Below are 72089 nucleotides of genomic sequence, written 5' to 3' on the forward strand. Positions count from 1 at the left end.
CACCACACACACACAGAGCAAACAGCAGCTCTGAAGGGGATGGCACATCTCAAATGCACTCAGCAAATAAAGCCTCAGCTGTGTGTTGCACTGCAGACAGGATAATCCTGCTATTTTACCCATCTGAGGAAAGTTAGGTTCCGATTTGGAAGGCAGCTTTCCATGGGTTTCCACCTTGTTGATTCAAAGGCACATGGCACCACAGTGGTGCAGGGATCACACTTCCCTAGAGGCCAGGATGGTTTAACTGAGGGAGGTCTCCAGGGTTGGATTTCTGAAAGCACTGTGGGTTTGCTCTGCTGCAGAGCTCTGCAGGATTCAGTGCTGCCCAAGCTTTCACCACAGCATGTCCCACACAAGGTGTGCTCCTGGTGGCCTTTTTTGGGCTGATCTATCCAACCTCATGGTGGTGTTCAGGGAACAGAGACCTTCTGCTCTCTCTGGATGCCTTGATGGAATAAAACTGTGTGTGGCTGGAGGAAAAAGGAATAAGGAGAAAATTGATTGGAGGTGATTTTGGAGACCTGTTTGCCAGGATTTAATGTGTCTTGGATAACTGACAGCTGGCCTTCCACAGGCACAATTTGGTCTCAATTCTTTTTATTTCCTCAAGTGATATTTACCTCTGCTTTTTAAACAAAACACAGTCAGACCCAGACTATCACAGCACAGACTGATTGACTGCTCTCAGACAGCTCTCCAAGCCTCCTAAACACATTAAACCACCCTCTTGCTGCTGAAGGAAGAAGAATGTTTTCACTAATGCCAGGAAGCATTAGTGAAAACATGATCATTGAAAAAGGCTGCTCAGTATTTCTGGGCTGAAATTATCAACAGCACTGTTTTTGTAATTCTGTTTTTAATTTCTAGTAGTGGGTACAAGAGTCACTCTTTCATCTGCACAGATAGCTTTAGTTGCTAAATAACATGGTAGCAGGTTTTCTTTCCAATATGATTTTATCAATAATAAACTTTGTAATGAAAAGGTTCACATTTATGCTTCAGACTAAAAGGTTGTGGAGTGTTTAGTGTGCAAAGCTGAATCTCATGTTCAAATTGTAAGGAAGAAAAAGACAGAGTTTAGTTAGGATGTTTAAGCTGTGGGAGTGATGAAGTGGAGAGGGGTTTTTGGCTGGAAAGAAATACGTGTGGAATATCTAAAATTTCCCAAAACTAGTAAGTAGGAGATCATTTTCCTTCCCTTTTCTTCCAGAGAATTCAAATTGCTGCAGCTGGATAGGAAAGGGGACTTTGAGAGGCCTTAGAGAGCACCAAACCCCAAAATCTCTGGACCTGCTGGACCTGCTATAAATGTGATGAACTCATAAATGAGAGATCCAGACATGAAGCACTTTGCTATCAGCCTGGGGAATTCAGTCAGACACAGTCCAGCGAGCTCATCCATAGTTGCTCTGCACTCCCCAGTACTATTCTCATTTCTCATCCAAAACACAGGAGATTGAGGCTGTAACAAAATCTCAGCAGCACAAAAGCAGTTGCCAGGGCTGGTACATGGTCAGTGGTTCTCTGGTATATAGATACTTACTCCCATATAGGCTTTTTTCTACTGCCAAAAGTCCTCAGCAGCTGCACATGCTGGATTTATCAGACTTTATGAGATATGGCACCACAGAAATTGGTCTGAGACCGCCAGACTATTTACTACCACTCTACCAGAATAATTCATATGCTTATTCCCCATCCTGAATACACCCAAAACTAAACCTCCCAGTAAAGTTGCACTGATTTAAAGCTAACCATAAATCTGTTGACCCTTTGTAAACCATGCCTGTGCTTTTTCGTTTTTCCTCCTTTTTTTTTATGTCTGTTTGATGATGAGAAAAAGAAAGCAATTTTCCAACCGCATGCCTTCAAGCAAATCTCCAGATCCTTTGCACTATGCTGTCCACTCTTTTTCCTGTTCCTCATTTATTTTTATCTCCCAGAATTTTCTAGTCTCTCCCGTCCTTCCTGAAATTGTGTCCCTCCTAGCCTCTTGCATTGGGAAAGCCAAGGATGGAGGGAAGCATGTTGGGTTTATTGTCCCTTTCTAAGCAGGGAGAGCAAACAAAATGCAGCCAGGTCCTGATGTGTGCTGTAAATCAAGGTCTTTCACCACTGCCCTTGATCCAGAGCTCTGCAGGAGGAGGCAACCTGCACTGCTAGCAGATAACTGATGGTTTTACTATTGGGCTGCTATTTTTCCCCTTTGGCAAATAGGGTTGATTTGGGGGGGGAGAAGGAAGAGGGAATTTTTCCTTAGGCTGCTGATGGTTAGATTTTGGAAAGCTTCCCTACTTGGGACAGCCTGAGTAATTTTAAAGCTTGTTTTCAGCTACCATTGTTTTCCCATTAAGATTTTATGTAGTTCATTTCCATGAATATGAGCCTTTGTCATCCAGTGCTTCTCTGTTCTTCATCCCTTCCAGACTCTTAGCCACTATATTCCCTTTGGACAAGGAAAGGAATTGGTCTTTGGTAAACAGAGTTCACAGAAATCTCTACATTCATTTTACTGGTTTATTGCAATGGGAAAGAGATGTTCATACTGTGCATGCATGAATATATTCTGATTAGCCTTGAACAGTGGTAGGAGGAGATAAGATAAGCTCTCAACATCTTTCAGGAGTAAACAGCAAAGTGTTAAATTGGTTTAGCAGCTTTTGGATGAGTTTAAATGAGGCATCTCTTTTTTTATTTTTAATGACATATTTAGAAAAAAATTAGCCCTTTGGTTCTTTAATGACACATTCACTTATGTCACTTAATGTTGCATGCTTCTTCTTTTACAGCCTTTGCTGTGCCAAGTGCTGGCACTGTTGTGATCCAAAGGAAAGAACTACTTCCTTAGCTATTCTGATGATTAGCTGATTTTAAAAGTGCAGATTTTCTTCATGAAACTCTCAGCTGGAGACAGCATCAACAGCAGTCTTTTGTGCAGCTCCTCCAGGGTTAGTGATAATAATGAATTTGGATGGGCCAGACCAGAGCAGTTTTTCTCAAACTGTAGCATTTCTGTAGGGAAAATGGGTCTGATTAAAATACTTCATCCCACCCTCCATGTGTTTTCTCCACGGCTTTGAACATTCTCTGTAGACAGCAGATAAAAGGATTTTGTCCCTTTTGTCAATATGGTGCAGCTCTTAGCTGCTTGAATGTCCCCTGAACTCTGAGCCAGTCCTGCACTGCTGGCTAACACAGGAGGTGTCTGACCATGGCAGAAGAGCAGGTTGGAGGCAGGATTTGGTTTTCACTGTGCCTCTTGCCATAAGAGGGTCCTGTGAGACCAGTTGGAAGGGGCTGGTGGGTGGCATGGCATGGCTGTGATCCCAGGAACACTCTATGGTTGTGCAATAAACAGAAAAAACCCCAAACTCCATAGACTAATTAGGTTAGAAATGTTGTCCCCTGTGTGAGGGAGTAGCTGTTGGGTGCTGAGAACTGCCAAAGTTACAAAATCCACATCTCCCACAGGGAGTTACATAGTCTGAACAAATTTTTTCTCCATCATACTTTTAACAAGAAAGTATCAGTTTGTATTTTTAAGGAATACTGAGGGTAGGAGAAAATAATCCCTTTTAAAATTTTTTATTTATTTTGGGGTTAGAGATTTATTAAAAAAGCCCTTGGATAAATTGGATGAATAACTGTATCATCTCTATTTTTCCCTGTCTTTTTTAAAACGTCAATAAGAAGATGGGAGCTTTCCCCTTGCCTTTTAGGAGATTATTTCACAGAGACTTTGTGCTGTTTCTTAGCTCAGACTTTCCCTTCTGTCATTTTTATCGTGCTCCCCTTAGCATCACATTTTTGTACACACAAAATAATTCTTTTCTGTCTGCCTGAACACAGTAACCATAACGTTAGTCATTACTCAGTGAAGGTATATATACTTAGTTCATAATCTTTTCTCATAAATCAGTCTTTTCAACCCCAAAATCATTTCAGCTGCTCTTTGAATTGTCTGCAATTTGTTTTTTTTTTCCTGGTAATGAGGTGGCCCAGAACTGAATGCTGTATTCAAGGCAGGCTGCCACCAAAGTAATCGGAACCTGGATGATTTCCATTATCTGCTGTTTGACACAAACCTTCATGTGAATATGATGCAAGAAAAAGTCTGTTCTTGCAAATGTAACAGTGCTGAAAACATACATAATCTTTATGGTCTGCAGTTAATGCTGGGGCTCCCTGGCATCTGCATTTCCTGGATTGTCCTATTTTTTAATCCTGAAGGTTTGCTCATTTAGAAAAAAAAAAGGGGGTAGATTTGACTTTTTGATCCCTATTCCAGATGTCAGTGTCCAGGTATCTGAGGACTGAAATATAGAAGCTCTCATCAAAACTGCATACTTCTGGTACAGGCACAGCTGTAATTATTTTAACAGCTTCTGAAATCCTTCCTCAGCTCCAGCTCATGTCAGGTCACTCTGCTCAAGCCAAGCTCTCGGCTTGAAGCATTTCCTGATCCATTTTTATGGCACAGCCGTCACATAAATACAGCACCAAGTTCTCCTGATGGGCATCTGGGGGCTTGCTAGCCAGTCTAACAGCCCTGTTATTTTGATGTTAAATAGAGCAGGAAGACTAGAGCAACAACAAAAACCGAGCCCCAAACAAAATAAGAAACCCCCACCATGCACAAGGTTGCTGAAAATTATTTCCTTCATCCACGTGCTGGCGCGACAGTGGCTGCTCCCTGTTCATCCCTGCTCCTGGCACCAGTGATGGCAAAGAGCAAAAATCAATAGCAGGAAAGGAAGATCAATACAGACAAAAAAATGGCAAGTTTTGTTTTAAAAGACTTTGGCAGAGGGGCTTTAAAAAAATTATGCCATCTGCGGTATTTCTCTCCATCGACAGCATGTGCCGTGGATAATGCCAGTCCCACATCAATAACAGCTGCTAACCTAGCTCCCTGAGCCCTGCACTCAATCCTGCCCAGCAGCTCTGGGGTAGCAGAGGGAGCTCACAAACTGCCTGCCATCTGCAGCCACCCTCCCTCACCCCAAATCTGGCACAGCTCACCCACAGCACCAGCAAGGGGTGACGGGCAGGGCCAGTAGGAGCAGGGTTACCCCAAAATGATGTCAAACCCCAGCATTTGCTGTATTTTGAGCTTGTCACTCCTGGATGTAACCAGCAGTTTCCCACGAGCATCTCTGCACATCCAGCTGGGACAAAGCCCATGTGGCACCACGAGGATGTCACCTGGGGGGAGCTGGCATGGCATGGGGCAGAGCTGGGCTGTCACTGCTCTCTTGGAATGAGGATGGAGTGTTTTGGTTTGCTCATGAAATACCTGGGGAGGTGTTTCCAGCACTCCCAAGGATGGCAAAGAAGGGATGCAGGAACACCCTAACACCGTTCAGGGCACACAGCCCTGCAATACCTCTCAGCTGTTACCCCAAGGAAAAAGTTTGCATGAAATGGCTCTGAAGAAGTTCTGCCTGTTCTGCCGATGTGAAATCTCTTGAAATGTGCTGAGATTCAATGTACCACCCAGCTGTCAGCCTCACCCACCAGAAAATGCCCATTTTCCTGCTAGAACATTTTGTTTGCAGCACTTGGGTCTGTGCTGGCCCCAGGCAGCACCTGGAGTGCCTGTCACACTGCCCAGCAGTCCCCAAACCCAGGCTCTCCAAATACACTTATATAATGTTGCAATTATGGGTGATTCCTTTGAATTTGATGGCAAAAGTCCTTGGGCAGTAGGAGAAAGGAGGTGGGACAGGAGGAGATGCATTTTCTCCTGGGGCTGGCTGGGTTTGCAGCCTTCAGCATGAAGCCCTGGAAACATCCACAAGGACTTGCAAAAGTAATGGGGATTGGAATAAGTCGAATTAAAGAAAAAAGTTGCCAAAGCACACATATTTGATACAAAATCCTAATAGATGGAGGAATTGGCTTCCTGCTAATCTCACTTAATATCCTTTTCTGTGGAAACACTGGGCTGAGGTGCTGGGGGAGGATGAAACCATAAAGTCCTCAATTTGAACGGAACATTTCACCCAAATTAAAAGGAATGGCTTTTCCCCAGAGTCTGAATGTGTTTGACAAACAGCATAATTTTATAAAAAATATGATCGTTTTTTCAGACCCGAAAATAGGGAGTTCACTTTGACATCTATTTTTAGCCAGATTGGGAGCATTTATTGCCTTTTCTCCACGTACAGATAAAACAAATGCTCCCCTCAGAGTTGTTTGCTTTCAATAGCGCAGAGCCAAGCAGTTGTTTTAATTAGAAGGTTTTCTATAGACAAGGACATTTTCCTGATACTTCTCCTGCACCAAGACTGAACAAAATAGGAAACCTGCCGCAAAAAAATTGCTGAGGGTTATCCAGGACAGCAAACACAGCCCAAAATAAAGGGAAACCTGGCCAATACCTGGCCCAGAGTCCAAACATCTGGATCTTCATCATAAATGGAAACCTCTGTCCATACAGCATGAAATTCAGTGTTCACAATGTCACTGAGTCCCTTTGCCTATCTCTGGCAGCAGCATCACAGAAGTCGTGTGATGCACAAATCACCATTTTGGCACTTGCAGGAATCTGGGAAAATGGAGCAAAAAGGAGAAGGAAAATGGCATGGTGAACATGGTTAGATAAAGTTTCATTTGTCAAAGAACAGTTGAGGAAAAAGGCTGATGCATTCCAGGCTGTTGTATAGTGTATTACAGAAGCAATCTATTTTTGTTCTGCTATTATACCATGGAGAATTCATCTCTCTGCAACAGTGGAAGCGATAAAGGAAAAAATTGGCCTTTTTCCTGTAAATCGACTCAGTACTCTAGTGCAGGCTGCTCTCCCTGCAGGTGAATGCAAGCCTGTGTATTCCTAAGGGAATAGCTGAAGCCAAGGTGCTCTTGAAGAACAAGTGCAAAACTCAATGACCAGGGACAAGAAAACGAGTCTTGAAAATAATCAACCTGAGATGACACCTGAGCTGCAAAGTAAATCAAACACTTGGAGGTTTGAAAAGTTCAAAAGGCTTTAGGACAGATAAAATCACCTGGCAAAAGCTTCTTATTCAGTCTTGATTTTATTCTTCTTTAAGAACAAAGAAATACTTCCAGGAAGATGATACAAATTCAGTGTCATTATTTGGAACAAAAGAAGGCCAAAATTCACCATCAGAGAGTATAATTTAACCTCTAGATGCTGGGGGACATGATACCTTTGATGACAACCAAGCTTTGGGAAGCTTTAACAGCAAAAGCTCCAAAATCATAGGGAGAAAAAGGAGAGTAAGAAATCTGAAGAAAGAAGACAGAAAATAGAGAGGGTGAAGGTTATGAGAATCCCTGATCTCTCTGGTGGGGCAGCAAGAAGGGGATGGGAGATGAGCATATGGCAGCCAAGTGTGGTGGAGAGTGAGCTGTGGTCACTCTGGTGGCTCTGGGGACCTGCCACATGTGTCCCTTGGAGCTGCTGAGCCACAGCCCAGAGAGCTTCACTGAGCAAAGGGGGAGAGCAGGGAAAGCAGCCAAGTAGGGAGCAGAATGCAGGAGGGAGCAAGGCTCTGAAGCAATAAGCAGGGAGAAGAACCCACCAGTCCCTGTGTGGCCTTGGCTCTTCCCCAGGCACCAGAAAAGCCACAGGGCTTACAGAGATGCACAGTGTGGGGAACATCCCCTGTGGGAAAGGACAGTGCTGTTTGCATGATTTATAGCAAGGTAAAGTGATTTATAATAATGAATAATGAATTCCTGCACATGTTAACTGGGGCACAAATATGAGAGCCCTTAGAGCAGAGTGCCCAGGAATGGCACAGCCTCGAGTCCTGGAGAGCTGGCTAGGAGCTCCATGATGATGGTGGTGATGGTGATGGTGATGGTGATGGTGATGGTGATGGTGATGATGATGGTGATGATGGTGATGGTGATGATGATGATGGTGATGGGCACAGCTCAGCTGCAAGTCCCACATCCTGAGTCTGAAAACAGGGAGAAACCTCCCCAGAGAGTGACAGCCCTTGGTCCCACGTGGGCTGATTATTCCTTGAGTGTTGTGAGAATGAAAGGGCCAAAGCAACCAAAAAAATGAGGGGTTTTGGAAGAGACACAAATTCTCACATTCTGGCCCTCCTGCTAACAGCCTGGGAGATGTTTTCACTGAGAGCTGCTGGAGGCTGAAGTTCTTTCTTAAATCTCAGGGGATATTTTCAAATATTTTTCTGAGTAGACTCGGTTGCTCCATCCCAATTTGCATTGCATTTACACTTCTGCTCCATGATTTCCAGTTTTTGCTTACACACATGGTGTGCAATGAAATCAGGCGTTTTCAGCCATGCTAATTTTAATCTAATTCCAGACAGGTTGGTAAGGTAAGGTCAGCATTCTGTCAATGACAAATTTAATGAAAATAAAGGTCCAGACACCAAAATGTTATGGAACTGGATAAGGCTTTTTGATTGCTGTCATTACAATTGATAGTTCTATTCAGTCACTTGAAATTTTATTGATTTTTTTTTTCCCAGGCACTCCACCTTAAACTTATTTTTCATTTCAAAAAATCAATACTATAGATCCTTTGACACAAGGCATGCAGCATTCTGCCACAATATGTATTTCATGATGGAAGGAGCTGGGAATTTTTTTCTGCTTACTTCCTTCATCGTGAAAATAAACTGGAAAATCTCAGTTACTTATAAAAATACAAATCTTGGGGAAACTTCCTGCCCTTGATTCTCTGCACTGGATCACCTGTGCTGCTGTCTGCTGTGGAGATGTTTTTCCTGAAGCCCTGCTGCTGGCGGAAGGCAGAGTTATGAATGTGTGATGAGGTTTGCCTAACAGCTTTGGTAAGTGGAAATTTTTTTCTTCTTCTGTCTGCTTTTTGTCTTGTTTTTTTTTTTTTTTTTTTTCCCTCAGTTCTGCTTTCCTGGGCACAGGTGGAATTTTTTTTTTTTTTTTTTTTTTTTCCCCCCAATTTCATCAGTAGAATGAATAAAACAGGTTCTGCATGGGCAAAGGCTCTGGGCTGGAGCTCCAGGCAATGTAGCTCCAACTAATGTAGGTGTGAATCTGCACCCACTGCCTCTCCAAACCCACATTTTTTAGCCCAAATCCAGCACCCCTGGGTGGCCTTTTGACACCCAGCCAGCCTTGCTGTGCCAGCAGCACAGACAGATGGCATCACCTGAGCTCAGGTGGCTCAGGGCAGCAAAATGTGGAGGTTTGGGCAAAGTGTGAGCAGCAGTAGAATGTTCTGCCCTTCCTCACCAGCCCTGAGGGGCTCTGGTGATCACCTTCCCTCTTTGCATGTGATGAATGAGGGACAGACATCCAGTTCCCATCTTTCCCATCATGTCTCCATGCATTTTTCCCAGTAAATGTATAATTTTCAAAGTCTTGTCCATGGCTGAATAATGCCCACTAGTTTCCTCTGTTAGGGAAGCTCTAGGGAGCAGACAGAGCAAGGTCACACCCAAGCAGATGTCCCCTCTGGTCAGCTGAGGTCCTTAGAAATGTCCTGTAATGTGGATCCAGCCGTCCTTCTGACTGATAAATAATTTAAATCTGGATGTTTTGAATCCCTGGCTCTTTATGAATATAGAAATTTATTACAAGTACAGAAAGTCTCACCTTTATCAATAATTAAAGTTGGTTATACAACACGACTTCAGTGAATGATCCGAAATTTAGGTGAAAAAATGGAGTATTTGTCCCTCTTTTTCAGATAAAAAAGAGAAGAGAGTGTTGAGGGATTGATAACAATGTCAGGGCACATAGGAGGGGTGAGTGAACTACATCTTTCTTCTAAGTATCTCTCTGACCTGATGGATTTGTGACTACAGCTCTGTAATTTTGAGGTAAATGAATTCAGTTCAGAGAGAAGCAGGAAAGGAGGAGGGAAGTCTTGCCGTCCACATTCATATAGGTGCAACAGGTATAAAAAACCAATATCCAGCACCCATATCTTATTACATCCACCACTAAACCAGAGTGTTATTAGCAGTCGTGGCACAACAGAGAACAGGAGGGGAGATAAAGAAAGAAAAGAAATCAGGATTGATGTTCTCTTCCTGTATTTGTTATCTTACAAACCCAGCAGCAGAATACAAATCAACCCACCCCATGCACAGGAGGGTGGGATCCTTTGAGGCTCTTGTTTTATGGATGAAATAAATTCAGTTGTTGGGGGATGAAAGGCTCTATAAGTGTGAAGAAAACCTCACCTTTTGCATGTCCTTTTCCTCTGGTCAAGAGCTTTAGGAGAGTGGTGTGAAAGGAAATGCCAACAGTGGCCCAGCTAAGGATGGTCACAGTTTTCCCCTATCAAAAGAAATGCTCCCATAGACTTCTTCTACTCCTTTCGTGGCAACTCCTTCCTGGAGATGACAGTGAAATGGCACTCGAGGTATTGTTGCTTATTTGAAAAGAAAAAGGAAAAAAGAAAAATAAATAAAAAAAGAAGGGGGGGAATATTTTAAAAGGGATTAGGGAAAAGTATGTGAGTAAAAGTTGAAAAAAATGTTCTTCGTGTTTTAGCAGAGACCGACAGCCTGGCTTTTTCCAGTTTGCAGTTTTTTACCTGAAAACACAAGTTTATATGTTTTACAGACCAAATCAGCAACTGTTACACTCTGAAGGAGCCTGTATCTCCCTGAGAACGGGAAAACACAGCAAGCAGGAGGCTGGTGAAGCCATCCCACCTCCCCACCACCATCTCCTGCTCTGCACTGGCAGCACTGCAGAGTTATTTCCCACATTATACCTCACCTTGGAATGCAAGAGAGATTTCACAGCTATCTTTAGACTGGACAAACTAGTGAGAGCTGAAGCTGAACTGAAAACCTACCTAATATATTCCTTTATTCTTATTTCTTGTAGCTTAACATGGTCATGTCAATCTACAACTTTCACAAGCCCCAAAGGCTTGTGCCCTTTGCTGGAATATACTGATTTACAAGGTGGAATCAAGAAATTGGTTGTTATAACAAAATCCCTCATAAGCACACATCTCTTAAATTTCCATCATAGCAATTATCCCAGAGGTAGTGAGATTCTTGGGGTTCCAAATACATTGTGCCCAGAAGGTGATTTCTCTGCGAAATCAAAGCACATTTAAAACCAAAGGGCACTTTTCAGATTGGTGATGAAATTCTTAATTGTGCTGCATCAAGCACAGCACTGCTGTGGAGAAGCAAATTCTCTTACAAATTATGCACATACATCAAAACCACCCTCTGTTTCAGAGACAAATGCCCAATCAATCCGATCTATTTTGCTGTCTGCAGCAGACACTGCACCAGGCTATTTTCTAACTATAAATTTTAATATGTCTTTCTTCACTATAGTCAGTCAACTTGTGATTATCCAGACTCAGGGAGGGAGCTGGACTAACCCAAATAGAGTGAAAGCACAGTTGAACAAAACTGATGTAAATCAGACTGTGGAAATAAATGCTTTATTTTCAATATTAATCTTAGCAAAAACTGGAGCAGCTCTGTAGAAAAGGTCAATGAGGGGAATAAAATTGTTTTATTTTTGGTGTAACAGGGTTCATTTGCAACTGGCTAATCTGCCCACACATAATTAAAAGTTGATGGTGTCTGTACTGCAAGCTAGGGGAGAGATTCAAAGAAAAAGCAAATTTGATTTTGTTTCAGTCTTTGCAAGGATTCTGCTGCTTGGCCCAAGTGATGGATTGAGGTGCAGCTGGGACACAATTTACAGCTCTGTCCCCTGGGCAGACTTCTCAGAGAAAAGAAAGCAGCGATGGAACAGCGCAACCCTGATCGCTTGGCAAAATGTAACTTGCTTCCAAAACACGAGGGGCAGGGCCACAGACAGGGGTTTAAATAACACCAGCTGAGAGAGGAAGATCTATGGCTCCGTGGGAGCTGCAGGCAGTGCCCAGCCTGGTGGGGAGGATGGACCAAAGGCAATGGATTCATGGGCAGAAATGGATCACAGGGACATCATGCAGCTCTTCTGCTGCTAAGGCAAACAGGAGAGGTGCACATAGAGGAGATGCAGATAATGCTTCGAAGAAATTCTGTACATTCAATAATCATCCTTTTCTGTACACTCAATAATCTCCCTTACAGAGATTTGATTTCCTATTACATTATGCTGAATCGTATTAGAGGTCGCACACAGAATAAAGATTGGGCTCCCTCATTCTTTTATGGCTCTGAACCCAGGTGGAATGCTAGAAAGCAACAAAGCTCCTTTTCTTTCCCCCCCCCCCCCCTTCCCTCTTCACTTAGGGGAAAAGGTGCTTAATAGTAATTTTAAGATTAAGAAAGAAAATGGGTATTTAAAAAAAGAAACATATTCCTCTTGGGTCACTCTGAAAAGCTGCTTCATTATTGCCTAGAACCAATGGAGATAAAGCCAGCATGTCATCAAATCCTTAATACAGCATTAGATCTAATTGAATCTTTTGCATCTATTTTTAATGAGCAGCTTGTTTGTTTAATGTGATGGCTACATAATTATGAGTATGAGTTTGTTCTCTACTTGGGACATATTGGTTCTAATGCAATGACATTTAATTACTACCTCTCAAGGAATTATAAGAAACAAGCTGCCAAGCCTGAAAACGCAGTGAATTACTCCTTGTTCATTGGACTGCAGAGCCCACACCCCTTTATCTGTGAGGTGTCCCTGAGGGGACAGAGCCTTTCATCCTGGTTTTCTCCATCCACATTTAGCACTGGAGCTCTGTACAGAATATGTACAGATATATATATATATGTGTGTACATCACACATGCAGATGGGTGAGACTTACCACAAAATGAATCAAAATCCTCCTATTAAATGTGCAATAGCTCAGAGCAGCAGCAGTGAGCGACAGGAATGAGGATGAGATCCAGCTGTTGAGACAGAGACAAGCACACGTTGGGAATGCACATCTGTTTTCTGAGAAACAGCATCATCTGCTTTCCTTGCAGCCCTGTGACCCTATTTCTGTCTAGCCCAGAGCCCAGAAAGGGCTTTAGAAAGCCACCAAGACTCCTGCTGGGAGCTGTCTGTCCTGATTTCTGTCCCCCAGGCCCGAGACTCAACCTGCTGTCCCTGCCATGTGTCACTGCTCAGCATCCCTTCCCCTCTGCTCCAGCAGTTGGTTGTTGCTGAGGGAGGTGACAGGAGTGGAGGTGAGGGAATTATTGCTGGTATTAATGTCCACAGCAAATCTGGCCTTCCTGCCATGCCTGGTCTTAACCAAAGCTGTGCCCTGTGAAGGAATCAATCACTTGTAAATTCCCCCAGTGCTCAAATGAAGAGTGACTCCCAAAGCCCACATGCCTGGTGGGTTTTGCCTCTTAGTGCTTCACTCACAGATGTCTGCCCCCCAATAATTAATAAAAACCCTTAAAAATGCAAATGATAAATCATTACTCTCCATCCAGCCCCACCTCAGAGGGAACAGCCCACATCCCTTGACCTGTTCTTTTTAACTCCTATCACTACTTCTATTTTCACTAGAAATGGCTTTTCCTGTATTTTTACCAAACGTTGCTGTGCCTTTGCCCTTCCAGCCAGCCCTGAGCTGGGCTGAGCACAGGTCATTTCTCAGCCAGCCAATTTGCCTTTCTGTCTCTATGCCATTACTCTTCCCTTCGGTGTAAGCCTCCCTCACACCCAACCCCATCAATAACACGAGCCCAGCTCAGAGCTTTGCTCCAAAAAATAGCTGTGGATCCTCACTGCTAATGCTGAGCCAGCCCTTGCTTGAACAGAATGACTGTTTAGGGGATGGTGGCCGTGAGGAAACCCCTTCAAAATGCCTAGTTTTCCTTAACAATGTGTCCTGCCTGCTCCGTTCGTGGGCTGCTGCAATGGCACAAGCTAATTGGAGAGCAATCAGGGAATATCATCCCTCTGCTGACATGAGTAACTGCAGAATTGCCATTATTTCCAGCAGAGTTACAGCACAGTCCCCACAAATAACTGAACAATTGACTTAGACAAACCCTGTTATTGTTCTTCAAATGTTTTCTAGATAACAGGAGCCATTGTTGTCAGGGATTTCATAGGTATGCACAAACAAAATTAAAGATTTTGGTTTAGCCAACATCAGAAACTTCATTGACATTACCAAATCAGATCTTGCTACTTTATTCATGTGAGATAAAGCCCAGGCAATTCCTGCAATATTTTTTTTTTGCCCACACTAAGAAGGATTTAGTCAGTGAAACACCACTGGACAGACACAGCTTCAGCTTTCTTACAGACTATGCAAAAATGGTAACCCAAGGGACATCCAGAGCACCAAGTTCTGCTGGACAGGAGATCTAGGAGATCACTCCATGCTGGGAAAAATCTGTATGGACTAGGGATGCCAGTCTCTAGAGGAAAACAGAGCTGACAAAAGCCACTTTAAGCATTTCCATGATTTGTTCCAGCTTAGAACACCACTGCAAAAGATATTTCTAACTTTTTTTTCTTTTTCTTTTTTTTTTCTTTGGAAGATGCACATTTTGTCCTCCCAACTGGAAGAAAGGCAGAGAACAGGAGGAGGAGAAGGGACAGCACAGACTAAAACACCAGCTTGGGCTGGCAGTGAAATATCACACTCAAATGCCTGAACAACCCACAGTGAAGAAAAGATTAGACAAATGAACAATAAAACTGATTGTTCCATCTTGTCCTCAATGGATAGGAAAGTAATGAAAATCTCATGAAAGATATATAGTAAAGTTAGTTTAAAATGGATTTAATGAAAGTAAAAGAAGATGAGGGCTCATTCTAGACTACTGATTTATATTTTCTGTATTTTAGTCCTCATAACCAAGTTCTATTTCATTAGCCAGTAGAAGTTTAATACAGGGTTACATGTTCAGCCAAAATCCAAGCAGCTTTTAAGACTTTGAAGGAGCACAATGCTGCATTTTGAAAGATTAGCAAGGGTGTCCTTGGCTGGGTCCTTGCATATTAAAAAGTGAAGTTCAAACCTGGGTTTTTCTTGTGGGATGAGGGATGGGGAATAATTCAAACCATCACTCCTTTTTTTTCTTCCATTGAACTCAGTATAGTGTAAAATTATACCAAACATGCAACAAAAGGAATAAAGGTTTACAAAGAATTAGCTGGAAAATGAGTGGCTCTTGTGAAGATGAAACATGCTCCAAAATTAGCTGATGATTGTTTTTTGGTTTGGTTTTTTTTTTAAATTCTATATTCTTTGTCTTTCAACTGCTTGCAGATTTTAGATGGAAAGAGTTAATTTTTCCCACTTTGTCTCCTCAATATTTTTCCATGGTATAAATAATACATAACAACAACAATATTTGGAAGAAATGGAATCTGCCTTGGTGTCAGAGGCAGACACAATGAGCATGAGGGTTCTGCACTGTGGTGAGATCCTCATGTTAAACAGTGAGGACCACAAACAAGCAAACCCATCCTTAGCTAGATGTGCTGGAGGAACATCCAGCTTAGGGATGAGTGACCTTCTCAGGTGGGCAAAAAAACCAAAAGTCCTTGATGAAGCAGGAGGATACAAACCAGAGCCCCAGGCTGCCCACACCGCTCTGCCAGTGACTCAGCAGTGAGACTGAGCCTCTCCCAGACCTGCCCAGAGAGCACAGTTCCTGTGACTCATCCCCAACACGACAGCCAGGCTGCCAAAATGCCAGCTGGGTCTTGTGACAAAGGTGCCACACACCAGTGCTTGGGCTGAGGCCAACCCACCCACTCCCTGCAGGAAAGGGCAGCAACTTGAGGAGGCTGCTCCTGAGCCAGGCTGGAGCTGGGAGTGAGAGCTTTGTCATCTCTGCAGGTGCACAGGTGAGATGGGGCTGCTGCAATGACCAGCCAGGGGCTAATTAGCTAATAGTAAAAAGCTAATAATTAATGGAAAATGGGTAATTAGCCAATAAGTCATTTAGAGCCCTGAAGCCCCTGTCAGCTCCCTGGTTGCAGTGAGACAGTATGGATCCAGATCTCTGTAGTTTGACAGCAGCGTCCTTGATCCCTTTAGCTGTATAAATAAGTACATAAATAAACTACACACACGTGCTTTCCTTCAGGAACGAATGGGAATTTTCCACACACAGACAAGGAGCAATCATCTCCTCAAGGTTTCTCCCCATTCATGTCCCCAGCACTCCAGCCTAACACAGGATCCTGCCGCAGCCTCCGCCGGCATCTCTGAATCTCTGCTGCCATAAAGCAGCTGCTGGTGCTAAGTGTCTTTCTGCACCAGCAGTCCTCCCATGAGCAACACTGATTTTTCTTCCCTTAGCAACTGAAGATGCAGGGCCTGACTCCAGTCGATTGATTTTGATGGGGATCGCATCCGCTCGCTCGGGGAGGAATTGGCTGCGCTGTGAGCGCCTCAGTCCCGGAATGAGCAATTGTACCAACAGCAAGGACGCAAAGGCAACACATCCCAGGTAGCAGTGACACTCAATCACCTGCAGGAAATGACTGTGTTACAGCAAATCCATCCGCGCCCTGGAGCGAAACCATCCTGCTTCCGACCTCTCCCAAGGCAAACAAGCAACTCATTGCTTGTGGAACTCAGCTTTGCTTTCGTTTTCCACGGGAATATGTTGCAGGGTTACTTTGCAACTCCTGACCAAAATGAAGGAATGCTACCTTGGCAAAGCGAGTGCTTTGACATGTAAATTCCTCTGGTGCCTGCTCACTCCTCTGAACTCTCATTCAGATGCAGCAGTATTTATAAACCACAAAGCTGCTTTTGCTGGGTGTATTTGTCCATCGTGGCTTGACCTCTCAGGCAAGACCTCACTCTTGTTCCCAGAAAACAGCCTCCTCATCCCACCCCATCCAGTGAAGGTGTTCCTGTCCTGTGACAGTTTTGTCATTGCTTGGGCACAGCCACATCCCAGCTGATCATCGGATGGGCAGAACTTGACCATGAGCCCTGTACTGCCTTGTGTTGGGTTTCTGAATACTACTAACCCTAAAAAAATTGTGTCTGCAACCAGGTGTTTCTCAAATATCACAAGCAGGGCAGCCAGTTGTGTTTTCTCTTCTCCATCCCACACCAGCACTGTGGGTTTTCTTCCCTGGTGCAGGAGGAGCAAATATATTACCAACCCCAGCAAATGCCAGACATACAAACACAGGCACTCCTCAGGCCCTGGTGAGGAGGGCACATCTCTCCCCAGAGAATAATCTCCCTGTGATCAACACATAACACTGAAAGACAAATGAGAATGAAAAGGCCTCTCAAATTTAATAGCCTCCATGAATTACACTGCCTTTCATCTACATGGACTGTCACTCTTTCCATTAAAGAGTCACTGTCATCAGTAATCCATTTTGAGATTTATAGATGTGGAGATTTATAGACTTGCTGTTCTTATCTGCCTTCTCTCCCCCATGTATCTCCAAGGGCCCCCAAAAGGTGGGATTTTATCCAAAGCCTCTGTCCTGCATCTGAAAATATAAACTTATGATGGGATGGAAGGTTTTTGAATTGGATGCCAACAAAAGTAATAATGCTGATAAGGACAGCAAGGATGATAACTATGAGGGGGAGAGAGGGGAGCAATGACAAGGAAGGATAAAGATGAGCAAGAGACATAAGAGTGGGATAATCCAGAATTTTATGTATTTGTCCCAACTCCCACTCTGTAATTCTATAATTTCAAGAGAGAGAGAGAAAAAGAGAGAGGAAGGAAGGAAGGAAGGAAGGAAGGAAGGAAGGAAGGAAGGAAGGAAGGAAGGAAGGAAGGAAGGAAGGAAGGAAGGAAGGAAGGAAGGAAGGAAGGAAGGAAGGAAGGCTCGTCATTTTTTTACTTAAGAGGAAAAACAAAAAGCTTGCATCCTTGCAGTAAATGTATTCAGGTCCCACTTTTGCATCCAGGAAGGCCACTTTACAATGCTCACAATGAAGAATATGCTCAGGTGGGAGTATGCTGACATTACAAAGTCTCTTCAAACAGCTAGAGGAATTTTAGTACAAATGAGCCTCAAGCTACCTGCTTTGCATATTTTTATCTGATTCTAGTGCAGTTGCACAGTTTGTTCTGATAGTAAGTGAATATCCATATGTGGATTAATACCTCCAACACAAAAGCATTTGAGTATGCTCATGCTGCTTGAAATCAGTCTGTTTGCATGTGCAACTCAATCCTGGATAAAATTGCAAATACTTACGTGACTTAGAAATCAAAGTACTATTCAAAGGCTTCTAACTCATTCTGTGTCTGGTTTTGGGGCATATGTGTGACATACAGATCTAGTTGTCCTCATTCCATTCTCCTGCATATTATTCTGACAGCAGGTAGTGTTTGAGGCAACACTGAAAAAAGAAGCATTGGACTAAATTCCTTAGGTAACCTTAAAAATCTCTGCTCTTTCTAAGTATTTTTTCAGGTATTTGTACCTGCTTGTTTGTAAGGAGAATTAGGACAAATCTTCCTCTGAGCTTTGTTGCTGTGTTGAAGAAAGCTGCAATGCTTGGTGAGCTACCAAAGAAAATGCTCTGTACAAATGGCTACAGTGTAAATCAACGGAAGTCTCCAGGGAACACTATCCATGTATATCAAAAATAAGGCTGTCTTCCCAAATGCAAATTTACTTAAAGAGCAGTGAACTGTGGGGACTGAATGTGTAAAATATTCTAATTAGCTTCCTCTTAACCACAGCCATTACCACAGGCTATCATCACGTTGGAAGCTGTGTCTGTGCTGATCCTTTACACCATGCACATGTGACAGCTGCCAAAGCAATTATCAGCACAAATTTCACTTTCTGTTTGTATTTTCCAGCTCCAGACAGAGAGAAACTAGTGGTGGATTAATTTGGCTGTGCTCTTGGGGATAGGCTGTGCTAGGATTCATCTTACACTGATCCTTCTCAAGCTCTTCAGCAGAGTTATAACACACGAAGTCAAGAGTTGGCTTCCTGTGCTCCAAAGTGTTAAACAGGAAGGAAGCCATGAAGCCAAAGCTGTTAAGAGTTTCCTCCTTGAACAAGTAGTTTCCTAAAGAAGTGCTCTGGGCTCATTGCCTTTAAAAGTGTTTTTCAATGTTGCCTTGAACACTACCTGCTGTCAGAGTAATATGTAGAATAAGGGAGTGAGGATAAGTAGATCTGTGTCTCACACACACATCCCAAAACCAGACTCAGAATAAATTAGAAGCTTTTGAATAGTAGTTTGTTGTTTGGATTTGGGGTTTTTTTTTTGGTGGTTTTTTTTTTTTTTTGGCTGCATATCAATAATATGCTTGTATTTGTCTCCCAACAGCATTATTCTCTTGCAAAACAGGTCCTGTGCTGGGGTTTCTATTAACACCACCTTTTGCATGGCACAACAGCTGTTTGAGAAATAAAATTCAACGGGGCAGAAGTGTAAATGATGGGAGTTTAGTGTGCTTACTCTGTTCTTGACCCGTCTTTCAGGTGACACCAAACAGAGGTCACTTCATGGAGTAACAGCATTGTGGATACCTTGAAAAGAAGCAGGGTGCTCAGCTGCAGGCAAATTCTTGCTCTTTGGGAAGTGCTTTCCTGTATTTTAAGCACCAAAGGATGTTTGTGGTGTTCCATGGGCTAAGAAAATGGGAAAATAGTGTAGAACTTGCTCACCTTTCCAGCTCTCCTCCTGCATCAGGAGGCTGTCCATGGTGGCTGCCTCCTCTTCTTCCTCCTCTGCCTGAAGATGGTGGTTTGAAAGTGCATAACCTGGCACTTGGGCATCTTCCTAAACCATGGCATGCTACTTTGATGCTGCTTTGGCAAAAGGCCTCTCTCCTTCTCCATCTCCCTTGATGCAAATGCCCTAAACCTCTGGACAGGGCCAGCTGTGCTGGAACCCAGAGGGTGAGCAAGGCACAAAGGAGGCAGCAGCCTCCATGCCCACGTGAGAGCTTGCAGAAGAACACGTGGGATCAGCTGTCAAAAACACCCACAAACAAAGCAGGAGATTGAAAATGCCATTTTGCAGCCTCCTGGCAGCAATCACCATGTTGACATGGAGCATCAGACGGGGGCAGAGCCCAAACCTCATTTTTTACACACACATCCCACCTACTTGAGGTGGTGACTTGGAGATCAGAAAAAGGACTTGACAGTTTAATATTTAAACAACTTGCTTCATGTTTAGACCATCATGTTAATGATCCGTGTGTCACAACAATAATCAAGTGGGGTAGAAGCTTGCTTGCAATTAGCCCCTTCTCCTGTCACACTCTACAGCATGTCAGGCCCATGGCTTCTAATTTTAGACAAATGCTTGCTTTAAAATGCAATTTATATTCTGTTAAAAAAAAAAATCCACAAATACCTGTGCTCCCTTGGGTCTGTATAAAAAGTTTCCTGAATGACAGGAGTTGAGTCTGTGACAGTCCTGAGTGAAGAGCTGGTCCCTTCCCTCCACCTTGGCCATTCACCCTTTCTGCTCCTCTTCCCCACTCCTCCATGATGCCCAGAAAGCTGCAGCCCCCTCCCTGCTGTCCTCAGAAAAAAATCCATTTAATTTCTGGGTGCCACAATAAGCAAGACAGCTGCTGTGCCCCTTGTGGCTTCTGTCCATGCACCATAGTGTATCCTATAAATGTTGAACGAGGACTCTTATTCCAAAAATTTGTATACCCATCAGGGAAAACAGAGGCAAAGCCAGAAAATGATACATCCAGGCTGGATTTGAAGTATTCAAGAGGTGAGAAAATAGCCTGGCTGGTCCTGCTGCTGCTCCACAGCTCTCACTCAAAACCAGATTTAAGCCTATTGCACTATAATCCCCTCCTCTTACCTCTTTATTCTTGCTCTTGAATAATCTGCATTGTGCTCAGACTAATCCCAGCCAGAGGCCTGTTGTGCTGGAGATTGTGCTTACAAAGCCAAGACCAGTGTCACACAGAGCTTTAAACCTCACTTTAATTTTGGTGCAAATTGTGCAAAACAAAGTGTTGGCAGCACTGTTCAACAAGCTGGGGAATTTCATCAGGAATTTGTGTTGTGTTGAAAGATGGAGATACTTCTTTCCTTAAATAAAAGTAAAACAAGAACCTCATCACCAAGAGCAGCTTTTACCAACAGTAACCTGGATGGTTTTTAAGCCAGCAAAGAGTCTTTGACTGATTGCCCTGTGTGCATCAAACCTCAGCTGTGCTGTGGTGGAGCCCTGAGCAACAACATCCACAGCAGCACAGCGCCTGTGCCTCCTCAACATCTTTATTGATGATGTACAGCCCAGCCCCTGCTGCTCGCCAGTGCTTACCACCAGATTTATGGCCAACTGCCAGGGCCTTTCCCAGGGCTCTTGATTTATTATAACAATGCTGTTCATACATGAGCATCCCATGTTAGGGACACAGCAGAGTCACAGCACACCAGGTCTAGCAAAGTCCTACCAGTGCAGGCAGGAGAAGTCTCAGGGAGGCAAGTGTCTCCCAGCTCACAAGCTGCAAAGTTGATTTTTCAGCCTTTGTAAAGTGGAAGTTGGTTTTTTTTTAGCTTCTGCAAGGCATTTATCAGGGCTGTAAAGGGGCAGTTTGCATCTGAGCACTGACTCCTGCAAGGTGTCCCCAGAAGGGTGGCTACAGAACTGCTGAAGTCTGAGCTAAGCTCTTTCATCTCTCACCAGTCACCACAATCCAGTTCTTAGAGGGTTATCACTTTTTCCCTTTTCCACCATGACTTGATTGTATCTAAACCTCCAAAAATTCCCACCTCAGCTCCAGTTTCCTGTCAAATTCACCTGTTTTTTTCTTGCTACGTTTTCACTTTTGCATGTATTAAAGGGCTGGTAGGTTCTAAAAATGCTGTTCCCAGGGGACCATGGGCATTTCCCACACCAGGAACTACAGAAATGGTGATGTGATGGTTCAAGGCTTCTTTGGGCACAGCAATCAGAAAATTATCAATAGTTTTCTAACTCGTGGAGGAGGAGGGGGCTCAGCAGAATGGCTGCCTTGGATTTGGTCTGTTTTTAGGAGCCTGGTTGTCAGAGTCCCTTGGGAGGCAGATCCTGAAGGGCAGAGGATATTCTTCGAGAAAGAAACCCTAAAGGTGCCAAACAGGCTATCTCCACGTGCCAAAAGATGAGCCAACAGGGAAGGCTGACCTGGCTGAACTACAAGGATGTTGTGAGGTTATGCAGGGAGAAAATCAGAAGGGCCAAAGCCCAACTGGAACTGCTACTTAACCTGGCTGCTGCTGTGGAAGGCACTATAAAATTTTTCTATAAATACATTAGCAATAAAAGGAGGGCTGAGGAGAGTGTTCATCCTTTATTGGATGTGGGGAGAAACTGAGTGACAGAGGATGAGGAAAAGGCTGAGGTACTTAATGCCTTCTTGCCTCAGTCTCTGAGACTAGTTGTTCTGCAGGTACACAGCTCCCTGAGCTGGAAATCAGGGATAAAGAGCAGAATGAAGTCCCCATAATTCAAGGAGAAATGATAAGTGATCTGCTACACCACTTAGACACCCATATTCTGTGGGGGGACATGTTGAATCTAAACTACTTAATAGGAAATGATCCTTTCCAGTAATTTTTTTAGCCATCCTAATAGAACTTTTTTTGTTAGTAATATTTTATTAAATTTGACAAGGTGATAACAAAAGGCTATTGAAAGGTATTCAGCTTTATTATAGCCTACAGTACTTTTCCATAAAGGTTAATATGGACTCACCACTCCTAATAATTAAATGCCAGTACTTCTGCTGAGAATATTCAAACCTTATAGTCCTGCCCTTTCAGGATGAATCCTTTGTTTTACATTATGTCCTACTCCACTCTTCTTCTGTGGTTTTCCCCTTCAAAAAGCTACATTTGCAGAAATTTAGGGATATCTCCTCTTTCCTCCCAAAGTACTACTGGATGCACTATAGTAAAATACAAGATAAAATCTACTGATCAAGACAATTTGAAAGCTGACAACATATTTTGTTCCCTAACTATATATCCAAATCATCTCCAAAGTATTGTAGTCTTCTCTTGGAGCTGATAAGCCATTTAAAATGCATTATACTGGTGACAGACAAGCTGGCATTTGCTACAAGCATTTTTATGATTCAGTAGTTTTCAGAGGGACTAGAAAACTAAGCAGCAGATTTACAGTATAACAAAATAAAAGCAGAGATCTCATCTGCCTGATGAACGGCTAAAGCAGCTTTCATCTCCAGATTTTCAGATAGTTTGCCTGAAGGTGGAGAACTTATTGCTTAGGATGTGATAACTGCACCCTGAGGCTACAATCACATGGCATCTGCTGAAGACTGTGCACACGCAGGGGGTGGAGAGATTTGTAACTCTGGGGCAGTTTCCATCTAAGCAAGACATGCAAGTGCAATAAATCTGAAAGAAAAAGGAGACCCAGGGTAAGGAGAAGTGCTGTTTATGTGTATTTGGACCCCAGCAGTTGTGCCTGGCTGGCTGCTCTGTGCAGCCCTTGGCTCTTTGGTGAAGGTGCCACAGCAGACGTGGGGCTTTTCTGAAAGGAACAAATTCAAGGGCAACTGCAGCTGAAAGGCCATTACATACACAGAATTTGGCATCAACAGGCAGGCAGATAGAGTATTCCTGGCTGCCTTATGCCTTAGCAAACAGATATTAGATAATGCCTCCTTCTTGGCCAAGCAGTGAGTCAGTGGTTGAGATGAAGGGGAAGCTTTCTTGACTCCCATTCTCCACATCTGACCAGAGATCATGCCAGCTGTCTTCACCCACACATTTGAAAAGGTCACAACATCTGCCTGTCTCTCAGCACCAAGGGACACACTTAGCCCACCTTCCGCTAAGGGTTAATCAGGCTGTTTTGAGTTAAAATGTCCTAGATGGTGAGAGAGTGACAGAAAATTCAGACTGTCCCAGCATCCCCTTATTCTGCCTCTCCATCACCTCTAATCTTCCATCTCCCTCTGTTAGGGCTTAGAATCATAAAATTTTTCAGGCTGGAAAAGACCTGTAAGATCATCAAGTCCAACCACTTTCCTCTCTACCCAATGGAAAAGCCCACAGAAATCAGTTCCCTTCCCACAAAGGAAATGGCCATGAGACACTGTCAGATCTGGACTCACAGTAAGCCTTCTGAGGCCAGTGGGAATACTGGACCAAACCAGCAATTTCATTTTCTGTGCACGGACTTTTTGGTGCTTTCCGTATGATTTTTAAACCATGAGTAATGTCAGCTTTCAAAGATTTGTCCTATATTTGAACCTTGCTCACAGTCACCCACTTGCTTAGCTGTAAACATGATTTTAGCAAAGCCATTTCAACATCTTAGTTAATTTGTTTCTGAGGCCTTTCTCTTCCAGAGTGTGTAATTAAACTAAAAGAGCCTGGAAAAGCCCCTTACAGTAAATAATTTACAAGTTCCTCCCTGGGGACATTTTTTAATTATAACTCCACTGGTCAGATCTTACTGAATAGTCTGAGATAGCATTCCCCGCTGAGATTCTGAAATATAATTAACTTATCCCTTTGGTAATGGTATTTTTCCTTAGTCTATCTATTTCCTATGCAGGGCAGGCAGATTTGTTTATAAACAAAGTGGAGATTGATAGACGCTTTGTCACGAGAATAGCAATAATGGCAGTCGCTGCGCCAGACGGGGGCACGTCCATTTGAGGAAAGATGATACTGTTTTGAAGCAATTTTTATAAATCCTACCCTGACAATCCAGCATGGAGAGATACAAGAGAGCAACCAGACAGCCCCGATTCCTCTCTGTCTTGGCAGCCTGCCTCGCTCCCCGAGTGCCACTTCATGCATAGCAAACGTAAATAATCCTGACGCGCCCCCCACCCCCCCTAACCTTTGTGCTTCAGGAACACTGCTATATACTATCAAACTGACAGTGATTTCATGTTCTGTGGCAAAAAGGAAAACCCTGAGCGACAGCAGCAAGGCTGGGGATGTCAAATGAAAACTGTCACATTTATTTAGCTCCGTGACTCTCGAGACAATATACATAAATATCGTTTTACTATCCCCACCAGCTAAATGTTAAGAACTATCTGCATCAGCCAGGGTCCTGCAGCTCCCCCAGCCTGGCTGATGAGCCTGGAATGATCAGCTCCTGACTCAGGAGAGGCTGGCAAGGAACAAAGCACCAGCTCCTCTTGTTCCCAATGATACAGTACATTAAATAGTCTCCTCATCCTTTCCCACTGCAGCTGTAGCCAAAAGGGCAGTTTGGAGTGAAAGTGGGAGAGAATGGCTGCACAAGGTACTGAAAAGTGATCTGAGACATAAGTTTGGGGACACTCATTGCCTCAAGTCCTGAAAACCTTCAAAGCTCGCTTGCTTTTTCTACACCAATTAGTTCCAGCAACTCCAGTGAGCCCACAAGGACAAAGCTCAGTGCCTATCTGTGGCTGTGCTGGGTGGCAGCCTGTATTTTGCATCCAAAATCTTGCTTTTCATTCCCCCCCACCCCATTTTGAACTCTCACACAACAAAACCAAGTCCTTGTCTCTCAACCCTTTGTTTCTGTGCAGCTGCTTGTTCTGGCTCTGAAGCCTCTTGCCCATATGCTGACCTTTCTGCACACAGTTGTTCACCAGGTATCATCCACAGTGAAATACCTACAAGCCAAGCAGCCCTTATTCTAGTGAATAAATCCAAGTTCAGGCAGCAAGATCAAAAGCCAATCCAAAGGGCTGCAAACTGTTGGACCTAATAAATGCATTTAAAACACGTATCAGATGCAGGTTCCAGGTTTCTGCTGTGACAAGCGCTGGCTTCAGCGTGGCTTTGTTGATGTTGGTGGCAGGCTGTGCCATATGGCACAGTGCTGAGCCTAAGGTGCTAGGTGAACTCCAGCAGCTTTGCAGACAAACCTAGAAACAGCCCTGCCACAGGCAAAACCTGCCCCATGGTTTCGTTTTGTTGCTCTCCATATGCCAATGGAAGTTCAGAAGTGAAGAAGGGAATAAAATACTGACTCTGAGATGAAAAGGTTTGGATGTACTGCAGGCATGGTTTTGTTCACAAAACCAGTTATTGTTGAGGAAGCCTTAAGGTCATCCCACTCTGCAGCTCGTCCTCGAGAATTTATGGATTTTTTAAGGATGACACGGAGTAGTTTGGTGAAAATAAACACAGATTTATTGACTGAGGGAAGAGTTAAACATGCATAGAAAAGGTGAAATTGTACTGAAGAAGAAACACAAAATTCTGACGGTTTGATTGATCCTAATTGGAAATATTGTGTCCTAGTAATACAAGGACAGTGTACAGAGGAAATTCACTATCTTCTGGATTTCTATGATTGTCTGGAGAAGCAGAGAACAACCAACCTTCCACCCAAAAATTTATTCCATCCATAAAACCTGCTCTCTGCAATTCTCAGCATCTCTTTATCATTTAACATAACACCCATGCTTCACACAGTATTTTGGGACATTATGAATGGCCTATGTACACATTTAGAGAACTTAAAATAATTTAAAATATTATTTTACCAAAAAAAAGAGCTGTCTCCAGATGGAGAACTCATTGACCACATTTTAGACTACGTTACAATCTTGTACTCAGATAAAGAAAAGAACATACCAAAGTTATGGACATCAACCTTTTTTTATTTACAAGTATTTCCTTTTTTTTTGAGACAACTGCAAAGAGCCAAGTAAACAGTCAAAATTATTGCATACACAAAAATTAATTAAGGCTTTTTTCCCATCACCATTTTTCCCCAGCTTACTCAAGACATGCCCATCAATTTCTTGTTTTGCTCATGGATGCACACATTATTTGAGTAGTAAGAACTTTTATCTGATTCTGGAATGGATCAAGAACTGTCATTACTAGAGAGTTCACTTTTAAACTGGAATAATAAAACTGTTAAGTATCAAGAAGCTTGTACTGCAAAAACATTATGAGAAGAAATGGTCCTTACTGTAATAAACAGTCACTCATTCTTGTTTCTATTGATTCTAGAATAAGAATTCACACCAGACATTTGCAAATTAGAAGCAAATCAACACAATCCTCACTACTATTTCCACAGTTACACTGGGGTTTTTTTGAGGTTTTTTCCCCAAACACAAACAGTGTCTTTTATTGGTCCCAAGTGATATATGACAATTTGAAAAAAAGATGATTGATGGATCTGACACCTTTGGTTGGCTGCTCTGAAGTTTGGTGGTTATCAAAACACTTTCAGCAGTCTTCATAAAGGATTTCATCTATTGGAACATCATTTTCTGTCACAGGCACTGATTCACAAATCTGTTCTCTAAAAGCCAAAGCAATTGTGTAAGGCTTTCCACGGGGATGTTTCATACATCTTTCAAGATACGTATCATAATATCCTTTCCCTCTTCCCAGTCTGTTGCCTTTTTTGTCAAACCCAAGGCCTGGCATGAAGATAAGGTCAAGACCTCCTGTAGAAAAATGAAATAAGCATTAGTGGATGCCCTGTGGATTTCCTGATGGCTTGACTACAACCACATAACTTCAGACATTTGCAAGAAAGCAAGAAAGCATATTTTGTAAAATGCTTTCCTTTCTTTGATCACATGAAAAATACTTTGAATACTAAACCCGTAAATTTACATTTTCATCTTATCAATTGCATACAAGATCAGCTGAAAAATAATTAGATCTTGAAAAGCTAGATGGAAAAAAACACCTTACATTTTAACAAATTTATTTTATCATTTTAACCCCACACTTCCAAATACTAATGATTATGACTCTAAATCCAGGCAGAGACTGAACTCAGGGAAATTAAATGCAGGAGGAATCAGAAAATAAAATGAACTTCAACATCAGACACAAAAACAGAAAAGGAAAAAAGAATGAAAAGAAGATGTGTAAGAGAGAGGGGAGACATCTTCTTGACACCAATGTAAGATGTCACAAACCTTCTCTCGACCTTCCAAAACCAAAAAGCCTCGAATACAATATATTCTGAAAGTGGGTCTTTGCCCTCTTATATCAAGATGAAGATTTGAAGGCTTGTCCCTTTGTGATGCCAGGTTCCTTTTCTCCCAAAGGATTTTCTTCCTCAGCCTCCAGCAATTTTCATTGTTGTTCCAGCAGCACACACAGACATTCTGCTTGCCTGCCCTCAGTAGCCCTCCTTCCAGGATTCTTGTGAGATTGCACTTGATTGGAACTCAAAATCACCTAAAAAACTGAAAGAAGCTGCATAAGCTGCTAATCAGCTGGACTGGCTGGTGAAACCCTGACAGATGCCCCCACCAACCTGCTCCAGATAAAAAGGCAAGTTTCCTGCTTTGCTTATCCTCTGTGAAGGGATGTGGATCAGCACCATGCCAGGGAGCCAGCTCCAGTTTACACCTGGCTGCACACTTGTTTCAGGAGCTGATTCACATCACTGAAACCGTCTGCCACCAGGAGTGACCACCAGGCACAGAGCCTGATGCACACCCCCATCACTTATGCAAGGCTGCTACATTCAGTGTGAGAAGTCTTGCAAGGACATCCTCGAAACAAATGAGCTGGACTGGCCTGGTGCTGACTGCTGAACCCAGGAACATCCCCACTTATGCCTTTCACAATGCAAAGAAGGTCTTTTATTTCTTGCTGCTGTAGCAGACAGACACTCAAGGAGAGAAGGGCAGCACAGACTAAAAGACAGCTGGCATGAGTCTGGAAAGAAAGCAAATACAGAGTCTCAGTCCACTGATTCTGCCTTCTTACAGGAACAGTGCTTAGCCTTGAGCAGATTTTCTGTGACCAGCCTCTGCTCTTTCACCAGAGCTCTGACCTGCTCAGGTATTTTTCTGCTTTTTCCATGTCCACACCTACTCTTTCCTGCCATTTTTGGCTGAGCTGCTTTTACTACATCTATCTGAGGGATGATGCCCACCATTGAAGGAGATGTGTGGGAGCAATGTACTGGAAAAGCCAGAGCAAAGTAGAGTTTTTTAGTTTAGAGGGAATCCCATCTGAGGTCACGTATCAACTCCAAACTCTGCCTGGAAGAGCATGTTAACAGTTCACATAAGACCAACTCATTTGCACACACTTCCCAGGCACTTGGAGACCTCCCTACACTATTCATTGTTCAGAGAAGAGTCACTGACATGAACACTCATCCATCATGATCCGATGTCTTAATTAGAACATTGATATAAAATATGCAAGGCAACACAGAGTGAAAGGCTTAGAGAACATCAATCTTGCAAATCCAGCATCATACAGTCAAGAAGTATGGCTTTTGTAAGGAGGTCAGGGGAGTAAGGGGAGGGAATTAGCCAAAGGACAGACCACAGAAGAGTAGTGGTGGAACAAAACAGTATTGGGGTGTTTTACCACACTGCAGTCAACTTCTGACTCACAGGACAGTACAGCGAGTGAAATAGCAAATGGCAAACACAGAGAAAAAGAGGCCTGAAGGCAGAAGTGAGGTCTCCCTGAAAAGAGATGCCATTTTCATGGTACCACCATGTGCATCATGTTGGACATATCACATCACAACTCCTCAGTCTGCTCTTAGTCAGTTGTCAGGCCTATGGGCTAGGACTAGAAAACAGCCAGGTCAGCAAGGTCAGCAATAGATTCTGCAGGTCAAATCCTCCCCAAGTTACTTCTACTCACTCTCCCCATAACCTGCCTCACATCAGCCTTGTGTAGGTATTCAAGTGGCCCAGAAACCAGTAAGTACCACTCAGTAACGATGCACAGAACTAAACACACTCTGCCTCACAGTCTGTTTTCAGCCATTTTCACTCCAGGTGCCTCTCAAGACAAAAAGCAGGAAACATTTGCAGTCTGCTGCTGGCAGGAAGAATGCACACAGGGGGCAAATCTGCAGAGCAAAAAGGTGCCATTTCTCCTTACATTTGTGTTAGAGACAGAAAGAAGACAAGTCAGGGGAAACACTAGGGGAAGAGGGAAATGGCAAAAACAGTGAAGGGAACAAATATATTTTCTACAGAGTTTTACTGATAGTACCAGGCGCACTTGAGTGAATTTAGATGTATTAAAGCACTGTTTTCTTCTGGGTTCTCTGGAGAAACAGAAACTTTTTTAACAAGTTGGCTCCTCTATAATCATGGGGGTTTTATGCTGAAGAATTCAAACAAACTTATGAAAATCTCAATATGAAAAATCATGCTGTAAATACTGTAATAGTTACCCTTATATTTTTATTCTGTGGAGCACTGCAATACTGACTGCCTTGCTCTGACTCACAACATGCTGTCTGATATCCATGCAACTCACATTGCACAAGATTTAAGTACAATGTTGTGCAAGACTTTTGGTAGAAAAATGACACAACTAACCCTGCAAGGAGCCCAAGGGCAGCTCAAGGAGCATTAGCCCCCAATCCTGTATCAGGATCTAGAATGGATGGCAGAGACTAAATGTTTCCTGACACGTAACTTGGGGAGCAACAAAACCTCTTGTGGTGTCTGTGGCAGTGTGGGGGAAGAGCTGTGACAGGAAGAGAGGTGACACACAGATGAGACCAAGATTGCAGACACATACGATTGCTATCAGCAATGAGGGTACATCAACAGGATGGCAGCTGAGGATAAGAACATCTTGCCCCTCATGGCATGGGGTCCCCATGCTCCCCAGCTCTTTCAGCCCTGCAGGACTACTGTCTGCCACTCAGGATTGTGGCTGGCTCTGTCCTCATGTCCTGCTGCCCTTGCTCTTACAGACCCCTGGGTGAAATGGAATCCTCATCCCTGAGAAGACAGAGCAGGTACTTCAGCACCAAACACCACATCAGGTGTTTCAGTGCCTCACAGAAGATGATAGGGAAGTCTCATATTCGACATCTGCCCCTCTCCTTGTAATGCCCACTGCCTCCCATGTGTCTGTAGACATTAGCTGGTGGCTCCTGGATCCCCAAGGGTCCTGTGACCACATGTCAGGAGCCCAGGAAAGCAGTAAAGAGGGTTTTGTTATAGGTCAGCCATGCTTCTCCTGGAAAACTTGCATGTGGTCTGCAAATTGCTAAACGCTGAAAACACCTTCACAAACAACATTTTGTTCCGGTTTCTATGTAGAGAATATCCATGGCTCTTGCACACTTTAAGCTACTGGGTATACCAGCAAGGCTAGTAATTATGATGACAGTCACCTCATACTCAAAGTATCTATGGCATAAGCTCTTGTGGCTACAGTTCCTTCAACTGTGTAGCACCATGCGTGAAATAATACACCCTGACTTATCTATCAGTGTGGGCATACAGACATGCTGACACGGCCACACAGGCTTCATTTATACTGCTAAATGCAGCACAGCCAGAAAACAAATTGATTTACAGGATCACAGGTGGTCAATACCTTAATTGTCAGCACAGTGGCTGGCACTGGCGGTCCAGGTGACACCCATGACTGCTCCAGGGGACAAGACTGCCATGTGCAGTAAAGACAGAAGGGTACACGTCTGGCTCCTCCAGACAAAAGAAGAGAGGCCAAGTTCTGTGTTGTGTGGACAGGACTCACTTTCCTGCTTAGCCCTGTGCTGTTTGGCAGTGCAGATGCAGTCACAGCTTCTGAACCTGTCCTGAGGGTGTACAGCTATGCTCCATTTGCACTGACTCCTTTAAATCAATGTAGATATACCTTATGTCACACAGAAGGGAAATAACTGGCCCAAGAACTCAGGAAACATGTGGCAAAACTACATGCAAGAGGCAGGTGTGCAAGCTGCCCATGCCCTGACTTAGCCAGCAGACCAAAACATTAGCATCCCCTCTCAGTGTTTTAAATAAGAATACACGGTTTCGTTTCCTCTAGGCAGCTGCAGTGAACCTCCGCTTGGCAGTGCATTTCTCATTACCTTTCATGATGGTATCAGGTTTGATTTGTTCCCCAGGGAAGGATTTTCTCCTTGCACCTCATTACCTCTCTTCTCCTTAATCTGATGTTCCCATTTGAAATGCCAGCCGGCATTTTCAGAAGTGTTCTTGACAATGGCTAATTATAGAAGGGTCCATCAAACTGCACAGATACAGGTCATGTAAAGACTGCTGGGGACTTGTTCTGCCCTCAGAAGGAGCAGCCAGCATGGCCTCTCTCCTCCCAGGTTCGAAGAGGCTCCACCAGCCCGTTGTCACCCGCTGTGTGGGGTCACTCATCTTCCCCTGCACAGCTTGACACTCCTAATGGAAGCTGAAACTGAAATACTCTGACATCCCAACTTCTCAGCCCTTGCTACCACTTGCTTTGTGGGCACAGCAAAGCGCCTGGGACCCATCAAAGTGGGAGCTAGGACTCTTTTGATCCTCTCCTCAAAAGCAGTGGCAGAGGATGGGGCAGAGGCCGAGCTGCAGCAACTCCTGTGCGCCTGTGAAGAATGGCAACGTGCTCACACAAGCCATGCTCACAGCACAGACGCCGTCTGAGCCTACAAGAGGTCAACAGTGATCAGCTCCGTGTCACTGCTGCTCCTCACAGCAGCAGCTGTGCAGTTCGAGCTTCCCCTGGAGCACAGAAGTTTGTGCATTGTTTACTCCATCCCCATAAGCAGGGCTGGATCCTCACAGTGTGGTACCTCAGGCAAGAATGAGCTTTCCAGTGGTTGGTTTTGTTCCACACACACCTCGCTTTGCTCAGATGTAAATGATTATGTAAGGTGCAGGAGCAGAAGAACCAGGACAAGAACAGCTTTCTGTTTAAAGGAAAGGAGTGTTCATGTTGCTATGCACACCATAAACAATATCAAATCTGTGCAAAACCACTGCTGAGCTGACAGGTAATTGAAAGCCGTTGATTACAAGAAATGAAAACTTACTTTGGTCCTTTTCTGAGCTAGCAAAGACCACAACGGATTAAAAAGGTAAACCCTGTTGCAGGAAAACCTTACTTTTCAGAATGAAAAAGGTGCAGTAACCACCTGCTGCCTCTGTATCTGCTACCCTGGCACAGAGGAAAAAAATAACTCAATCACTTGATCCTAATATCCAAGTATCAGTCTTGGTGACACACAGGGTATGAGCCAATGAATTGGAATAACTCAGAAATTTCTAATTAATGACAGAGTCATTCCTGCAACTTTAATTACTATCAGCATTTGCATAGTTAAGCCTTTTGGGTAGGTGTTTGCTTTCAACACATACTCTGTAGGGCACAGATCAGCACCTTGCTCTGTATTTACATAGCACCTAACACTGTGGTCTGAGTTAATCACCAGATCTCGGGGAAAACAACTCCACAAAAGTATTTCACTTACACTGCAGCAAAACAAATCCCTTCCCTTTTATGGCTTCTCCTAGAACACTGTAGGTGCCCCAGCACCACTCCTGAGGTTACTAACACTTACGGTTTCCTTCCAGATGAAAAGGTTTCTGCCCTTTGGAAAAAACCTGCCCTGGGTTTCGAGCACAGCATCTCTGCTCTTACACGTCTCTTGGTGTAAGATCAAAAAGGGAAATGCCAGATCTGTGCACTACAGACATGGTCCAGACCCTACCGAGGTGCATGGCTCCCAAAGGGCTGGGATTGCTTCCAGAGGAAACAAGCTTTTATCCTCACAAAGCCCTGGAGAAGACAGATACTGTTATATGTCCAAGGAGACAAAAACATTACCTTTTGTGCAACTCAGCCATTTGAAAAAAAGGCATTCATCCAAACCCAATGAGGTGCACATCCAGCAATACAGAGGACTGCAGACATAAACAGCAACACTGCTTACCTTGACCCCAGCCAATCTGCTAAAATGCAAATATAATCCCTTTAAAAGAAACTCTTAACTGACAATTCTTATTTGCTTACATGATACAGTATCAGAAGCTCAGCATGGATTCTCATCTCCCTGGAAACCCCAGTTACAAGGTGAAGGATCTGATCCTCAGTTGCTCTAAACTGGCATTGCCCTATTGACTCCCCTCTGCCTCATCCTCGGAAACTACATGAAAAATATTGCATATTACTGATGTGAGTTTGAAAAGAATGATGTACATATTTAGTGTTGGTTGTTCCTAAAAAGCTCTCCTCTAGGGCTCACACCATAGCCTCTTTAAGATCACAAAGTTACCTTACAGGACTAAAAATTGTGTTTCATATTTGAGTGAAAAATCAGCTCCGTTTGAACTGCAGTCAGTACCTTTTCCTCCAGGTGTTTCCCCTGCAGAAAGACCTTTAATTGTACAGTACCACAACATTTCAGCAGGACAGACTGTTTTCTAGCAATTCACAGACATCTGGTGTCACAGAATCACAGAACATTCTGAGCTGGAAGAGACTCACAAGGATTATTGAGTCCAACTCTTCAGTGAGCAGCCCACACAGGGATTGAACCCACAACCTTGGCATCATTACCACCATGCTCTGACCAACTGAGCTCATCTCAGGATGCTGCTTTAGAAGGAGCCAGAGAGATATTCACTTTTACCCAGCACAGGAATCAAAAATCAAAGTATCACATCCAAATCTCACAGGTTCCATCCATCGCATCCTGCTATGGGACACACCATGAGGTCCTCAAGGCCTCAAGTCCTCCAGGGAGAAATGCTCTTAACACCAGGGGTAATTGCTTTATTTTCATTCTTGCATATTGGCATTGCAGTCACTGGGAAGGTTTTGTCTCCTTTTGTCTTCTAAAGAACATTTTGCACACCCATAACCCACCTTTTACAGCCATACAGATGCCAAGCAGACTATCTCCTCTGCAATCCTGGTGCCCCAGCCGCTGGCATGACAGAGACAGCTTCTGTTATTACTTCAATAAAATATTTTGCAGAAAATAGAAACATCAGCAGAATCTACAAACAAGCGCCGAGCAACTCAGCGTTTATCTGTCTACTCATCCATGTCAGTGCTTTGTGTCAGCATGAAACATTGGTCTTCACAGTTCACACTTGCCCTGCTGAACTACAGCATAATAAAATATTTATCTGCCTCCCTGAGAAGCTACATGATAGCCATCAGTCATAAAGGTTTAAAACAACTGAGTGGCAGCCACTCGCCCGTTATTAAACCTCAAAAACACATAATAAAGCTGCTCGATCAGCTCCTGTGCTACCGAGCTGTGCTCAAGAAAATACCTCTGATTTTGAATTCATTTAAACTGAAATCTTGCAGGTTTAGTGCCAGTGCATCTCAAAAGCCAAGTGCACTGCACATCAGCAGTTGTAGTTTGTCAGCCCTGCTGAAACAAACCCATCTTGCTCCACAGATAAATACCCTTTCATGTGTCACCAGAGAAGCGACTGTACAAGGCTAAGACTTGTGTTCCTAGCTGGTTTCACAATGTGGAAAGGCTGTGTGAAGATATAACCATCACACTCATTTCCCCTGAGGTTTAACTTACAGTAAGATGAGGACTGGAGTCTCATTTTCAGAGTTCTACCAAAAAGAAAATCTGAAAAGTACTTTTCTATTTCACTATTATTCATCGAGCCTGCGTAAGCTCTGTAAATAAAACATGATCACTCAATGCCACCCACAAAATGTCTGGTTTTTCAAATTCAGAGTAAAGGAAAAAATAGCTTAGGACTGCTCAGTTATCAGTCTGTGAAAAATGACTTAATTTGTTTCTGATATTCATATATGTGAGCACAGTCTGATTGGGAAAACAGGAGCAATCAAAAATGTTTGGTTCCAAGGCTTGCACCTGGATTCTCCTGTGATTTCAAACCACAAAAATCCTCTGAAACCAGATGTACCAAGGAGCAATTCCAAAGAGAGGAGAAATGGCATTAGAGCCACTTTACAGCGCATCAACATATCTTGTTAAATCAGCAAATGCTGACTGCAAATCTGTTCCTTTAGAGAAACTCACAAGGCATTGATGCTTGAACTGTTTATGTGGGGATACTGCTGCAGCCTAAAACACAAGGATCTTTGTGTATCTTCACATGTTTTTATGTGAAATTCTTTGTGGTCTTATCAGCTACACTTCCATAGTGTTGGCCTGAGCACTCATTTAAATACTCCCACTGGATACACGTGCATGTGCACTATTTCATTTCTTCACTCTTGGTCCTCTTTTGCATACTTCTGTCTGGGGTATTTTTAAGTCAAAATATGACAGAGGTGAATCATCTGGGGTTTTCTCAATACTTTATGCATCACTATCAATATTTCCAATACCCTTTGACTCATCCAGCAGATAGCCTATCATAAAATACGCAGAATTGTTTGTGAAATATAAACAGGTAAGACATCAACTTCCAAGTCAGTGAGTAAACCTGGCTCCTGTAAGGAGTGACACCACTTGATGGGAATATCAGGCTGCTTACAGGCAGGGTTTACTGAACATGCAGAGTCAGCTGGCTGGGAGGTGATGGCATCTTCACAGTTGCTGTCAAACGTGTTAACACCACAACAGCTGAGAAATCCTGCTTCTTCCATCACAAGATTTCTTTTATCTTTTTAAGCTTGCACAGTTTAGAAAATCTGGCTGTCCCTGGAATCCTATACCTCCCTCACTTCTATCCCTGATATTTGTGGGAAATTAGGCTGAAGCATTTGCTCTCCTGTGTGTGTGAGTACAACGCCTGGATGAGATTTTCATTATAGGAAAAGAGCTGAAATGACACCAATGCTCCATGGTAAATGTATGGAATGCTGACACCTGCCGGCAAAAGGCTTCATGTCACTCCTGGACAGGAATTTGCCCTCATCTACACCCCAAAAACTCATTCCCATCTCACATGCACACCAGCCAGCCCAAGGAGGGACTGAGTTCAGCATGATGCTGAACATGAAGATCCAGAGCTATCCTTACACCACGAAACAGCAGCACGAGTCTCCTGCTCCCTGAAAGCCAGTGGCTCTGGGCCAGTCCAAGGAGTTTCCCACCATCCAGGGGAATGACTGTGTATTTTGAATCTCAGCAAAACCAGCGGGGATTAACTGTGCCAGAAAAACAAATCTTTTGTAGCTGGAAAAGTGCTGACCTGATTTAATAGCCCACTAAGCTGGCAGAACACCAACCCTAGGAAAAAGAAAAGAAAAAAGTCACAATTTTTCTGCCAGATTCATGAGCTGAAATTGCTCAGCAGCAAGTACCAGAGATGGTACCTGGGAGGAGGGGATGAGGGGAGCACAGAGCTGGGCACAAGAAAAGGCAGCAGGACTGTCCCTCCTGGCACCAGCCAGCTGCAAGGAGAGTTCAGCTGCCTCACCAAACCACATCTCCAACCCACATTCCCTGCACAGGTGGGCAGCAGGAAAAACCTTCCTCTCCTGCTTCCCAGCTTATGTGCACAAAGGCACTGAGATGAATTTGATGCTGCGTCTTCCTTTCCAAAGAATGAAAATAAAGGGAGACAAAGATGTCTGTTTGGATTAATTACTGCAGCCAGAGATACTTGCACATTGGCATTTCCTCTGCATGAGTCGTTGTACAGACTCCTGCCACACTCCAGAAACGAATCTCACATCTGCCTTTCAAAGACTCCTGTCTCTAGGAAACAGTATTAAAAAAAAAAAGACAATGCTACTGTTCACACTCACTGGAGCAAAATTAGCCTTCTTTGAAACAAAACCCTTGAGAGTCACTTGCAGTGACTTCAAGGCCCTTGCCCATGTTGCTTTCCCTTCTCTTCAAACTTCAATTGATTACAGCAGAAGTAATCTTTTCAGTTGTTTTGATGAGTTTTCTTCAAGAAGGCAAACATGGATGTAACACTTAAGATGATTACAAGGAAAAACACTCTTTTAAAGCCTTAATGAACTTTATGAAAGCAAAAAGCTGTAGTGTTCCAGAGCTCTCAGCCTTTCAGGTTCACTGCAGGACACCCTGGCATGGGTGGTATTAAAATTAAACCACACGGTGCTCATGGTTTAGTCTGCACGAGTGACATTCAGGACATAAGGACACCAAAGGGCATTATAAAACAACACCAAAAAACACATGAACTTTTGCATTTCAGAGCATTTTTTCAAAAGCCCTTCCAAAAAAGTGTCTCTAACTGTGTCGTACCTGTTCCTGAACAGAAGCACTGGGAGAAACTCAGCTAAAAGTGTCTGCCTTCACTTCACCTAGCAAACTGAGTGTTGATTATTAAGGTGTTCCAAAGAGTTCTGGAAGCTGGTGCAGACCTCAAGGGGAAGCATTGCAGCTCCAGGCGAAAGTAATCCCAGAGCCAGGATGGAGTCTGAAGTCTTCATCTTTCAGCTGAAGGTTGGGATGCAGAAAAGCCCTGAGGCAACCTTGTTATCAGCTGAAATGTTTTCTCTCCAAGAAAGCATTTTCCTAGCTCTACCTGCTAAAGAACAAGCTAGATGGATTAATATAAAATTATTTTATGGATTTTTACTACTGGAACAGGCGCTTTTGTAATGATGTGTCATTGTGGCATACCTGTGGGGAAACCAGTAAGAAGAGATCTGACCAGTGAGCTGATTTAAAAAGCAGTGTTATGGTATATACAGGAAGAATTAGCATCTCCAGTGCCACTGCATGTATTTCACAGTATTTCTTTACCTGGACATAAAATTTCTCTCAGGCATCTTTTTTTTTTTTTTCCAAAATAACATCAGAGAGATTGTAAAGGTTGAAAGAGCAATGGCTGGAACTCCTACAGTACTAGAAATGCTTTTCTACAAGAAAAATAAAACAGTCTAAGTCTGATAGAAAAGAATACAATAGATATAGCACAGGTGTAACTAAACAATGAATAACAAAAAGAAAGTAAATCAAACATCCTTATTTACTTCTCATCATGGAAAAAATGAAGTGTCCCTTGAACTGAAAGCAGCAAATTTAATATGAATACAAGGAACATAATATTTCACACACCGCAGGAACATAATATAACATTAACATAATAAGGAACATAATATTTCACATTACAACTAACTAACCAGTACAACTCACAGCTGTCAGAAGGCAGCAGAGCCAAAGGCTTAATACAAATAAAATTAGATGCTTAGAGGAAAGCTCCAAATGCCTGCTGGAAAGAGAAACCAGAACCTGTTTGTAAGGGGATAAGCTGGGGACTGCAGCTGCAGAAGTAGGAAGATACTTCAGTTATTGCTACACAGCTACAAGTTGTGAGATTTCCTGACTCTTGTAAAACATGCAATGCTGTATTGCATGTCCAGATCCTGCACTGGGAGGGGAAGGATCCTCTCTCCACAGGAAGATTCATGACCAGAATGTTAATGCCTCACTTGCACTGAATTTTGTTCTCCTTTTGCATATCAAAAATACTATGGATCATTGTCTCCAAACAGAAGTTCATTCCAAACTTTAAATCATTTCATTAAAAAATAAATTACATTAGCAGCTAAGCCTCGATTTTCAATTTTGTATTGTGCCATGCTCTTAGGTTTTCTTTTTATGACCAGTGTAAAAAGATTTTAAATTATAATCCATCCCTTGACATATTTTGTACTGCAAGTTTTAATCAAGTCTCCCAGAGGAAAAGAAAATCTAATAGTACCTTCAATCACTTTACAATCTTGTTTGGGGTATTTTTTTTTTCGGTTTTTTTTTCCTAAGCAAAAACATTTAACATCTCTGCTTTTCACGTACCCATATTTCATTTTTTCCAGATACATTCCTATCTGCATATAGTTCATTTAAATATTCACAGTCACCTCTGAGCATTATTTACCACCCATCTTTTTACAGAAAGATTAGCATAATTTTGTATGGTCCTGTTATGCCTTCATGGACAGATGTACAACATCTAATGCAGCTGAAGTAGCATATTAGACCTTCCCTATGGTTCAAGCCATAGCCTTTTCTCCTCACAGTGTTTTTTATTTCCAAACTCTAATGTTCCTCATCTTTCAAAACCCTCTCACTTCTAGTCCATTTTTTGGGGGTTGGTGGGGAAGGAACCCATTATCCTTTTTTAAAATCCCATTTTATTTTGCAGTTCTAAGTCAAACCTATTCCTCTTAAGACTGTGCTGCCATCAATTCAGTCACACTTCTGAAGAACTGTGCTAAAATTTGGAATAACTGAGAATACTGATGGCATCACAAGGCTATCAGTCCTGGCAGCAAATGCAGAAACTTCGAATGCATGAATAAATAGCAGGAATTTAAAGACAGGTGAAAAAGAGTTTCTGCAGACAAAAATGCCTCTGCAGGGCAAATCCCAATGACAAAGCTTCAAATAGGGTTAATGGTCACTCAGGAATAATTGGAGGTTTGGAACTGTAGCCTAGAGGTAGCCAGAATTTTCCTTCCAAGAGGATCACATTCCCTGGCATAAGCAGCCCTCATAAACCAAATACAGCCACACAGGTAAGCTGTCCCTGTCTGTCTCTGCTACCAGCAGGTTGTTGTAATTTATGCTACAGCAAGTCTCACAGTGTGCTGGAAGTTGAAAGGGCAGAAAGATAAAACTCCCTTAACCTTAAAAGCCAACATTTAAAAGGTTATATGAAAACAAAGCCGCAAGAAGTTGCTGCTAGACATATGTTAGTATATCCTCACTTTGTTTCAAATTCGGGTCTTTATTATTCATAATAAATATTTTACTGTTATTGAAAGCATAGATTATCTAGTTAATATTTCACTAATTATCTTGAAGGTACAACACAAATGCTGTGATCAGTAGGCCCCTGAAGTTTTCAGTGCTGAAAATGCCAGAAGTCTCCAAACTAAATTACAAAATACAACTGAAGTTCTTAATACATTCATTTCTTGAAGCAAAAATGCATTATGCTCTACAAGAGTAGTCGCAGATAATTCACATTCCCCATTACATATAAGATGCTATATTGTCAAATGCTGACATTTTTCAGCTTTGGTACTTATGCCAAAATGAGATAGGGGCAGGGAGGTTATGTCTGTTGTTTGTTTTATTGTTTTATTCCTGCAAAATGGCTCGTTGGTTTTCAGGAACAAAGCTAGGGAAAAAAATAAAAAATACCCAAAAAAGGGGCTGTTCCCTCTATCCTGGCTACTCACTCCCTCCTCCCCACACACATTGCACTGATGTGGCCACATGGTAAACTGGATTCACTCAGGGTTCAAAAAATCCCAGGAAAAACAGGGTAGGGGAAAGGAGGAAAATACTCTTCATCCAGAGCAGCAAGTTGATGCAGCTCCCCAGAAAGAGGCAGGAAAAGGCTGAAAACACAAGGAGACAAAGCTCCACAAGCTGGTATTGGTGCACAACCAGCCAGCATGGAGCTGCAGGCTCAGCTCCTCCTGCCAGACCTGTCCCAGCTGCGAGGACTCCGAAGGACTTTCATTTCACTGGCTGCTCCTATTCCTGCCGACTGGGGCAAGACTGGGAACTGAAACATGGAAGGAAATGATGACTGAAGTTTCACTGAGACTTTTTTTTGGCACGACAGCCATTTTCACAACCCCTCATCGTCAGCTTCCTACCAGCCCTTCAGTTGAATCAATCCAAATCTGTGTGTGGCCCTGAGAAGAGACTTCTGCTGGTGCTGGATTGCTTCTAACCAAGACTGGTTTCCCAGTATAGCTCCCAATGTGGCTGCAGGGCCATCTGTGCTGGCACAGGAGAGGAGGGGTGGGGACCAAGAGGAGGAGAAAGGGCAGCAGCTTATTTAATCCAGCACTGCCCAAAAGAAACAATTGCAAAACTATGTTTTTTGTACTGTTTAGTACAAAAAGTACTATTAAACAGTGAAGTTCTTCTAAGCCAACGAAAAAGAGAAAGAAGCCAGCACAGTGGGGAAGGAAATGAGTAAATTGGGACAGGGAATCTTGTATGTCTGGAAGCAGACAAGTGAAAGAAGACAAAGCACATGATCTCCTCCCTTTTGGCAGGGACAAGCTATTTATGTTGGCCCAGCTGCCCCTGAAATGACAGGCTGGGACTGAGAGCAGGAGAAGTGGGGAACACGGTGAGAAAGGCCAGAGAAGGACACTGGAGGAGGGACTTTCAGAGAGGCCAGGGAAAGAGCAGAGAAACTGAAAGGCACATTATGGTGGTAGAGAAATTAAAGCTTGGAAAAGGAGGTCTAGACCAAGGCTGAGACAAATCTGGGAAATTATTGTTTTGGAGGAACAGAGAAGAAAACTTTATGTTGGAAAAACAAACAAAAGAGTCTGTATTCACTGGGGGCAGCTCCTCTGCACAACTCAGGCTGCAACAGGATCCTGAGCCTCTGCTGTTCCTCCATCAGCACATACCACTTAGTATCTGTAACATTGAACAGGGTAGTGATGAAGAACCCATACAGAAATGAAGATCTCCACCTCCATCCTGAAGTTCGAATAATGTGAAGTAAAGAGGCCTGCAGCTCTAACCTGAGCAGGAAGAAAGCAAATGACTGAGCAGGTTCTTGTTAGCAGCAATCATTAAGAGCAAGCAGTGTTCATCTTGTGTCTCTTTGAAAGAGCCCAGACCATTTCATCTGGGTTCATCTTTGAGGCAATCCACATCTGAGGGACAAGGACTGTGTAATAATGTACTTTGACACCAGGGCAGAACTGACAGAGATTAAGAGGCTGAATTAAGTTTGTACACATAATCCAATTTCTTGCATTTCTTAGAAAAGCACGTCCCAATCCATTAGAGTAAGCAGATTCAAAGCCATAATTTCTAATAACACTTGATATTTTGGCCAAGAAAAATACTTAGGCCAAAGCCCCTCTCTCTATCATGCAGGTCAATGTTAGATAAGCTGTTTATAATTTATTGCACGCCTTAAACTACTAGTCAGTAGTTCAGTTATGAACAGTTAAGCATATTTGCTCAGATCCAAGCCTTCCAGCTGAGATTCCTGGCCACCTGCTTCCCCTTCAAAGAAACCTCCAAGAATTTTACCATATGGAAATACTCAACCCAGTCTTTTTTTTCTTTTTGTGTCCTTGTAAGAATAATCTGTTTTTCAGATGAGTAACTTAGCTTTTCCCCCATAGTTCTCAGAGCAGGTTTAAGTAATGATAAATAACATTACAAATGAGGAAACCCATGTCCAGCTCAGTGAATCACAACGCCTCCCTAAACCACACTGAAACCGAAGCTGCTGGCAAAGTGTTCTTTAAACTTCTGTAGGAGTAGTGATAAAAAGCAAACAGGGAGTACAGTTTTATCTGATTTACTCCTTCCAAAGTTGTGCAAGGTATCTACACTTCTGTAAACAAATACTGCAACCTGCCTGGACTTTCATCAGCAGTATTACCTTGGGCAAAACCCAATACCAGTGCATATTTATCCTTCTGATATGCAAGGATACAAATAGGAATTGGTTCCTTTTAAGAAAATGTACCACTGGCTTCCCCCAGAAGTTGTCTAAGTCTTTCCAACAGGTATAGCTGGAAATGAACCAAGTCATACACCTACACACTTGCCTACTCCAAAATACCTGAAATTCTTCCGCCTTTGTTCTTTCTGTTGTTGTGTCCATTTAGCCTAAAGAAAGCAACTTTTCATATGCCAATTAGTCACCCACACATGGTAGAGAAGATGACAGACTTTCTCCTACCACAGAAGCAATGATCTTTGTTTATGCCAACACAGTGTAACGTGACTACTGCCAAGATGAAAACAGGTAAATCCTGGTCCAACAGTAAAAAGGATCAGCTCCAAAAGGAGGGGTTCCTATCTATTCAACACTGCCCATGAGTGCTACCAAAGACTGGGAAACTATGGAAAAATCATACCCAGTCTTAGATTTGAGCTATTCTTAGCAGTAACCATGGCTGAAGTTTTAAGGACAGTGTGAATTTAAGCTTTTTGTCATGCAAAATGAATACACTCAGAAATGACATGGCTTATTTATGTACCTGCAGGCTATTTCTTGGAAATTACATAGTAATTTATGCCAGCAATGGGAACATTACTAATGTAACACCATGTTATCTCCTTATAACAATGTAAACGCCTCAGATCACCAAAGTATTTGATAACATCTCTGAGATAAATGTGCCATCCATGTGTAATTCCAACAATGGAGGATGGATGTAGCAGCAAGGCAATTTGCATTCCCGCAAATGTACCAAAGTTAAAAAAATATAATAACTGACAAAAAATATAGCAAAAGGAATATAAAGACATATTGAGATGAAGTGTGTTTCTGTGGGGACAAATTAGGAGTGTGCATCTGATTATACAACAGTGGAAAAACCCTAAACTTATCCTCTAATTTACCAAAACTGCTCGAGGATAAAGGACCAAGGTCTGACTTCCAATACAAATGGCATTATTCCAAAATTACTATACAAACAGTACAAACAGACTAAAATTGAGTTTCAGGCAGAACAACTGACATGGACATACATCAGTTCTTACAACTGGTCTCTTGGCATCTCTCTGCAGAGTGCAGGAGCTCTTTTGGCATTTCTCTCTGCCTATACCCTGGTACAGAGAAGGAAGAAGAAGATCCAGAAGCAGCCAGGTACCAAAGAGTGTTCCTTTCTTCCCCCATCTGCACTGCTTGACATCCAGGTATATCTCAGTGCACAATATACCTGGAAGTCCTTGCTCCCATCATACCTAAAATTGTGTGTTTACTCTTGTGATCTCTGCAACAGACTTATTAACTTCAATTAACAGGAGCTCACCAGTAGTACCAAAGCTTGTTCAGAGTGCCTGAGCCAAGCTCAGTCAACAGAACTCTGGATATTTTTGTAGGTTACCTTTGAAAGTCCCTTAATCCCACCAATATACACAATTTTTGACAAACATTAGAAAAATGACAAACAGTGGTAAATATTAAATGCAAAGAAGATGATTGCATGAAGCAGTGAAATCCCTTGCTAGCTAAAATGTAGACACAGAAAGGATTCTGAGTTAGGAGAGAGGTAATGATTGAAAATAAAAGAGAAACAAACACAGTGAAGTGTTCTGGGAAAGTACATTGGCATCCCAAAGCAAATACAAGCCCAAGTTCAATCAAACAGAGTCATAGAAATGTTATGTTCCTTTATCAAGCACTAAAAAGCTGGCAAGTGTGTGAGATGTGGAAGCTGCATAGTGAATTTCAACCTAGGGAAAATCTTTCCAGACTGAGGTTTCAAGCACGACTTCAACATGAGTTTTTCATTAATAAGATTAAATGTTTCTGCAGATGTTTCAGGAAGATATTAAAGTGTTCACAAAAAGAATGCAAATAATGAATGCAAAGACACAAAAAATAAGCTTGTTTACAAGTAGGAATTGGGGAATTTTAGGTTAAGAGAGAGGTTATTTGGGGATCAAAACATACATTCACAAGTTTGATCTTAATGAACTTGTACCTTTTCAACCCTATGAAGAATCCAGGGTCTGAGACAGCATTAGAAGATCAAAATAAAAATGTGAGAGATAATGCTGGAAAAGACTGTAATATTCATGCAGGCCTACAAGAAAGTCCTTTTATTTTCAGTCTAAGGCTTCAGTCCAGAGAGCTGTTCTACAAGGGCAGGCTCCATATCAGCACTGTGATTCATCCATCCAGCACAACTCGCAGGATCAAAGATTTCAGAAAATTCTCAGCCTACAGGAATCACCTGAGAAGCTCCCAAGCTTTCAGGCAGCACAAACTAAAGCTCTCAGAGTACATCCTAAACCTGTGGATCCCCATGACTTTCAGTGGCAGCCTGAGTGACCCCCAGCGAGCCCCTCTCTCCTTTACCAGCCCCTGTGTTACGCTGGCCAAGACTGTGCTGAGGGTGTTCATGAATCAGACCAGGAAGATGATTTATCTGGAGTGTTGAGTTTTCTTTCAGCTGGATCAGTGCACTCTCGTTCCTGCCCCGCTGGCATGTCACAGAGGTGGCACAGGGTAGAGGAAAACAGGCAAGAGAAAGGAGCATCTCTCCACAATACATAAAAGAAAGGGTAACACTTCATTTCATTCTTGCTATCAGATATTTCCTACTGGCTTCCAGGCTACTCCTGCTCAACAACCTCACAATGCAGGACGAAAATACTCACCACCAGCAAGAGCTTCCTCTCTTGCACTGTCATCATCACTGGGCTGAAGAATATTCCAGGATGTCAAAGCAAGTGAAGAAATGTCTTCAGCTGATGATAACTTCAGCATGTCCATGTGATTGCTCTGAGGCTTGTAACGGGGGATGAAACACTCTTTGCCTTGCTTAAAAATGTCCTTAATGATTTCTTCTGTCTGGACTTCATCTGGCATGCTCAGGAAGATTGCAATTCTTTTGGATTCTTGGTACTTGGGATGGTCAATCACCTACATGGGAAATTGACGCAACTGGTTTACAAGAAGTTTTTGGAAATATCAAGTTACTTTAATTTAACATAAAACTGGAGCAAAATATTCATTGAAAAGAGTAGGGATACAAACTTTGATGCATCATAAACAGAATAAACTGACTTTGTTTGCTACTCCAACATTTCTACCATCAGCAAAATCAAAATAGGCAAATTTTTGCATCTAGTGAACAAAACACCACAATACAGCTGTGGGCCAGGAAAATACAATTTTTGAGACAATCTTCCAATCCCCTAAATAGCTGTGCCATACAGTGCAGACATCCTCAAATGCCCATCACTGCAGAATGATACAGCAGGCCAGAACTGCCAGCTTATGCAAGCCAGGAGGGTTTAGCATCCCTTTTCACAGGCTGCATCTCTCATCCAGGCCTAGGCAGAACGAGAAGCACCTCAATGGTAATAACTCAAAGGAAAATTAGCATCAGAGCAGATGACTGTGGAGCACAAAGTCTTCCAAGACAGGTCCCTCTTTCTTTTGTTAACCTGAATGTCTTCCCTGCAGCAAGTTGAGATATATGACTTCAAACATCACCTGCTTCTAATAGGTGATCTTATTACTGCACATTTTTCAGAGCTTGAAGGAAAGATGGGCTTGGCATTTTTTTGGCTTTTCATGAGATTCTGTGCTGGGCTTATAAAAGACTGAATATAGGAGGGAAAATAAAAAATGCTTATATGGTGAAAAAGTGTTAGCAAAGTCATACCTCACTTGTCTCTACCCATTCCAGACTGCATTCCACATTAAAATTTGAAAGGAGGCTTTTAAAAGCTTGTCTTCTCATTCTCTAGAATGTTATATATTTTGTCACTTGCATCTGCACAAAACAAATATACATGTGTTTCTACTCATTTAAATGTGATTTACTCTTATTCTACCGTTAGAAAAACCTGTCAAAAATATCAGATGATTGAGAAACTCTCTAGTATCTACAGAACACAGATCACCAAATCTCCTGCTTAGTGTTTGTATAACTGCAGGGTAACTCACTCTTCTGAGCTTTAGCCTTTGCCCTGGCCTTGTTTTAAGATACAAATGCCCATGTCCATGTGAAGATTTGGCTCTCCCTACATTTTTTATTTTCTTCCCACCGCAGCAGTCAAAAACCCAGGTGAAATATTCAGAAGATGGATATAGTTTTTAAAGGGGGAAAAAAGAAACACTCCACACTAAACGACAGTGGATGGGTTTCATGGATAGTGGATGTGTTTTCAACAGAAACATCTTAACAATTCAATACGTAATTTTATTTCCTTTTGTATCTGCCCAACCCTACATATGGATTTCTCCAAGGGATTAAGCTCTGAAAAGAACAGAATTTCCATGGCAGCTTTTGCTTCAAAGAGCAGACTATTTAATCAAGCTGCAGACTCCAGAAAATGGCTGTGGCTCATGTTGTTGATGGTCTCCAGAGCCAAAACTTCTCATGGATTTGGTGAAGAGAGAAACTGAGAAACTGAACTCTCTTTCAGAGAGGAGCTGTGTGCTGTGGGCACCATACAGGTTCCACCTGCTCTGATGTATCCAGTATCACATTAATTAGGCTGTATAGGGGGGAAAAAAAATGAGGTTGAAGATGTAAACCCACATGTGAGCAGGAAGATGTTCTCAGAATTGTGTAGCTGCTCCTGCTATGACTCGCAGCAGTTTCTGAGAAGACCAAAAAATTTCCACACTTAAAAAACATAATCTGCCCTTTGTTCACCGCCTGATGGCAATTTTTTTTCAGAATGAGAGCGTGCAAATAGCATGACTTTAATCATGAACACAAACATTAAAAAAGAATAATCATCCAGGAGCTAATTAAATACTGGTGGCTAGGTCAGCCTGTGAAGCTATTTCATTTTGAATTTAAAGATTATTTTGAAATGAGATTTTACTACTAAAAATATTACTGAGGTGTTATAAAATAACCTGCTCACTTTTATTAGCTGCAAGCACTGATGTATGTTACAAAGCTACATTTTTGGCCTTATATCATTCCAAGTATTTTCTCAGCTGTTTCAAAAATTTTTCTGCACCTGCTGTATTACCCACCCCCCAGAAGAAAGCTGACTACTTTCTGCCACTTGCACAATGCCACTCTGTAATCCAGCAAGCTCAGGATTTTCAATTTGTGTCAGATTATTAAATGGCAAGATAACATCAATTTATGTCGTATTTCCTGATGCCTTCTTTCAAGCAAAACAAAAGCTGTACCTTTCAGTGTGCTCTCACTAGAAGAAATGAGTGCTCTGTCGCTGAGTTTATCAGCAGCAGTTAGACAAAGGCTGAGGGCTCCTAAAAATTTGGTGCCACACCGGCTAGGTGCTAAAAAGTTTGCTGAGGACTCAATTTTTGAAGACTATACATGCCAGTATTTGCTAAAAAATGAGAGATTTAAGTCTAGGATGTATGATTACTAAAATACATTATCATGACAGTGTATATTTGTTTTTAAAAAGCATTCCCAATGAAAAAAAACTGTTATGTGAGTTCCAGTTAAACTTCCTACAAGCTAAAGTTTCTGTGCTGCTACATCCCAGTCATGAAGTGGCTACACATTAGTAGTAAATGAAGTCTATAAAATGATTTGAGATCCTCTGGCAGGAAAATAACCATATAAATGTAGATCATCTAGAAGTACCCGCTGGTGCTGCAAAAAAAATGAGGACTGTGCTCTATTACATGCAGCGACTGCAAAATAAAATTTTATTATGTTTATTAAAATGATAAAATACATCTATATAAAAACTGTGTAATCCAAACACAAACAGGACATTTCAAAAGTACATACCCATATCACTCTGTGCTAGGATACCAGTTAGGCAAACCCTGCTTGATATCTTTTAGAGTGCAAAAATTATATTAGAAATAAAATTGTGTGGAAAAAACACTGCTGCAGGATACAGAAGGGAGAGACAGCATACAAAACAAGTGGCCAAATCATGCAGTGGCTGGGTTTTGTATGTATGGCCAGAGCCAGGCTGGTGTGAAGTATCTGAGATAAACACCCGTGGAGAGTGGGGCAGTTTGTTCCCATTGTCCCCCAGATCCATGGGTGAAGTGTGAACACCACTCCAGGGGTGATGTGTGACCACTGCTCCTCGGGAGAAGTGTCTCCAACACCCCGAGGGTGAAATGTGACCACCACTCCAAGGGATAACTGTTCCCAGAACCCCAAGGGTGAAATGTGACCACCGCGCCAAAGGAGAAGTGTCCCCAGCGCCCCAAGGATGAAATGTAATGACCATTCCAGGGGTGATGTGTCCCCAGCGCCCACAGGAGCAGTGTCCCTAGCGCCCACAGGAGAAGTGTCCCCAGCGCCCACGGGAGCAGTGTCCCCAGCCCGCCCCGCTCCAGCCGTGCCGCCGCCGCTGCTCTCAGCAGTCCCTGCCCCGCCGCCGCCACAGCCGCGGAAGCACACGGGGAGGCTCCGAGGCGGAGCTCGCCCCGCTCGGCGGAAGGGCCCCTGAGTCACGGTTTCGGTCACCGGCGAGGCCTGGAAAGCCCCGGCCGAGCTCTGGGCCCGGCTCTGGGCCGTGCCCGGGTGTCGCACCCACCTTTCGCCCGAGCAGGCGGGACTGCCGCTGCTTCTCGGCCGCGCCGAGCGCCCGCAGCCGCTGCCGCAGCTCGCCCCGCAGCTGCCGCTTGGCCGCCCTCAGCGCCGCCGCCATCGCCTCGCCCTGCCCGGCCGGCTCCATGCGCCGAGTGCGCCGGGCGGGGAGCCGGGCAGGGCCGCGGGGCGGCTTGGGACCGCCCGGCTGCTGCTCCGAGCTCCGAGCCCGGGTGGCACCGGCCCCGCCGTGCTGGAGAGCCTTGCCAATACCACCTTTCTTTCTTTCTTTTTTTTTTTTTTTCGGCCTGGCGCAGATCTCAGAGAATTTCCCCTTCTCTAATTTTGCTGCAGGAAGGGAAAGTACATTTCGGCGGGATATTTTAGCACCGTCTGCCGAACAGTTTCATATCCCTGTGGCATCCCTCTGGGGGAGGGCGAAGGAGTAAAGGAGAGCGCTGTGCCCGAGGCTGAGGTGGCCAAGGAGAGCCCTGTGCCCATGCTGAGGTGGCCATGGAGAGCCCTGTGCCCATGCTGAGGTGGTCAAGGAGAGCCCTGTGCCCATGCTGAGGTGGCCAAGGAGAGCCCTGTGCCCATGGCTGAGGTGGTCAAGGAGAGCCCTGTGCCCATGCTGAGGTGGCCAAGGAGAGCCCTGTGCCCGAGGCTGAGGTGGCCAAGGAGAGCCCTGTGCCCGAGGCTGAGGTGGTCAAGGAGAGCCCTGTGCCCATGCTGAGATTGTCAAGGAAAGCCCTGTGCCCATGCTGAGATTGTCAAGGAGAGCCCTGTGCCCGAGGCTGAGGTGGCCAAGGAAAGCACTGTGCCTGAGGCTGAGGTGGTCAAGGAGAGCCCTGTGCCCATGCTGAGGTGGCCATGGAGAGCCCTGTGCCCATGCTGAGGTGGCCATCGGTGTCCAGCCCAGGTGCTGTGCCCAAGGCAAGGTGCCAGCCGTGTCACTGTGTTCCAAACAAGGCCTCTGGCACATCGTTCCAACACACCTTCCACTGCTCATGCAGGTGGTGGAGTCACCGACCCTGGAAGTGTTCAAGAAATGACTGGATGTGATGTTTAGTGCCATGGTCCACTTGACAAGGTGGTGACCAGACAAAGGTTGACTCAATGATCTCAGCGGTTTTTTCCAGCCTAACTGATTCTGTGATTTAAAGTGCCGAAAGAGCCATTTCTATAGGAGAACAGCTGTTTTCAAAAATCTGTGTGGCTTTTGATGTCATCTCAATTTAGCTGCTCTGTGCACTGATGAAGTCATCAGCTGTTGCACTGTGCAGCTCTTTGACTTCACCTTTTGCTCTAGAAGCAGCACTTTGTTCTCCCGTGAATTGCCTGGCAGATCCAAGGATCCCTTCAACAGCGGTGCCCAAGGACCTGGGTGGGCACTACTCAGTGTCATGTATGGATAACTTCATGACAGTTACATCTGCACAATTTTATAAAACTTTGCTAGTAGCCCTGCTGTTTTCAGATATTTTACTGTGCTGGAATTGGGGTGGTACATCTCATCACTGCTTTTCTCACTCTTCAGTGCAGAGCAAAAGGAGGTTTTGTCCCAGTGAAATTAACCTGGAGTCCACTGGACCATTACTGATCAAGGCATCTTTTGTTTAGACCCTGCCCTTACCACAAAGATGAGTTCTAAAATTATTATATCACCTACATTTTGAAGACAGAGTTACCCTTTATATTTAACTAAAAAATTGTACTTCTGAGTATAAAATAGGTTACTAGATCAGAGTAAAAGGAAGTGGATGGGGTATTAATAGATTGGTGTTAGCCACTATAATACGTGCTTGCAGTAGTGCTCAAAAAGGAACTGAGTAAGATTTACCGTTCTTATCAAGAAGATTTAGACTGCTAATAAAAAAGTAAATGTCATGACATGCTTTAAAATGTCATTTCTCACAGGTACTTCCTTAGGTGTTCTGGAGGTGGGCATTTTCCTTTAGCTGCCCCTTACCCTCTGAATGCTGCCATCTTTTCTTCAACAGCAACAAAGTTTACCTCACAAATCCTGCCTGCATGCTAAATAATATTTCTTGTTTTCACTGGGGTGGGAGAGGGAGAAATACATGTTCTAATAAACATTAACTGTTTGTTATCTGTTTGTGTTCTGTGGTTGAACCCATCAAGTCAGACCCTGGAATCACAGAACAACGCAGGCTGGAAGGGGCTTTGAAAGCTTGTGTGGTCCAACCTTTCCTGGAGATGGGAGCCTGGATGAAACTGTTCAGTTGTGTCCTGAAAACTGCCAGGGAGGGGGACTCACCCACATCCCTGGGCAGGTTGTTCCAGTAAATGATTGGTCTTACTGTGAAAAAAAGTCTCATGTTGAGATGAAAGATGGAGAGCCCATTACCAGAAGAGGCTGATTTGTTCTCTCAGTGCCATAAAGCCTGGATTTTCTAGAGGATTTGCCTGGAAGAACAATGCTGTTGTGTGCCACAGGCAGCTGCTGGCTCACTTTGGTTCACCTCCCAACACCTCTGAAAGAAGAAGGGTGTTTGGACCCAGCCTTAGTTCCCTAATGGAAAATCACTACAGCTAAAGAATACCCTTCTAAAATGAATTTGGAGAACTACTGTTTAGCCTTTGAAAGCAAATGGAATTTGAGTAAAAACATTAATTGTCCCAGATTGGAAAAGCCTGGAAGTCTCTTATGTTGCACTCTGAATTTGCTGAGTTTTATGATGTATCCCAAAATGCTAATTACTGTCATCAGAGCTGATCCAGTTCATTTATTTTGCCACAAGATATCTGTTTCTTATACAAGCCACCAGATAGTACCTAGAAAGTACTACAGAAAATTAAAGTCTTGACATCCATGGACAACCCATAAACTACCTGGATTTTTCCAGTAGCATTGTGAAAACTTTTCTAAGATTATCTTACTCAGGCAGATTTTTTCCCATGCTCCACTTTTCCTGAAAAAAAATTAGACCAATCTTAAGACTTTAAAAGATGCATTTTAATATATTTTCCTAAAATATTAGTGTATTTACACAAACTTCTCATTTAAAAAATATTTTGTGCTTGCCTATTTTTAAACATCTGGTTTAAAAAAAATTCAGCCAGATGACTACATCACACAAATATGAAAGAACATTCACTGTAGATGTGAGCAATTAAAAAAATACAGCACAGAAACACATACCATTGCATTAATAGTAAGTGAGTGCACATTTTTAACTTGCTAGCTTCCACAAACAGTTCTTCCCATAGAAATTGCTTAGTCTGTGTCAGTAACTTCTAGCCACTTCTATATTGGAGTTCCCATTTCTTTTTTCTTCACAAAAATCCCCCCCCGCCTTTTGCTTATGCAAAGGTTGCAATAAAATGCATTACAGTATTATTTCATTTACAAAACAAATGACATAAAAACTTGTTTCTTAACCCATGGGATTGTATTTCACTGAAACAATGTCCTGTCATGGAGATGCAAGAGAGATTCCAAGAGCTGTCTAGATGCAGAAAATGATCTCAAAGCAATCCTTCCTGGAAAGGTGGACTTGAATTGCTGCATGATGTTGTGCAGATTCCTCTTTGGAGAGATCTCATCTTCAGATTTGGTAATTAGTATAGCATTTAAACATTGTATTTAGTCCAAATAAATACAAATAAATTAAAAACAGATTATGGAAGGAAATTATTTTCTTGTTGATATTGCTTGGAGGAAGGCTGAGAAGTGAAGCTTGTGGCAATATCTAGATTACACACAAATGGCAGATCCTTTTGCTTCAGTAGTACTCTCTGAACAAGGAGACAACAGCTATGAACAGGGCTGTAATTTTGGAGAGAGACAGTAGTGGTCTTCTTTCAAACTTTGTTAGGAAGCCATTTTCCTGTGGGAAGGACAGCCACAGTTAGGGACAGCTTGAAAACAACTTGTAGGGAAACCACTCTCTGCTAGTGTCAGATTAACAGAGTGCTGCAGCATTGTGCATGGAGGGACAGCTTTTCAGAGCTCTACCTCCCAAAGATGAATAGGGCTTTAAAAACAGGAGCTGAAAATAGCTGCACCTTGCTGAATGTTTGTTTTATCTCCAAGTCAAGACCATGCCCTCTGTGTGTAAATAGAAAACAAACATGAACTCCATCATCTGAGCCCCCATCTTCCAGGAAGGTACAAGTACTATGTTTCTGATGTAGCAACACAGAAATATCTTCCTTTAAGCCTCCTTATTCTACTATGATGAGCCACCCATTATGACAGAATGTTGCCAGGAGTTGATACTTCCCTTAAATGAAATTGACTCTGTTTGAAAGAGATGGAAAGAGAAGCCTTTATAATAAATCTGATGCATCAAGGAGCCATGAGTCACTATCACATTTTTTTTGCTGCTACAGACAGAGAAGGACTAAAACAAGCAGAAAGAAAAGAAAAAGGAAAAGCAAGACACTAAAAAATAAATCAGGGGGGAAAAAAGTAATAGGAAATACGAGAGAAGTGGGATGAGAGGGGGTGGAAAGAGAAAGTAACATTTACATATAAGTAAAGGAAAAAAGTACCAAGGAAAAAACTGACACCAGTATCATTGATTCTCAGATTCCCCTAACTGCAAAAAAAAAGAGAAGTATTGGTGTGAGGAAACTTTGCAAAGCAAAAAGGACTTTCCCTTCACTGGCAGAATAGGAATTTCAGCAACGTGGCAAAATGGTCCATTTATTGACAAGTGTTTTTCTCAGCATTGACCATTCATAGATAGAAATTCAAGGATTATCTCAGTCCAAACAGAAAAGATTTAACTCCAATTGTACTTACCTGTACACTTCTTGTAAATAAAACTGAGTTGAGTTTGTTGAAATCCACAGCAAAAGTGCTGACTTGATTTGTGAGGATCATACCTGTGTATTCTTTCCTTACCTTGAACTTAAGTATTTTTGGACCAACTCCTCTATGAAAGCAAAATTGCTGCACTGACCTTAGGATGCCACTTAATTTTAGATTTAATAGTGGAAATTTCAGGGAATGCCTAGCTTAACCTGTTTTGGGCAGGAGGCTGGACCAGATAATTTTCTAAGGTCCTTCTCAACCTGAATTATGGTATGATCCTATGATCCAAAATTCAGAAGTGCCTTGTAAAAAGAAAGTTGTCTTTTATCACTGTTCTCTTTAAAGCAGAAGCAAAGCTCTCACTCTAAGTCTCAATCAGACATCCCAGACATCAAATATTAAACCACCAAATGAAACCCTGAGTGAAATTATTTTGACAGTGTCTAATAGCAATAATTAAATGAAATCACCTAATCCAAGTTTTGGTGGAAAATGAGGAACTCACCCAGCCACCGTTTGCATCAATCCATTCGGCTTTGTTGTTTATGATGTACTCTGTGATGAAATAAGAGATCTCCTCCTTTTCCTCTGCAGTCAGCTGAACCCCATGCTCTTGAAGCTTCTTGGTGAGAAGACCTCCAAAAGTAAATATGGTCATAATTCGTCCCCAGTTAGTATTTCCATCAGCAAACTTTTCTTCCATGACTCCATTGAAAATTCTCTTGGCTACAGCTACAGAGGTGATGTCAATCCTGTCCAGGAGTGGCCTGAGAGCCTCCTCGGTTTGGTCTTGCAGGGAGGATGCAATGCTTCGCAAGACGTGAGCAACCCTGGTCTGGGCTGGTCCTAGGTGAGATTCCTGGAGCACATACTGCAGATAATCTTGAGCTAAGTAATAAACGTAATAGAACTCAGCAGTTTCCATTCAATACGAAGTGCAGAGAGCAGTGCACCTCTCGTAATCAGGGTCGGCAATGAGCAGCTACAGGACATGCACACAGTTTTGTTTCGTCTGGTTTTGATGGAATCTTTCGGCTTTTACCACAGAATTTCCTGTAAAAGGGTGACTTAATGGTGTGGGTTGGGGAATATGTCGTAGAGGAAATGAAAGAAAAAGTGTGTGTCTGTCTTCTTGACTGATTTATTTCTCCAAGTAGTGTGATTCCGCAACTAAAATCTACCAGATTTTACCACATTCTTTAGCAGCATAAATTGGTATTTTCTAGGGACTTTTGCTACATACCACTAGCAGAGGTTTGGCATTTGGCTTTTAAAATTCCAAGAATGGTGTGTGCTAGCAAAGGTTTGGCATTTGGCTTGAAAAAACATGCCCAAGAAGTGCATGCTGTTGGAGATGCAGCCCCCCCAGCACCCCAGTCCAATCTCCTCACTGCCAGGGCTAAGGCTGCAATCTATATTGCAGGTTTATGGGTTATTTCTGGTCACAGCTTTGTGAAGAAACTGGTAGACATTTCCAACAGGATGGAAGAATGGATAAACTTTCTTCAGCACTAAAGGAGTTTTACATAAGTGCAAAAAGTGGGAGCCACAACAGTGGTACAATTATGGATGGACAAAGGGGAAAATCAGCTTTATAGCATTATCCCTGTTCCAGACTTTCCCACACTCTGTCTGTGAGTGCTCTTCAAGGTCCTTCTTTGAAGATTTGAATGGGAAGCTTCAAAGATTTCTTTCCCCCATGGGGAGTTCTGCTGTAAGAGACATTATAAGTATAAAAGACAATGCTAATGCAGGCAGCATGTCGGAACATGGGATGGAAAATACGGGGCCAGTGATGTGTGATACCACCTGAGTCTTTTAGGACAGGTAACAAAGAAGTATCTTGATACCTACAACTGCTCTAAGATTCAAATTTTCTGTCAAGCTGTTATTTTTGGGAGAAGAGGCAGGGGTATCTAGCCAGCTTTTTCCTTACAAACATTTTCTCCTGAGTCAATCTCATCTTGCTAAGGGACAGGATATGTCTGTAGAGAACGTCACCCCATTGCAAAGGCTTCAAAGGGCAGCAAAGCAGCTTGATGTCTGGAGACCCCTCTGTTTCTCCATCACCCTTTCCTTATCCCTCTACTTCTTACCCACCTTTCTTTCACTGCCCTTCCTTCTCTGAAAACAAAAAGCATTCCCAGCACCCCATACCAACAGCTTTTCTTTGTCCCAGGTGTGGCTGTGAGCCTGTTCCCAGTCCTGGGTGTCTCCTGATGCTCAAACCTATGGAAGAGGAGCAAAGCCTCATGCCTGGTGGCCAGCACAGGGCTGCAGTCTCAGATGTCAGGATAGCACTGGCACATAACTACACTGGGGAAAGCCTGTCTGGACTGTGGTACAGCTCTGTGATCACTGCTAACCATAGCCAGCCCCCCAAAATGCATGTGCTGCTGCTCTGACATCACAGTTTTTGCAGAAACCCATTGAGTAGACCAGGGTAATTTCCATTTCCTGCTCGGGTTTTTTCTGTATGTAGTGAGTCTGGCCAAAAGTGACACAGTAATCTTCCATCATAGCAGGGCTTGAAGCCTTGAGCTAGAACCAGCACAGCACAGAATCCAGCACTTTAGGATTATTTCCCTCACTTTCTCTTGGAAGCAAAGACAGAGGATGCTTGGTGCTGTTTTTGCCTTTGGGAGAAAATGTATTTCAGAGGGCAGTTTGAGCTGGAAAACTCTAATGTTAAATGTTGCCCCCAGGGAAGGATGTGATGCCAGGACTGGGAATGAGCTGGGCGTGGGAAGCTGGATCTCCCCTTTTTTGTACACTCACGTTCTTACCAAAGCTCATTTTGAAGGTTCAGAGGTGTTCCCTGTCCAATACCTGCAGCTGTTCCTTTGGCAGAGCTGTCAGGCTGACTTTGCCTTTGTTATGTTCAGTGATTTCAGCAAAATGCTAACATTTTATGAGGAATGCAAATGAGAAAAAAAAAATGATGTGACAGTCCCTAACTCTTTCCAACTGGACAGGAATTTCTGTTGCAGAGGGAAGTTATTGCTCTACCCAGCCAGCTTCCTTTCTGTCAGATGCTTTCTGGAAAAGGGCTGAGAGAGATACTAAAGCAGACATCACAAGAATTCTCTTCCTATACAGCACAGTCTGTGAAGTTATAGATCACTCCTGAATTTCTTAGCAATTGATTAATGAAACATGTATTGTATCCTTTGAGAATATAAGTAATAGTTGATATGAGAACAGTGAACAGTACCTAACAAAACTGGTTTTGTTCACCATTGACAGTGGCAGAGCACAGGTAGACACAGATATTTCTTCATTAGTGGAGCATTTAGGATTCTGAGGAGGGTGATGAAATAAGACTATAAATGTATCACCATTATTGAAAGAAATCAGTGTTAAGACCTTGGCAATTTTGGTGCAAATGCTGCTACTTGCCTTTGATTTTTAAAGGGCTGTGAGGTGAAGCTGAGGGCTCAGCTCCCAGAATGGGGTGGCAGCTCTGAGCAGACATCTCTGTCACAGCAGCTGTGACACTGATGACCAGAGCTCAGGATGGAGCTCTTGGAAATGCCCCAGGTCTCTGTCCTTCAATGTTGGACACATTTCCTTTTCAATAGCATGCAGTGGAAGGTACAGTTCAAGCATTGGATGCTCAGCAGCAGTGACAGTTTATGTATCTATACACACAAGTGATAATAGTCAACTGTGAGCACTCTAAGAAATCAGCTTTGGGATCTCTTGCACCATGCCACTCAAATGCTTTCATTCTCACTTGCTGCATTAGGCATTGTCATGCTTTCTTCTAGCAGACTTCATTCTCCTTTTGTAGTTGTAAGTGAATACCTCTAACTTAATGAAACTCTACTTTGTTTCCTACCTGCTCTGTTTTCCCAGTGCTGCATAGACTGCATTTTCATACACTGCACTGCTTCTTCTTTGTTTTTCTCTTTGCTGAAGATACTTTAAGTGTAAATTGTCAATAAAAGGCTTGAAACAGAAAGCAGCTTGACCGGGAAGCTCAAATGCAAACCCTCCCCTCACTACTTGGCAATTGGAAGGGGCTTCAGATACTTTAATTTAAATCTGTGCCCTGTGGATTTGAATCCACATCCTACTCTAACCTGAAAAGGCTGATTTTTCCAGAACAGATGGGGACTGAGTTGACAGATCCTCATAAAATTGACTTGTGAGAGACGATGTTATCTCATCGTGTTCGAGACAAAACCAAGCCAAATAACAAAAGCTTTGCTGAGCTATCCGTGCTGCATCTGCCTTGCCAGAGTTGTTCCAGTTCCAGGTGATTTGTGGGAACTGTGATTTTTGTCTGGAAGAACAGTCTGAGGCCTTAAGAAAATGATTAAACATTTTTCCCCTGCTTTTCTTCCCGTTTTGATATCCACGCCGGTGTGATTATACGTATTTTTTTTCCCTGTGCTATTTGATTTCATTGCGAAAGAACAGCTCGGTTCACTTGTAGCTTTGCCAGCTGTCCTGCACAGCACTGACACGAGACCTGGGGAGGCTTTAATGGCTTTTATTCGCCGGGATGCTGCTGCGGTGGCTCGGAGCGGTTGCCCAGTGGAGTGCTGACATCTAGTCGCAGCCGGCAGCGCTGCAGCGCCGGGGGAGCTGTGCTGTGCATCCCTGCGTTTGGGCTCTGTGTGCAGCCAGGAGATAAAATCCCATGGGACCGGGATGGAGCCCCGCTAATGAGCTACGTTCTTAAGTGATGTTGTGTTTCCCGAAGGAAGCAGATGGATGGAGGGATTCTCTCTCTTGGTCCTGGTGGGACCCCACTGCAGTGCTGTGTCATCTCTGGGGTCCCTGGTGCAGGAAGGACATGGACCTGTTGGATCAGGAGACCACTAAGTTGGTTGAATGGATAGACCATCTCTCCTGTGAGGGAAGGCTGAGGGAACTGGGATTGTTCAGCCTGGGAAAGACAAGGCTTCAGGGTGACCTAATTCTGGCCTTCCAGTGCCTGAGGGGAGCCTGCAGGAAAGACAGACACTGTTTACAAGTGTACAAGAGGAACAGCTTCAAACTGAAAGAGGGTAGGTGTAAATTAGATATTAGCAAAAAAATCTTTACTGTGAGGGTGGTAAGGCACTGGCACAGGTTGTCCAGAGAAGTTGTGGCTGCTCCATCCCTGGAAGTGTTCAAGGCCAGGTTGGATGGGCTCTGAGCAGCCTGGTCTAGTGGAAGGTGCCTCTGCCAATGGCAGTGGGGTTGGGACTAGATGATCTTTTAAGATCCTTTCCAACCCAGACCATTCTGATTCTATGATTTCTGCCAGCTGAGAAGCACCAAAGCCTCCTGTCCAAAGCCTCCTGTCAAAAGCATGGAAAGGTCATCTCCATAAATTTTGGGAGCAGTTAACTTCAAAACACTTCAGACCATCTCCTAATGTTTCTAGGATGGAGACAAAACAGCAGGATCCTGTATCTCAAATTCTGTGGCAACTGAAAGAGAGATTTTGCCTCGGCTTGCAGTCTGTGTGTCAGACATGCACTGAAGAAGAGCTCCAGGAAGGATGGGAGGATCCAGCTGGTTTTGCATCTTCTGAGCCAACTGAGGCATTGTGGGCTCATTGGAGAACCAAAGTCGTCCCCAACATAAACTAAAGCACTAAAACTAAAACTATTCCAGCTTACTGTTGAGCTGTGGTGCCCTCTAGAATGACTGAGGGCAGAGCAATATAGCATAAGCTCTCCCCTGCTCCCAAAATACCATGCAGCAAAGGCTGGGAGGATGCATCAGATGGAGATGCACACCACGGGTCTCCATTGCTCAAACATAAGAAGGTGGCTGTTCAACTCCTCTGTAGCACTCCAGAGACCCAAGGGGACTGTGGCAATGTCCAACCTTGGCTGTTTACTCAGGCTTCAGCTGCTGCCTCGTCACTTCCCCTGGTAGCTCATCTCAAGCCAGAGCCTGTTTTCTTCAATCCCAGGTCCTGTCATCACCGTGAGTCAAGGAGCAGCCAAACATACTTCTCCAGTGTGCATGTGTCACGTGTTGTCACATGCATGTGTGCAGACACATGCTCTGCATTCTCATAAGCCTTTCCAAATGTTTATCTAGGATTAGGAGAATTTGAACACACAGACATAGTTGGCAGCAGTGAGCCACAGAAACATAAAGGTCCCTAAGCTTCCCAGACAATGGAGCATGAACAAGTCTTGGTAGAAGCTTAGCAGTTCTTGCAGATGCCAGCAGAAACACTGAAGTCAGCTTCATGGCTGAAAATACTTGCTCCCAGAAGGGGAAAAAAGAAAATCTGCCTGTGAGCATTCATGAAATAAGAAATCAAGAGCTCATGCCTTAAAATGATAACCAAAAAGTTGTGTGTCCATTGCACCCACAAGTCTTGAGTGTTGGTTCATTCTCCTAAGGCAGATGCAGTGTGAATATGTGCACAGTCATTTGTGATTTACCAGCACCTTTAGTTCAGATCCGTGTCTTCCAAAAACATAATGCTTCCAGGAGAGACAGGCATTCAACACCTAAACCTATTTTAGACAGTGGTGATACTCAAAATGAGGTGAGACAGCATTTCTGTGACATATCTGAGCCTTGCTTGGCATACAGAGAGTCTCACTAGATGACAATTCCAAAACGTGAACAAGATTTAGGTAAAGAGTTTCCACGGAGCATGGATAGGATATAGGTGCCCAGTTCCTTTAGGTGTCTTTGGGGGAAAAAAATTATTTTAAAAAAAGCTATTCATTAAAGCTACTAACAGTTTAAAGCTAGGCATGCTTTTAAATTCTTTTCTGTTTGATTTTCCAAGAGAGGCTTATGTATCTCATTTTTTAAAAATAAATCACATTAAAATTCAAGCTCACTTTACCAGTTACAAGTTACCTGAGTGCCTTGGAGCTTTGCAGTCCTCTACATCAGCCCTCCCAGGAGCATGCTTGCTTCTCCATCTTTTAAATCAGCCCCATCTCCTCCCGTACTTCTCCATTATTTAAATCAAGGCTGCATCTGCTCCTGGTACTACTGGGAACCTTTGCCCTGGGTCAAGTGTTTGTGATCCATGGATTAAATATCCTGCCTTTAGAAGATAATGGAGTCTCTTAATAAATCATTTCACCCCCCTTTTTCCATGTCCCCTCTGTTGATGACCCTATAAAAGAGGCTTGCAGCAACACTGGTATTTCTACTATAAATTCCTCTTCATGGAGGATCATAACTCATCTTTAGTTTGTTTTACATGCAGGGTTCCACTCTGGGGGAACATTTGTTTTTATTCCCCTTTCAAATTGTTTTGAAATATTTAAAGTTATGAAATAGACAAAAATACAAATGCACAGAGTATAGATATTTTCCTCTTTTATAATCTATTCAGATCTTTGAATGTAAATTATGATTAGGAAAGGAATGTGTAATGGGATTTCAGTAATTTTCATATGCTCAAAATAAATATTGATATTAAAACACATTTCTGAATCCTAATTCAGTAGTTTTACTAGTTTTATTACCTTTTCAAATGTGTATTTGCATGAAAATGTTGTGGTGCTAGAGGAGGAGGTGCAGCATCCTTTTTTAATAATAATAATAATAATAGTAATAATAATAATAATAATAGTAATAGTAATAGTAATAGTAATAGTAATAGTAATAATAGTAATAATAAAACCCCGTCGTGTAAAAGAAATAGTAAGACACAGACTACATTGCTACATTGCTGTTTGGTAGGACTTTTCTGAAATCTAAAATCAGTTGGTATGAAGGTCATTCCACCTACCTACAGCCTAAGAAACCAGACTCCATGTGGTAGGATAAAATCTCCTGCATTACTCAATTGCTAGGAAGAACTTGTCAACTTAATATCCCAAATGACCCTTCTGGAGAGTTCTTCAGCCCTAACTGCATTTCTCATTTTCCTGATTTGCACCATTTCAGCAGACACTCGGCTGTTGGCACTGTGCAGTATTTTCAAATGATTATGTGTAAATTGCTGCAAATTATAGCAAGAAATTAGCTGTAACTCCCATGGCATATTTTTATCCTTGTGTTTATTATGATTTTCTAATCCTCCAAAAAGCATGCTGAGATGGCATTTCTGTGCTCCTAGGAGAAAGCTGTGAGCAGAAATAGCAAACTAATCTGTCTCCCCAGGTATTTATACCACATTCATTGCTGTGCTGTCTGAGCATGTAATGCTGTCCCCTCGATCTTTTTAAGTGAAATGATGTCCTGTTAAATAAGTGTGAAGGAAGCTGATGCTGCCATGACTAGTTATCCAAACCTGCTGCCATCCTTTAACCAAAGCAGAATAAAAAGATATTTGCTTTTGAGCTCATTTTTTAATGATGGATCTTTCCAGTGCTTTGTGCTTTCAATTACATTTGTCCATCTTCATTGCCATGGCTGTGTACAGCGCCTGGGCTCATCGAGGGAATTAAACCTGTAAGCATCTTAGCAATGATACTGATCCCAGGGCCTGCTCAGGCCCTAAAATGCTCTGTCTTTAAGAAAGCTGAATTCTTTTAGACCCTTCCAACTAACCTCAATGCTAGGCATTTGCTTATTCGTGCCAGCTGTTTTGGGCAATAAAGCAACACGGGAATGCCCCAGCTGGGAGTGGGGGGTGTTCAGTGCTGGGAATTCACCCATCCAAGCCAGGAGGAGTGTCCTGCCCCAGCTCACTGAGTGTGGGGAGAGCACTGAGCCAACACAAACCCCACTGGCCTCACACAACAGCAGGAGTGGGACTGTGATGATCTTTCATTAGGCAGCAGTGAGGGTGATTGCGTTTTTTCTGTGAGGTATTTGAATGGCTACCTGTAGCAAGAGCAAGCAAACTCCACACCAGCAGTTCGGTGTGTGTAATTCTGAGTTTTCACAATGAAACCCCAGAATACCCACTCATCCTCAGCAGACCTGCCTTTGTATCAATTTGGGACTAGATTCTTGGCATGCCAGGGAATTATGCATCATAATGACTTAATCAAGGGCTTTCACAGTCTATTCTGGAGCTGAGAAACCTTTTTAAACCCAAATGCAGATGGAAGCTTGGACCCAGCAGCGAGTGCTTTGCTCATGAAGTCAGAGGAGCTCTGCACAGACTGACCCCCTGTGCCTCTGCAAAGCTCTATTGATTTTGGTAACTTCATCTGTGCAGGGATGTGAATCTATCTACAGGGAGCTAAATGAAGCCTAAAGTTATCGATTTTCAAGAGCAAAGAACTTTAGTTAAAAATCTCTTATGTTTTCTTAATTAGTCCTGATTTTGAAACATGGCATCACAGCAGAGTAATGATATTAAGAAGTGACAGTAAATAAATCAGCCAGTTGCACGTGATTTAATGCAGTAAGGGCAGAGAGAATGGGATTGACTGAATTAGACAAGGTTTTTATTTGCTCTTTGTGCTGGATAACTGTTAATCACTCAATGAGAAATGCATTTCCAATGGCCAGTGCTCAAGCAACATAAATAATAGCAACATCCTTGTTTCTCCTTTGCCCTCAATCTCCTTTTGGAGGCTTGACAATAAACAGCCATTCCCAATCTATTGCGTAACTCAGAACCCAGATCCAAAAAGCCCCCATGAAATGTAATTAGTTTACTTTACTTGTCTCTCCTTTAGATTTCTGAACTAATAAACGGCCACTGCAGTTCCAGAGGGAGTTAGTTTTTCTGGCTGCCTATAGGGGATTGAGAGTTTTTGTCTCACTTGAGCACAACTCAGTCACTTGCTGGATGTATTGGCAGGGACCCATGTTTGCTACAAAAGGTGGCAAACCCCAAATCTGGAATCAGTACATAAAACTTGGTGTTCCTGTGGTGTGGCAGACCCCTTCAACCTGCTGAGTTTTGGTTTCCCCACCTATTGGATGGGCTTCTCCAAAAGATTTGCTCACAACTTAACTTTCTAGTTATGCCTACCTGTCCTTGAGAAAACTGTTGGTTTCTCTCTGACCCAGTTCCCCACTTCTGAAATAGAGGAAGAATTGGAGAATTGCATTCAGGTCTGTGCCTGTTGCCTGTATTTAGCAGCCTTCTGAAGGAGTTTTTTGGGGCAAGGGGAGGTTCTGTATGTTGTATCTCAGCTGGGCTGGACCATGCTGAGGGTCTTAACCCAGTATTGATGATGGTAATTCTGCAGCCACAAGCTGAATGGAGCTGAAATAGGTAAGAGCTGACTCAAAGGTGCATCACTCCAGTCATCTGCCATCTGTGTGTGAGTCAGAGCCCTAATATTTGTTTTCCATCCTTTGTTGGAAGTCAGTGGAGCTGTTTATTTATGCAGCAGTTAACACACTGGGGCCTCAATCTCAGCCTAGGTGCAATTTAATACATAGCCTAATGTAGCATGTTATGGAGTGAGAGGCTTGGCTTTTATATGGATGTGTGTGTATATGTCTTGAATCTCATTTTTCTCCCACATGACACTGTAGATAGCAGCTAGATCTGCCTTAGAGATGCCCAAGATGTAGAGCTTGTAATTCTTTGGACATGTGTTTTGGTTAAGTCACCTAAGATTGAGTGCTAGAGAGGCAACCTGAATGGCAGTTTTATCAAGTTCATCTTTTCAGATCACTTTTCTTTCACAATATGGCTTTCTAGCTGTAAAATTATTCCATTAAACTATTTTACCACACTCTGAGGCAATTTGTTTTCTTGTGTATTGATCATTGATCCAAAGTACTTGCTCCCGAAAACATTCTTCCTTTTTAACCACTTAGATAAAAGTTAGTTTTGTATAAATTGGAAATTGGTGTAGAATAGCACTTGTTTTATATTCTGTCCTTTGTTATTTGCTAATCACTTTTTCTGGATAGTCACTTTGTGAGTGGATTTCTATTTCTATTTCTATTCAGTCATGGTCAGATTCTTTAGTGTTTAGTTTACTGAATTAATTTGTTGTGTAGCTCTCCAAAACAGTTTAGAATTATAGATTTCACAAAAGGGTAGAAATAATTTGAAAATAAAGAAAGGCTTTGCTAGTATGTAATGTTTGGCAAATTGGAAACAATCGTAATAACAATAAACTACATTTATTGTTAATTAACTTGTAATCTAATGGAAACTAATCTCCCCTGGAAGGTAAAAACACAACACACTTGCATGATGTAGTCAGGTTTTCTCTTCGTGGTGTCCAGCTGGATACCAAACAAAGAAAATATCTGAGGGTTTATTGCAGCAATTCCTTGCCAAACAATGCTCTCTCCATTAGCCATGGCCTTGGGTGAAATCAGGAGGCAATTTAGGTGCTTTGGGGATCTCTAGCTATTGTTTCTCTTTGAGACATTGTTTTCATCCTAAAACATCTATGCTATCCTGTCCTCTTTCTTCCTTTCTGCAGATTTGCAGCCCTGTCCTGCAGCCTGACATGCATGTGTGTAAGGTTTGCTGATGGTGCAGCCCCCTGCGTGGAGGGAGGTAGAAATGCAGCTGCAGGATCCAACCTGGACAACTTCTGTCTTGATTCCAAAGGGTTCTGGACACTTCTGAGGAGGCAGGGCTGGATAACAAAGTGTGGCCAGGAAACTCACATTGCTGAATAGGGTTCAGTTTTAGTGAACATCCTCCCTAATTCTTGGTGATATTAACAAGATAAGAATGCTGAGACAAACATTTACATCCCCAATAATACCCTGGGAGTGTGAAAAGTGACTTGGTAAAAATGTTACTTCCAATCTGCAGGAAGCTGTTCTCACTGAGTCCAGACCAAATGTACTCAGCTGACAAGCAAAAGTACAATATTTATTTCTTAGCTGCCAGCCATAAAAAGGGCCTGTGCTCTGGGTTGGTTTCCCTATAGCCCATGTAGTCATTTCCCCAGGCAGGTGTTGTAGTCATGGCTTGGTAATGCTTTGCCTCTGCTTTGTATTTACAATAGGGAGGTTCCAATTGGATGTGGGTAAGGTCAGAATAGGTTCCTTCCTTCTGATAAATGTACTCCTGCTTGAATTGGAGCATCCAGTCTGCCCTCTTTGATAACACAAAGCAGAGAATTTCAGTTATTACTTTCTGTGTGTAGCTCATAAATGAGCTAAGACAGGCTCTGCCAGCTGGGTGGATCCTCACAGTTTTATCATTTTATTCTTTTTAATGGTTTTGCAGAAATGTAATGCTCTAGAACACTGGTTCATGCATGCCTTGCAACAACTGCTGTGGTTCCTTCTCCCAAGAGCTTTCCCCCTTGGCTCTTGCATTGGCCTTGGAGCTACCTGAGTGTTGGTGCAGTAATGTTTTAAACCATCTTTCTACCCTGAAGTACATGTTTGATATTCAGCAAAATTTTGTTCTGTACCACTGGTATGTTTTGCAGCGGGTTCAGTGTTTAAACAGCAAAAATGGTAGATAAGAATTTCACCATTAAAACTAAATACCTTACTGGTGGTGTCTTTATGACCATGGTTTTATACGGCCCTGTACTTATTTGAGTTAGGATATGGTGACAAAATATTCTGTCATCATTAACACTACATGAACTAATGCTGATGTCTCTAGTCTACATCCTCCCCTTTATGAAAGTTTGGTATTTTGATACCTTCTGACATATTTAAATTAGGAAGAATGCTGAGTCAGCACAGGCTTCTTACTATGAGTAAGTGATTGCATCAGTGTTGACTCCTAAGGAATTTGTAAAAATTTATTTCCAGAGACCAGCTGAGCTATCAGCCTCCAGAGGACTAAATGACAGCAATTGGTTTCAGTAATTGCAGTGCTTTTAATTTGGCACATTGTCCTTTTGTCATCACAGGGTTTCTTCTGGCTTGAGGAGCCTGAAGAAAGGAAATATTGACTTTTGAGTGATTCAAATCTGGGGAAGTTTACCTTCAGTTTGTCTATAGCATCTCTGCATAGACATAACAATCTATTGAGGTTAAAAAGATTATTAAGGCAATACTGTGCAGGGAAATTTTAGTGCCAAGAATTTAGCCATGTATGTCTGACCATATTAATGGGAATCCTACTGCTAAATCCCTGTGCACCCTGGTAAATAATTTACCTAATGATTTCAGTTAAGCACAAAAAACAAGCACCATCTGAAACTGTTTGACTTATAGTGGTTGATGCATGTGAGCCAGAGAGAAAAGAGCACTGCAGTGTGAGTATCTCAGTTCCCAGTACTGGGAATGAGAGAAGATGAGCTTTAGGATAAATATATTCTGGGACATTGGTACATATTGTAATGGATTCATGGCACAGGCTTTGGATTCAGCTTGTATCCTGCTGCAAGGATCTTCCTTACCCTAGGTCTCAAGAGTGCAGTTGGGCAACTCCTGTCTGATTTAGGCTCCTGGCTTCAAAAATGGCACTCAGCTTTAAGCTCCAGGAAATCTTTAATTTGCAAAGAATTTGGCATTGGATCCAGTTTGGCATTGGATCCAATAAACCAGTACTTTTACAGTGCATTTTTCCTGTATCTTCCCTGTAAGCAAGACTTCAGGTTCATTGTATGCTGGTTTGTTGTTTCCCATCTGTCTTTGGCAATAATTTTTCAAGGGAAGGTGTGATCAGTTTCTTCCTTTGTGGTGCAGTTCTGTTCACATAATGATAGGTTATGCAGGCAGCATGATATGGATGGTCTGTTAGGAACTATCTGCTCTTTCAGGTAATAACTAAGTCCTCTCATAACTACATATAGCAACACAGTGAATTTTTAAAAAGTGACATAATGGAAGAATTTCTCACCTTCCCTATTTTGAGCTCTGATCTTATCCTCTGCCTATACGTGGCAGAGCCAGCCCCAAAACCGAAATTAGAGCAGACTGTGGGAACACACTGATGATGCCTCATCTCTCAAAGTCCAGTAGAATGCTACATATCCTCCCACTACACTTAGGAAAGATTTGCTGTCTGTTAAATAAAGTGGTATTATCTGCATTACAAGTCAGACATCAGCAAAGCACCTACACATCCCTGGCTGAAGGCTGCCTGTCATCCACCTTCCCACACCTATCACGTGTTTGGGCTGTAGTGAGCAAAGCTCTGTGTGTGGGCTCAGGTCCTGAGCCAAAGGGAGCTGGGCTTCACAAGTCACTGGACTGCTTAGGAAATATTTTAGAGAAACTCATGCTGTGCTAGAAATGAACCTTCCAAGTCACAGTCTTGTCCCTGAGCTCGGTAGAAATACTGTGCTGAGCATGGTCACCTGATGCTGGTGGAAGTGCCATCATCACTCACAGGTGATGAAACAACCACAAAATACTTTGGAGCATATTTTTACAAGCAGCAGCATATCAGCTCTTATGTCCTCATCAAATTCCAAATCAAGCAATTACCTTGCAATTCCAAATGGCAATATTATTGTTTGCTTCATTACCTGCTGCGCTCACTAATGCTGTTTGTGCAGGATGGTCACTATTTCTCCAGCTTAGCAGCAGTCACGTTTTAGCAATGAGCAAAAAGACCCATTATCAGCCTTCCACAGCACCTTGGATCTCTTCAGGATGAATAGTGCAATATAAATGTAGAGGATTATTTAAAAACCCATTGCAAACACTTCTAGCGTATTAGCCATAATAATAGTCTGACTGTTTTATTTGGCAATAATCCAATTCCTTCATCAAGATACAGTACCTGGTGCATGTACTCGCAGACCAACCGACTGGCTCATAAAATAGCAGGGTGGCAAAATTATCAGGAAAAACAACGATGTGCTTTTATATTGCTCTAAGTTATGGGCGTGTAATAAAAGGGGAACGTGAAGTTCTTGAGCCAGTAAGTATAAAGGTGAGGGGTTTACAGCTGCTGTAAGTCCTGAAGTGTGTGTTCAATACTGCACAGTTTTTAGCTGTTCAGCCTGATTTTTGTGTACTGGGCTAATAACAATAAAGGTGAAGCAGATAATGCAGGAGTTGGAAACTGTAGCAAGGCTGTTTGAGGAAAGAGCAAAGGGAGATGTGAAACACTTCAAATCAGAAGTAAAAATGTACAGGGCTCCATAAGAGCACAAACGAGGCATTGGCCTAAATTTACTACACACGTGGTTTATTTGAAATCTGAGCAGCAATCAAGAGGAAAGTTCACTTTGATATTTAAGCAATATAGCCATAATAATACAATTACAACGGATGTAGTTTCTAGGAGATTTAGTTTCTAATATAGTGCATATTAACAAATCTGCAGCCACTTTACAAAGGATGCCTCCAAGGGGGAATGAGGCACGGCACAGTGCCAGCATTGACAAAAGCAGATAGATCATATTCATTGGCACTTCTGAATATTTTTTTATATATCTATATATATCTATACCTATCTATCTATATATCTATATATCTATATCTAAATGTTGAGAATACTCATCACTATTAACCAAATAATTCCTCAACAAATATGCCTGGGGATCTGTGCAACCGGCTGCTTGTTAAAACTTTATTTTTCAACCAAACATTTGTTTAATGTGAAGAAAACCTCCCTGGAAGGGTTTCCTGAGCCGTGCTCTCGTGATTGGTAACAAGTTTGGGTGTTGGTGTAACTCAAGGCTGGCAGAAGTTCTACAAAGAAGACTTGTACTGAGCTCCAAACTCAGCTCAGTCCTGGAGCAGAGCATCTTAGGCATAAGAACAATGATTTTTAGAAGCATCTCCATAAATACATTGTGATCTTCAGCCTTTCTGTTGCTGATTCAGTAAAGCATGCAAGAGGGGCGAGGTGATCCTTCATCACCTTGCCAGCTACTCGGCTGAGTGAGTGGGTTTGCCAACTGAACAAACCTCAGCTCGCAGATCTTCCTCAGCTCCTGACTGTTTGTTCCTAAAGAAAAGCCTGGAGAGGAGCAGATCCTGATATCTACAGGATCTCCAGCTAATTAAGAGATGCTTTAGGCACAGAGCTAATCAAGCCTTAGAGCACCTCTGGGCTGCAGAGGCTTCTTTTCTGTAACTACAGTGGGGCTCTGCCATTCACCTCCTGTGAACTGTGAGGTTTCTCCCATCACAAATAGTGTCACCAGGGCAGAAAGTGTTACTCAGCCCAAGTAAATGTGACTGCAGCTGGGTCTATAGTTAAGTCTAATCTGCTCTGAAGTGAGAACTGACAGAGGCCTAACCCTGCTGGTTGAGTCAGTGGCAGAACCAGGGCGAGAAGTAGAATCCCTTATTAGCAGCTCTGCAATATAAACGATGCCTTCCCTCTGCCTTCCCAACCCTTCATTAAAACAGCGGTAGCAGTTACATTTAGTTTATTTCTTTTTTCCAAGATGAACTTTCATCTATTTTTTGAGTTCAGCAGGAATCCTTCTTCTCCTTGCCTTGCCCTTCCTCAGCTTTCTCTTTTCCCCTAAAGCACCAGGAGTGCCAGGCTCCTCATGATTGCCAGCATGAAACAAAAATTGCTGAGAAATACAATGCTTCATGTTTTCTTGGTTGCCCCATACCTGTCACCAGGGTATAGCTCTTACAGCTGCATTTCATTCTTTGTGGGGCATTGCAGCCCCACATGAACATTTAAAACCTGTGAGTCAGGCCTCCAAGAGAAGTCATGCATGACTTAAAATCACAAGGTTGATCAAAAACAATAAAATGCATATTTTCAATTTGCCTTTGGGTTTTCTAAGACTGTGAGGCACACCCATTTCAAGTCTTCAAGCCCCACTTTACAACCATTAAGGCTAGAAAATTCAGGGTATTCATTTGTCATGAGCTGCACATAATTCTTGTTTTCAGAAAAACAGGAAATATTGGAAGACCTAATGGTCAGAATTGGCAGCTCTGGTGCTGACACTAAATGTACTTACTGAAACTTAAATGCGTGATTTTTTCCTTTCCATCTAGAATGAGGGTTTTGCTTTTCACTTCAGCACAGTGTCTCAGTGTTCGGGTATGTCAAACTACTTGAGAAAGTATAGATTGCTTTTGCTGAGACTTTTAAAAAATTGTATCAATGGGTTGGCATTGGATGAAAGTCACAGTGGGGTGGACTGTCCCTTATTCTGCATTTTCAGCCCATGGTTGGCTGTGCACTGCATTGGTTTGGGTTTGGCATATTCGTTTCACCTCTTCACCTTCACACAGCTCCGTACACTTGGCCTGAATACCATTCTGAATTTACAAGAAAAAGAAGAAAAAAAAAAAGAGAGAAAACTAATTTTCTCTTTCTCATTGTAAATTTTGGACATTACAGCAAGATGGTCAAGTGGCTGGGCTTGGCACACCGCATCATCCAGACCTTCAGGCTAAACACCTCGCTGACAGCAGCGTCCCTTGTGTAAATAGGATTCTGCAAAATGACAGTGCAGCTTGTCTGGGCAGGGGACAGGCCACATCCCAAAGTAAATAATGAGCTCTCTCAGGAGCTCATGGCCATTGCAAACATCACCACCTTCTGCTCCCTGGGCGAGATGCAATTCCTAGAGCTTGTGTTCTTGGGTGCAAAGAGAGCACTAATAGTACCTGCCAAGACATGTGGCTTTCCCCTGAAAAAAAGGGTGAGAAAACATAATACATATGATAGATGTTAGTCATGTTGCTTATTGCACTGTTGGCACACTCTCCACCTGGGGCTTCCATACTCACATACAGGATCTGGGGATGAGTCACACATTCTGCATATGCACTTATGGGCAGTCTGAGCATACACAGAACATAATGGGAATTTCATGATGTCCCAACTTGCTTTTGCTTCCCTTTGTGCAACAAGATGTCTGCAAGCCCTAGACAGAGCCCTTTTTCTCTGAGATGAGGTTGCTGAATGAAAAAACATAGCCTGCCCACAGGGAGCTGCATGTGTGGCACATCAGGTTTTTGCTAGGAAAATAAACTAATGTTGCACATTACTGCTGGTCATGTGGCCTTGGTGATGATTTTCTGAAATCTCCAGGTTCTGGAGTCATGGTAGCACTCAAGAATCTCTATTAAGCAAAAAGTCTTCAGCCTTCACATTTGTAAAATAAATCTGGTTTCATGTGATT

At 42.8% G+C, this 72089-nt stretch overlaps 2 protein-coding genes across 2 annotated transcripts; both read right to left on the minus strand.

Annotated features, from left to right (window-relative positions):
* Nucleotides 1–25968: 25968 nt before the first annotated feature.
* MTHFS (methenyltetrahydrofolate synthetase) lies at nucleotides 25969–49723 on the minus strand. Its single transcript, XM_085070457.1, has 3 exons — nucleotides 49474–49723; nucleotides 45625–45889; nucleotides 25969–27268 (listed from the first exon to the last, which is right to left on the minus strand). Exons 1-3 carry the CDS (start codon nucleotides 49612–49614, stop codon nucleotides 27045–27047), a joined length of 630 nt encoding a protein of 209 aa, XP_084926583.1. The 5' UTR covers nucleotides 49615–49723; the 3' UTR covers nucleotides 25969–27044.
* Nucleotides 49724–52193: 2470 nt separating this feature from the next.
* On the minus strand, nucleotides 52194–55358 carry BCL2A1 (BCL2 related protein A1). Its single transcript, XM_085070458.1, has 2 exons — nucleotides 54755–55358; nucleotides 52194–53317 (listed from the first exon to the last, which is right to left on the minus strand). The coding sequence occupies exons 1-2, from the start codon at nucleotides 55172–55174 to the stop codon at nucleotides 53213–53215; spliced, it is 525 nt and encodes a 174-aa protein (XP_084926584.1). The 5' UTR covers nucleotides 55175–55358; the 3' UTR covers nucleotides 52194–53212.
* Nucleotides 55359–72089: the final 16731 nt, after the last annotated feature.

Source organism: Lichenostomus cassidix, chromosome 10 (assembly GCF_008360975.1).
Source record: "Lichenostomus cassidix isolate B80296 chromosome 10, HeHo_3.0, whole genome shotgun sequence".
Classification (NCBI taxonomy): Eukaryota; Metazoa; Chordata; class Aves; order Passeriformes; family Meliphagidae; genus Lichenostomus; species Lichenostomus cassidix.

Excerpts from the sequence above, each read along its gene's own strand:
- BCL2A1 (XM_085070458.1), bottom strand. The coding sequence starts at position 55,174 with ATGGAAACTGCTGAGTTCTATTACGTTTATTACTTAGCTCAAGATTAT. Across the intron at positions 53,318-54,754 it reads TTGATGCAAACGGTGGCTGG|GAAAATGGCTTCCTAACAAA; the intron begins GTGAGTTCCTCA and ends TCCTTCCCACAG.
- MTHFS (XM_085070457.1), bottom strand. The coding sequence starts at position 49,614 with ATGGAGCCGGCCGGGCAGGGCGAGGCGATGGCGGCGGCGCTGAGGGCG. Across the intron at positions 45,890-49,473 it reads CCCGCCTGCTCGGGCGAAAG|GTGATTGACCATCCCAAGTA; the intron begins GTGGGTGCGACA and ends TTTCCCATGTAG. Across the intron at positions 27,269-45,624 it reads AGAGGAAGCTCTTGCTGGTG|GAGGTCTTGACCTTATCTTC; the intron begins GTGAGTATTTTC and ends ATTTTTCTACAG.